Source organism: Balearica regulorum, chromosome 14, assembly GCF_011004875.1.
Source record: "Balearica regulorum gibbericeps isolate bBalReg1 chromosome 14, bBalReg1.pri, whole genome shotgun sequence".
NCBI classification, from domain to species: Eukaryota; Metazoa; Chordata; class Aves; order Gruiformes; family Gruidae; genus Balearica; species Balearica regulorum.
In genome coordinates, this window is record NC_046197.1 from 14,353,230 (window position 1) to 14,425,318 (window position 72,089).

The 72,089-nt window shown below is 41.2% G+C and overlaps 1 long non-coding RNA gene across 1 annotated transcript; it reads right to left on the reverse strand.

Annotated features, from left to right (window-relative positions):
- Positions 1-19,073: 19,073 nt before the first annotated feature.
- On the reverse strand, positions 19,074-60,031 carry LOC142603843 (uncharacterized). Its single transcript, XR_012837725.1, has 3 exons — positions 59,844-60,031; positions 27,855-27,877; positions 19,074-25,598 (listed from the first exon to the last, which is right to left on the reverse strand). It is a non-coding gene; the product is annotated as an uncharacterized LOC142603843 (long non-coding RNA).
- Between the last annotated feature and the right edge of the window lie 12,058 nt (positions 60,032-72,089).

Genomic DNA, 72,089 nt, shown 5'->3' on the forward strand with positions numbered 1-72,089 from the left:
CAGGTCAAATTGTCTTCTTCTTTATTACAAATTAAAATAAAAAAAGAGATCTGTTTTATTTCAAAGGAGTTTGGGTCACTACAGCTAATTTGGCCTAGAAACCTAGAGATGAAAGACTTTGCATGCTATTACTGACTCCCAGGAGCCTCTCCATCCCCACCCTCCTTCCTCTTTTCCTAATAGTGGAGTTTTGTTAAATCCTGACTCGCACCAACCACTCCACCCAGAAACTGGGGTGGGAGATGAGAGGGACGGCTGTAGTGAGAAGGGGCATGAACAACTAGGGGATGGAGCAAGACAAAAGCAGCAGGCTTTGCAGTCTGCACGGCTTTAAAGACAAATTATTTTTTGAGGATTATATTTAGTGCCTGCCTCTTGATGAAGTTAACAACAGCACCGGAACAGAAAGGTCTTGTGTAAGAAAGCAACAGGCAGAAATCGTGCTTAATTACATTTTCTACAGACCGGTAAGTGCCTATGAAAGTGCCAGATGTGTAAAGAATTACTTCTTTTTAACAACATATGGTGAATTATTATAAACTGTACTCACAGCTGTAGACCAGAAAGAATGGTGCTCTCTAATTGGCCCTGGACAGCGCCCTGAACATCCAAAATCGCTTTTCTTGTATTTTGGTATGTAAATCGCATTTTATAGTAGCGAGTAGACTCTGCACCAGGCACCGCAAAATAATTATCGTCTCTCTCAGGCACTTAAAAGAACACAGTGCTGAGTCTTATAACAACCCCCGAGGGACTCGCCCACAGCCGTACAGCCTGTCACGTCCCATTGCACGTGCCCTGTATTTGTAGGGTTCTCCCAGGTAGGTGGTGCTGGCAGGATTTGAGCCGAGATAAAAATCAGCACTGCTAGGACCTTTCAGCAAGAATTGTCACTCTTAAAATGGGGTGCGTGCTGGTAGCTTGTTTCCAAAATAATTATTATAGTTTACTGCAGTGTGGAGTCCTGATGGATCCTCCCTTCCCAGTTCCAGGAAGGAAAGTTTCCATTTCCTTTTGCTTTGTCTCTCTGGCTCCACTCCTGCTTTGAGACTGTGCAGGTGGCAAAGAAAATGTGTGTGACTGCCTCTGAGTCTGCTCCGCATCAGGAATTAGGAGTCTTTAGAGACAAGAATCAAAGTAGGCAGTCTGTTTAAAGCCATGATGGAAGTGGGTCTCACCTCTGAAGTCATGTAAAGATCCAATACATTTTTGTTGTGTGTGAGTTATAAAAACAAGGAGAAAAAAAGACTAACCCCGTGTCTTCCTCTCCACCTGCTGAAAATCTAGCATGCAGCATCTATGCGATTCCTGCAAGCATCATGGACTTTTTCTCCGCTCTGTTAACAGAGTAGATAACAGAATAAGCAATGGCAATAGGCTGCCATCCTCTGTGTATGCCAGCACTGCAGGGTGATGACACAGCTTTCCAGATATCTTAGGTTTTCACTGACAGCACAAACTGCACTACAGGCACAGGAGGTCAAAATCCTTTTCTTCTGCTTCCTGTGTGCAGACCGCAATGCAACCGAAACATGGAAAACACTGTTCAGCCCCTCTGCACCTGGAGACCAGGGACCCTCTTTACTCTCCCAGCAATGGTACTTCACCCATTTAAATCAAGCACATTCCCTGTCTTGGCCCCTTTTGGAGCAGGCGTTCAGTGCCAGCGGTAGTGGTGCATGATGGAGTCCATCCCCATTCCTTTGTTTGGCTGCTCGGGGCAGTGGTGTTTCACGTCACTGACAGCTCCATCTGCACAAACACCAGCTCATGGAAAAGCCTGCAGCGATGCTCCATGCCTGAGGGTACAACCCTGAAGGGACCATGGCCATAGGTGATGTGTGCTGAGGCAGGGACACCCAAGAGATCATGGCCATGGACAACCCATGCCAACACTGTGGCCATGGATGAACCATGACAGAGCGGAGACAGTAAGAAGCACTCTTACACACAGCCGCGATTTACCACCCATTGCCTCACCAAAGGTTTGGGACAGACTGAGTGTAGCCTGGAGTGGAAAAATGAAAAATTCAGACTGGGAAGGAGAGAGGATAGGCATTTGACTTAATTTGAGGCTATGGAGGAAAGGTGTTTGCTTATGTGCTTTTTTAATTGTTTATGCTTTCTTTTTCTCAATACGCAAATCACTAATGAGGCATTTGTGTTGCTTTGCAATAAAGTAATTTAAGTAAAAATTCCCCAAATTGCAGCTGTTTTTCCCATGACACACTGAGCAAAGGGAATGATCTTTTGACTCCTCATCAACTCTGAAGAACATGACTGGCTGGTTAGGACAAACCCTTCAGCAAATTTAGTTGCCAGATTCTAGCAGTTCTGTTAATAGATTTTTTTTTTTACAGCTGAGGTTCACATTTTCTTATGTTCCTGTTTTGTCTTGTTGGGTTTTTTTTTTTAGGAATAATGGCAGGGCGATGACTCCTCCCTCTTACCTTCTCCCTGGTATGTGTCAAGTCCTTGCTTTTGAATTTGGAAGCAAATAAGGATTTTTTTAACAATGTACTTTTTCTCTTATCTCGTTCTCAGACTGAGTTTTACACCAATTTAACAGATGCTTCTCTAGAAACACCAAATTCATTCAAAAAGCCTGCAATTCAAATTCCTAAAACTTCTCCAAGTTGTAAATAGCTCAAAGCAGATTTGATAATAGGAAGTTCTGAGCTGCTCTAAGCAGGGACACTGGCTCCAGCTATAATTACTAAATTAAAATTCAGGTTCCTCTGTAGACATTAAAGCTTCCCTGAATCCTGAAGCTTGAGTAGTTCAGCTTTGGAGATGTTTACAAATATTGAAAATTGTCTAAAGCCTTTGGCTCTGGCTCCTATTTTTTTACTAGTAACAGAAACAAGGTCAGCGTTTAACTTTTTCAGAGTTTGGTCACAACAGCAGCAGTCAAAGCCCGTGATAGGTAATTCATTTTCAAATGTAATTCAGAGGCTTATTCACAGGCAGGACAAAACCAGCAATTCAGTTCAGGGTGCATGTACTTGAGTTGTCTGGGGAAACAGCTGCTGGAAAAAGATATTTGTCATTAAACCTAGGGTTCACCAGGAGTCGTCCTGCAGCTAATAGAGAGCAGACTTCCAGTAATGCAGCCTATCTGCACTGCCATTACCTGCCTCCATTTATCATAGCTCTACCGGCTGAAAATTCCTAAGTGTGCAGAGCCCTTACAGCCTAAGGGACAAACGGATTCAGATAGGGGTTGGGAGCTTATCTGGCCATGGAAAATTAATTAGCAGTATGGTTTAGCTGCTATTGTTCCCTTTGGTCAGCAGAAGACCTTTTCTATAATGAGCTTCACAGCGCACAACTTCACTGAACAACAGAAAGGAACTTTCTTTATCTGCAAGAAGGACCCTGCTGGCAGTTGGCTGGGGGAAGAGCTTGCTCTTAAACGAGATGGGCTAATTAGGTGCAGTGAGATGTACATATTGCCTGAGGATCCAGTGTAGCCCTTAGAGCTGGAACGCGGAGCTGTCCCTGGGCTGTACGGTCTAGTTGATTTTTGTACAGGAATCTGCTAAGGTTCAGAGCTGTTCTTAATTCCACAGCTTTCCCACGATGTAACCCTAGGCTGATTGCTTCATCCTGCCGTGTCCTTCAAATCCCGCTCTTCCTGGCTTTTCTACTTGACCACTCGGAACAACTTTGGTGTCCATGTTACAGGAAATAGAGAACTAATGGGAAAAGGGAAAAGCTCAGTGCATCCACATCTCTGCTGACACATAGCCTGTCGAATTGCTTCTGCAAAGAGATAAAATCTGTGCATAGTTCCAACATCACTCTATGAACAGCCCTTCACAGCTCTGAGCACAAAAAAGAAAGAAAAGAAATGGATCTTTGGTAGCTGTGGAAAACATTCATCCTTTTTAACTTTATTCAGCCATCCAGAGTATTGTCATCCATGTACCTGAACAGAGCCCACTCTGCCAGAGGATCATCCTTACCTCGCAAAGTCTAGGTCTGAATAGAAGTCTGAAGTATCTCCAGGGAAGGATATCCCTTGATGACAGTAAACTATCTGCTAGAGCACTGAAGTCTGGAGTATAGATACATTTTTCTGCAGTCCTTTTAGAGTAAACTCACTCAAATTTGGGGAAGTGTTTTGTAAAGGAATAAAATGAATGGCGTGTTATAGGAGAGCCATCACATCATCGTTCACATTTTGTAAGATTAATTAAAAACTTACTAAAAGTAAGAAATAAAAAGTCAGAGCCAAGATTTCTGTAGAATTCTGAATCTACAAAAGTAGAATAACACGTTGTTCATTTAGCCAGTCAACGTTGCTTAAACATTGTTCTTACGCTTGTCACCAAAATACCCTTCTCTGCCTCTTGCTGGAGCCTAAGGGAGAGATCTACAGACCTGACAGTAATACACATTTTCAAGAGATCTCAACAGAGATTTTTACTCATGGCTATTCCTTTCTTTTTGCTAAAAGCCTGATTTTAGCCCATCTGTCACATCTGAAATACTGCTGTTTGACTGACCTACCTTGGAATATACTTTTTTTTTTTCCCCCCCAGCTAGTGCTGTACAAGTATCTTACTGTGCCACCAAGAAATATTATTGCTAATATGAGGAGGGGTTAACTGGGAAAGGAGCACCAAAGGGTAGTCACGATCCCCCCCAGCTTCTTCTGTTCTTTGGTAAAGGCTGGCTCCTTTGCATGAGCCGGCGGCTGCAGAACAGCTGCACTGTCCTGATACCGCGTACTGCTGAAGGTGACTGGAAAAAGGCATTTCTGCCTCAGCAAGAGAAAGAAACCTTGCAGTTGGCATTTTATTTTGTTCCGGTTTGGGACAAAATAGTTCTGTGAAAAGAGCTAGTGGCACAGAAATTGGGAAAGGAATTAGGTGTGGAAACAGAAACCTTTTCTTTGAATTATTTCAGCACATTTGCAGTTAAAACTGTGATAATGAAACAAGATAGGATGATAATTTTTGCAAATATATGCTGTCCTCATAAACTCAAAACTTTTAATTTGCTTTGACAGAACTTGGGTGTCCAGTCTGGCAATTATGATCCTTAACTCAAGGTTTGAGGTTAAGGAATGGAAGAGATGGTGGTGAGAATACCATATCTTTTTCCACACCCAGAAAATTAATTGCAATTTAAGTATTGGTAATGCTCATTCTGTGACTAAAACACAAAGAAAATTTTGCTATTCTACAGTATTTGGATTTAGAGGGAAAGGGGGACAGAAGATAACAGCTCTTTACATGTTCCCTCTCCTGATTCCAATCTCAGCACTGCAGCCCTGCTTGTTCTGTGGCTACATCTCCATAGGCAGACACACACTCTGTGTCTTTTAATCTGTCTTATAGTTACTACTGTTCTGATTTAGCCTTACTCCTCCTCATCTCAGCAAGCTTAAACTGTCAAAGATGGCCAGCATGGTCTATCAGCGCAGAAGCAGATATGCTGGTAAACATTGGGGTTTCAGTGTGAATCTGGTGTTCACACACCAGCCTGCAGGTTGGCAGGAGCTGGAAGTGTTCCCATTACATGTGTAGCTTATAGGTCACGTAACAGTCACAACTTCTACTAGGTGGTACAACTTCTCACTATATAAAAGCCATATAAACACATGATATCTCACCGGCGTCCCAAGGAGACAGATTAAATAAGATGGCTCAAAAATGCAGTGCTCTACACTTTATCTTACTGGGTTTGCCCTGTTCTTCCTGTGGCCAGATACCAAAGCAACATGTGAATGATAAAAGACCACAAAGAAAACCACACAGTACCTTGGGTGACCTCCAAGCTTGCTATATCAAAGTGAATTCCTACCCAGATTCTGCCTTCATTTGAGCTGGAGGTGGTTGCCATCCTTATCTTCCATCTATTGCATGAGGTACCAAGTTGCTACTCTCCCTCCTCCCACTCTATTTTTTTATTGTAGGAAACTTGAATTAGATGAGATGCAAAAATCAGTGTGATTGATATCTGCAGTCTGAAGGGTTGTCCATCCCAGCTCTCCCCTCTACCACCACAAACAGAAGCCACAGGCTAGCTAGCCAGGAGAAATCAGCAAGCCATTTGCTGCTTCCAAACAGCCTCTCACAATGAAAACCACTGGAGTAACCTAACTGCTCCATTATCCTCCTGACTACCTGCCTAATGTGCTCTGTCTGGGAGAAGCAGATTTCCTGAGAGCTAGTGAGAGATGGGCGTCAGTGAATCTCGTCTGCTGGACGATCCCACTAGCTTCAGACGAGATTCACAGAAATAAATTACAGTAATTTCTAGATAGAAACTGCAAGGCAAATGCATAGATAGCATCATCATTATGGTAAACCAAGCGGTCCACTGGGCATCGTTCCTTAGAAGTCTCATCCCTCTGTACTCAACATGATTATCATGCTGTTCTCTGCATTCCTCACTTACATTTTCTCTGGTTCCAGAGGTTGCTGCTGTTTGATGTGTTTTGTCTCAGACGTATTTTTGATGTATTTTAGAAGCAAACAGAAGTACAGAAGTGGCCAGAGGAGGACTAGGACTGGGCAAACACAGAGGAACTTGGATATATTTGATAACCACTCAAATTATTTATTTTGGGTTCAAAAAATGAGATTGAGTTCATAGACCTTTCCCCTGGAATTAAACCAGGATTTTTTTTCTTCCAAAGAAGATTCAATTTTTCCTTTTGTCATTGAAGAAATGTGTTATCATAGCTAAAAGGAGGCTTGCAGGCTGACACTAAAAGGCGTGTTCTCTGTAAAATATAGACTTTTTTTTCCTTTCCCTTTCTATATTAAGTCTTCCTGCTGAAACATTCTCCTTGGATTTTTCCACTCTCTCTAGTTAATTTCTTCCTTTTTCCTTCCCCTTTCTATTCCCCCTCCCTTCACACACACGCCAAGCAATGTGCAAACTCTTTAATGAGCATGAGCAGACTTTCCACTCTAGGATGCTTGACTGGGTTTGTGGTTATGCAAAAAGAATTTCTCTTTTCCTCCTAGCAAAATATAGAGGCCACATTTTCATCACTATCAGGAAAAACACAAGACATGATCACTTTTACAAATGATACTTGGAGGGTAAAAATAGGTACTTTTTTTTCTTTTAAAATATTTACTTTCTGGTAGCTTAAGCACAAAGCCGTTTCAGAGAGTTTAGAGCTCCCCTTTATTAATTTACCTAATTGGAGAGTTAGGGCAATCCAATACAGCAAGGAAAAGAGGGGGAAAAAAAAAAAAAAGTTCCTTTTTTTAAGGGAAAGAAAATGACCAACTGATCAGACTAGAGAGAAATACACTTTTGGATCTTGAACTTAGAGATCCGTGGGATCCAGCACATGTGAGAAGACTCTGCACCATCTGCTTTTCCAGCCCCATTTGCTATTATGCTGGCAGGCAACCCAACCCTTCTCTCTTCCCCATGCCGCAAAGGAATGGGGCAAGGACAACTTGCACACCGAAGAACATAATTCCTAGATGATTACTCCAACAGAGGCATAGAGCATCTGATGTAGCCATAAATTCAGAGCAGATTTTCATGATTTTTTGGGTACATAACATCTGTTCATCCCAGTGCAACAGGTATGTATCCGTCAGCTGGGGATGAGCAAGAAATCTCTGGCAGCTAAGAGCATCCAATCCAAAAACTGTGCACAAGGACACCTAAGCAAGTTAAGATGGATTACATGAAGGTTTGAAGTGAAAGTATATTAGTTAAACTGCATTAAACTCCTGTGAAGATGCTCTTACTCAAGGCACCTTTTCTGCCTCCTGTAATCAGTCTAGATGATATATTAAGAAGCATTGCTACTAAATACTTTGAAAATTATGTGACCTGGAAATCAAAGCCACTTCATGTTCTTAGCTGTGAAGATATTCCTCTGAATTTAATTAATTTATTTATTTTAAAGCTTTCATTTATTCCTATTTCAGTGTTGCTGCTTCGAAGCTGAAGCTGTATCTCTGAAGTGTGATGCATCCAAATGATTTCATGGTGCTCCTTCACTTTGGTTATTGGAACAAGACTAAGGAGAAGGGAGAAGAAAATAGAGGCGAGAGATGTGTTCAGCAGCAGACAGTCAAAAAGTTGCCCATTCAAAGACAGTTGGAAATACCCGAGTGTAACGGACAAAGTGCCCACATAAATTATTGGACCACATATATTTATTTGAAACCACTGTGGTTCCTTGGATGAAGTGGGTTTATTCCACTGCTTATCTACCATATGGGAAGAGTTGATAACTCTGGCACAAGGCATGGTTGAAAGCAGTTGCTGTGCAAATTTCCGCTTGTTCTTCCACTAATGAGTCATGGTTGTGACCAGCAGAAGCCCTAGTCACTCCACTCCAGGGCTTGAACATGAGCCTTGTGAATGAACTGTAACACTTCTGGGTATTCCACATGTGGGAACTCTTCAGCTCTGCCAGACCACGCAGACTTTCACTGGAGACAACAGAAAACTCAACGCCAGGCTGCAAAGGTATTTTCCCCTGTATTCCTGTATTAACCAGAATCGAGATCAAGAACATGTGGAGACAGACATCAAAATCAGACCTGTGTTTACAGAGCTCCAGCCAAAATCAGGGAGTAACTTCTGAGTACCTGGAGACTTTTTTCCATTACCTAGATACAGCGTATGTTTTGCTGAAGGACTCCACAGTGTTGTAGCAAATGGCCATGTATAGCTTGTCGGTGTAGACAGACTTCTGGCTTGACACAGAAAACACCCACTGATGGCTCCTACCACAAGACATTCTATAAATTATGAGTGGAAGAGCTAATGGGTATGGATGGAGTTGTAATGACATTTTAAACTGGCATCTGACAACCTCATGTAGAACATCTCACGGAAACGTGCACATTAAGGATGAGAATTGCCCTTAGAGATTCCTGTTATCCTCCTGTTTGTCCTCAGCAGTTTAAGAAGGTGCCAAATCTATATCTTTCATAATGTTTTTAAAATCAAACTGGGTGAATAATGGAAAACTTCAGCAACTATTTGCTTGAATATTTAAATGAGTTCAGTCCAGCTATATCCATCCTCTCAGCTGTTAGCCCTCTGCAAACACTCTAACAATTGAGTTTTTTGGGCAGGAATGTTTGTAGAGAGCTAATTTCAAAGTGGCATGCATATTTGCAAATACCCACTTTCAGGTTTGCTTATGCATGTATCTGTCATGGAAATATTTGCATATTCATCCAGATAAAGAGATGGGAAAATACTATGATGTGACTTGTCTGTCCAGCCAAAACTAATGAACCTGAGGCTCAATGTTAATAATAAAGGATTTTAATATCATATAGATGTCTGTGATGAATAAGGATGTATATGGTTCATTTTAAGCATGTTAAGCGTACTGTTGAATTGGAGTTTGCAGGGAAGAGTCACTCAGTGGTTGGAGGCTGTTCCCTCCAGTGAGATGCCTGGAGCACTGGGGACATTCAGGTCTGTTGTCAGTTGTTCTGCAAGCCGCAAGGCTGAACACCGGACAAATTGTTGTTTGTGAACTATTCCCCTAACGCTTCTTATAAATGAATAATTTTAACAGATGTAAAAAGGGGACGGGAGGGGGAGAAATGACTAATAAATTGAATGAAATAGATTGTCAATATTTATTTGCATGAGAGATTGAACATGGAAATCTGCCAAAATCTCTGATGATGCTAATGCTGTGGCACTGCAAAGCAGAGCTATCCATAAAACTCCACATTTAATGAGCATGAAGCATCCATCGTTCTGATTAATTGTGATGAGAAAGAGAGGTATGAAAGTCAATGGAAGTATCTGCTAAACACAATAGCCAGGGTGCCAGAATTAGAAAGTTCATGGTCTTCTAATTGCCAGAAGGGGGGAAAAGTGCAAAGTGAAACATCTTTCTTTCCCCTTTTCTTAGATTCTTTTTGTCGACATTTCCTGCTGGCCTTGTGGGAGATCGATGACACAGCTGGAGGAACCTCCTCTCTGGTCCTGTTTGTAAATACAGGATTTAAATACTTCCATTACACTAAAAGAATAGCAGTATTCAATTGAATTACTTATTTAGTCAACAAATCAATAATTAAGGTAATCTTGTTACCCAGACGGTGAATGTCAAATAAGCTTAAATATTTCTTCTTTTTTTAGCAGAACATATTTCTGTTAGAAAATTCTGTTTTAATGAAATTGTTCATTTGTATGTAATTGTGTTGATTTTTATTAGATTTTCCTGAGGAAAAATATAGAACTTAAGCATTTTGACAGTGTCAAAATATTCCATTTTGATTTTATATGAACATTTTGATTTTTGGGGGTTTGAAATGACATTTCATTTTGCAAATATATTGTATATTATCAATCAGGAGATAATTATAACACTAAAATTAAATAAAAATCTAAGTGACAGTTTGATTTTTATTGCAGTAGAACATTTTGATAGCTCCACAGCAATATTTTTCCCAATTTCAAGGAAATTTCTAAAGTTTTCTTTTCCCTCAGATTCACCCAGCATGTGGCCCATGTGGCCCCTTGCTCATTTTGTACAGCGTCATGTTATCCTTCCTAGCTAGAGGCTTCAATCATTTCCTGAGGTTTTGATAGTACATATTATTTATACTGATTTCCTTCCTTTTCATAAACCTTCAGCACATTGTTCCTCCACAAAACAATTCTGAGGGGGCAGCCTTATTCATGCCAAAGGTCTGTTGAGCTGGTGCAATGCTCTTCAGAGATACCCAACTTATTTCATCCACATGATGCAGCTCTGGAGCAAAACAAGCCAGGTTAGCATCGCAGTCTGCTGTGAGCACAAAGCATCCATGACAAAGAGCAACAGCCCCAGCTTCTGTCTCAGGCCTTGGGTTTTGAAAGGCTGGAGATGTTTTTAGCGATTCCCAGAAGAATACCCAAATTTGATTGCAGACCTGCTGAGGTGCAACTATGACTATACTTACTCAGAGGAAGAGACTCTGGAGTCTCTAGCTCCCCAGACTTCTCTTCCCATCCTTCCTACTTCTGCCTTTGAGACTTTTCCACTGATACACTCGCAGAGAGCAGCAGCCCATGGGTCTCTGCAGACCGTGCTGGTTTCACAGCAATCAGTCTCTGCAACGTGCTGTGGCTGAAACTCAACTTCTTTGGAATAGACACATTTCATTTATTGCATGGATTTCTGCTTGAAGCGCAGAGTTTATTCAAAGAAGGGAGCACTCGGCATATGCCCTGGGATTGTTAAATCCATGGCCTGGTTCTGCTCTACAGGGTGGGAGTCACTGCTCTGAACATATCACTGCACTAAGCTAGAGTCGCAACTTGAGTATTTGTTCCTGCATCTATTCTTAAATAAATCTTCACGTTGTGGCAGAGTATGCCAGCCAGTTAAATTCATTATTTTAGCATTTGAAAAAAGCACAAGATTAAAAGGGAATGAAGCCAAAATGACCTTATTTTAAAATTCAAATTAATTTTGCAAATAATTTGCAGTCTTCTTTTACTCAGTACTGGTTTGATGTACATAAATGGGGGGTGTTTATACATAAATCTCAGCTAGAAATTGGAAAAGAACCAGCAATAGCATTTTCCTTGTAACCCACCCAGAATTTTAAAGCTCTTAAACATTAGCCCAATGTCTATTCCGAATAGGAATGGTAACATCTAAATCTGAATGCTGATCCTCAGCCGTGTACCTGGGAATATCCTGACTGCAGGAGGCAGGGGTGAGTTAAGGATGAACAAAATGGACCCTTTCCAGTTCTCTCTGTCTGCTTTATTTACCCTTAAACGACCTGATGTTTGTCTCCAAAGCCAAAATTTCAGACCAGGCAATGATCATTGCAAAAAACCTCTGGAGTTCAAACTGTGTGGGAGCATATGTATGTGTGCATGTGAATAGATGACAGAACGTACAAAATTCACCAGATTCAGCAATCTCTAGTGTTAACCATGTCTAATTGGAAACATTTCATTCATCTTTGATCTTAATAGCTTTTTGAAAGTGGCAGCCCAAATGCCTACTGTCAGAGCACGGGCTTTAGAGTTCAGGATTGAGTAGGATAAATCTATGTCTCAGCTGCCTTTGATTTTTAATATCTCTGACTTAATAACAGCACCCCCATCCACCCACTTTCTTGTTCCGCTCTAGCCCCAGTGTCCCTCTTGAATCCCAGCAACTTAAGAAGGGTGGAAGTTGCAAAGAAGAGGGGATGGAGGATGTATATTTTTAATTTTAAAAAGTGTTCATAAGCATTTAAAATTTTCATTTAAAAAAAAATAATAAAGTCCCAGAGCTATAATTCTAAGATCAGAGTAGTCAGGGAAATGCAAAATCTCAAACATTAAAATATTCTCTTCCCATTTTCCTCCTTCTAATAATAGTCAAATGTGCTCAACTCTCCAGGGATGTCCATCTGTAAGAAGAATTATGCAGCCTCTCTGTGGAAACATTATTTTCAAAATTTGGATTCAACTGCTCATCTGTTTTCTTAGACAATATTACAAGTAACTCAGCTGGATTCGTCACTGGGTTGGAAGTGATGGGATGTGCCTGACTGCAGCATCTTCCATGTGGGACTGGAAGTTTAGGTTCAGCTTACCCACCTGTAGAGAATTTCTTTTTTCTTGCTGCAAGATACATCAAAAATGATTTGTAAAACAAACACAAAACAGCAACAACAATCATCAAATCCCTCTGAAATCAGACACTTTGATCTGAGTGCCTAGACTGTTAAGGAGATGATCTCCCAGAACAAAAGGCACAAAAGAAATCTTTATGAAATGAAACGCTTTTTTTCCAAAAATGACAAAGGGAGGTAAGGTTGTTCTTCCAGCTACTAGCAAGGACATCCTTACTTTTAGGATAATATAAACTGTCCTAAGGGCTTCTGTAAATCTTTACACACAGTTTTCTGTTCAGAAAGCTTGATTAAGTAGCTAACCCATGTCTCCGTAAATCTGGGTTCTATCCCAAGTTTATTACAGAGATCTCATGACTTCGGCAGGTTCTGACTTTTCATTGTTTCAATTCCATCGACATTGGCAGACTCTAGCTCCCTTGGGGCAAAACATCCACCTATTTCTAAGCAGCTCATATTCTGCATATTGAAATGGTATACTTCAATGGGGTTTAATCTCTCCTCAGATATCTAGATGTCACCCTAACATGTCTTCCTTAAGCTGTTTGTTTATCACATTATCCTGTCAATAGTTGTTACCATTTCTGATGGGCAGTGTAACAGTAATCATTCCAAATTATTATGTTGGGGTTAAAAATGGAAAACCCGGGTTTGTGAATTTCTTGGGAAAAGACAACGTCAGAATTTGTAGCTGGTGGTAAAGAAATGTCTGCTGAGAAATGGGAAAATAAAATCTGAGCCTTTCTTCAGGGTAAGGAGACTGATTGTTTTACTGAGTTTAATATTATTTTATCCAAGCAGTGGAGTGATGAATGAGGAATGCATTGGTCCAATCTCTGCCCTTTCATTTCAAACTCCTTACTTAGTACTTTTGACAGGGATAAAGTCTGGTGCACTGAAAGGATGTTAGTTGTAGCACCTACTAATATTCAGTCTTTACTACCTAAAATGGACACCTGGGAGCCTGGAGCACAGGAGTAGGAATGCATTTCATGAAACACACATAGGTGCCTTAAACCAGGCTAAAAAGGGAAGTTGCTGACAGCAATAGAAAATATAATAGAATTCAGTTTAATATACCACCTTTCAAATTCCAGGTATCCCAAAGAGCTTTACAAATAAGTTAGGAAGGTAGCAGTGGCATAGCAACTCCATAAATAAATACTGTGGCTATTATTCAGTGTAGCGATAACTCATGCTGTTTAGACATTAAGGGCTGGATTTAGCCGAGTTTTCCACCAGCCAACATCCAGGCCTGGGGTCTCTCAGGGAGAATTTCAAGCCACAAAAGACAGATGCACTGAATAAAGAAATCACATTTTCCAAAAAGAATATGATCCAAAGAGTTACTGGAGTTGGTGAAAGAATGAGTGTCTCATGTTTTCATATCTGAACCAACTCACGGTTTTGAGAAACAAATGAGATCTCAGAGGATAATTGGAACTGAAAGATTATGTGTGCCTTATGAGCAGACAGCACCCATGGAAGCAGTTACCTCACTGGTTCTTAAAGGACCCCTATTCCAAGAGGTAATGGAAACACTCTGTTAGCTTTCATATCCATGAATAATAATTCTAAATTTAGTCTTGACTATGTGAGGGCTTGTGGAGTTAATAAATTGCTTGTCAAATCTCTCATGAAAATGAAAGACAGACAGGAGGGGAGCAAGGACTGAACGTGGTCTGTGCCTTCTGCATGGGCCATGTTAGAGCCCTGATGCAGAGCCCGTGCCTCTATTTCATGGCACATAAACATGGGTCTCACTTTCCTGTACAGGAACAAAGACAATCAAATGACGTTGTGCCAGTTCTGGGTGGGAAGGGATACATACGATACAGTCTTCCTTACGTCCAAGCCACTCATGGCTCACCTGTCTATGAACATGTGCAAATCCTTTAGCTTGTCTGAGTGTATCAATCCATCCAGGATATTGCCACAAAGCAGAGAGGACTTCCCTGAAAGGCATATGCTGCATCAGTCCTGCCTTTCTCCTTTAAGCTGTGCTTAATGATACATCAAGTTTGTGTCATCATCCACACCATGTCAATTTACTTCCCACAGAGCGTAAATTCTCTTCCCTGGAGAGGGATGGCTGTAGGCTTTGCTCTGAGAACAAGAACCATCTGCAGTTCTTCTCCCTCCCCCTTCCCTGTGTGATCAGGCATTTGTCTGTACTTCCAGCTCTCCCCACAGGCTGAGGGAATTACCCCCCTTGGCTTCTCCAAGGATGATCCTCTAACTTGGTGGCATATGGTGAAGCATGACACTGCCAACTATGCAGGAAAGCAAGATTCCATGAGATTTTCTCCATGAACGGAGAAGGAAGCTGCACATTAGGCACTATTAGAACAGAGGTTCCTGCATTGCTTTAGGGACTAAAATCTAAATAAAAGATAAAGAAACTGCAGAGCTTCTTGTGCACAAAGGAGCTGTGTGTGAAGAGGTTGGGCCCATAGGTTTGTGGGTGCACCTGTGTGTCTCACAGAACCCTGTTTCTCAGACATGTCCACTATACAGCCATGCATGGAGCAGAGGCCAGGGTGGTCTCTGTGGGCAACTTGCAGGGCTGGGAGAGGATTTGCCCAAGGCCAGCTGAGCATATTGGTGGGGCTCTTGGAAGGTCTCACTAGCAGAAGTAGCAGTGATGGTGGTTGCGATCCTGAGCTGGAGAGCTGGACTCAAAGTCCTTGGAGAGCAGGAAGAGGAACAGAAGAGCAGAGGGAATGAGGACATGAAGGTGACTGTCGCTGGTTTTGGTTACATCTAGAGACGAAAATGAAAATGCATCTCAATCATTAGAGCCTCAGAATACCAGCCCTTGTGTTCAACCCTACTGCAATATTGCAGTGTGCCTCCAAGTGACTCATTTTGAACGTCTGGGGGTTTGAGAAGCATCTAGAAATCCTGGGATTTCCTGAGGCAGCAGAAGATGCCCAGGGCCCCATCATTCATCTCCTCCCCCTAATTAGTTCCTCTGTCAGCTTAGCTTCCTCTGTTTTCCAAATCCCCTTCACAATCCCAAGATCACCGGCAAGCTAGGAGCATTGTGGAAGGTTTGTTTGTCCCCTTAATTCATGTAAAACCAAATTGTTGCTTCTCTGCAACATGATAAGGGACCTAAGACGCAAGAGGTTAGAAACAAATTGAGGACACCCCCTGCCTTTTCCAGTCTGCTGCACTAAAGAGTTGGAATCCATTACCCAGTACGCCTACAATATCTCACATTCCCACACAGATTAATTTTAGGTTGGTCGGCTTATTGCTTTTACACCTTGTGTGCAGGTGTAAAACTTGATCTACAGTCTTTAAATTTAAACAGTCTGCATTGCCAGTTTCTACAATGGTGCTGGTAGGCACAAAGGATTGTCAACAAATAGTCACATTGCTTTTATTTCCAATCCAAACACAGCATCCTTCCTGATTCCCTCCTCTTAAGCAATTCAAACAAAACCCCTTAAAAGTTATTTTTTCAAATGGCAGGCTGCCAATATTGTGTGGGGATTTGATTTCTATTTCAGACTCCAAAAGGGAATTCCTGACATACTGGAGAGGAGGATGAATAAAAAACCCACAGGTGTAGGATGAGGTATATTGAGTTGGCTGGAGGATGATTCTATCTCATGACAAATCTGGAGGTTTTGTTTGGCTCTAGAATAAATATCAAAGACCTTTTGAATGTAAAACCTAAACTGAACGGAGCCAGTGTGGGTATGTTTTAACTGGAGGACACGTGCTGGCTGCCCCATCCAGAAAAAGGATGCATCAGCCCAGACAGCTCTAAACCAGCAACTACAACTTCTGTAATCGCAGACCTGAGCCTGAACCACAGCTCTCTGTATACAAGCTACTTGGAATCCAGGCTCTTCCCTTTGGGGGAAGGGGTTAACTGGAAGCCAATGGTAGCACCAGGAAGGCATGGCCAGCTGGCCCATAGCTGCAGCGGGGCACTAATGTGTGCCGGGCTTAAAAGCAGAGTGTGGCTGTGGCTGTGTCCTGGAAGCTGGACATATCTAGAAGTACTTTATTTTTTACTAGATTACATGTGAACACTGAGCTGTTTGGAGGCTTTTATCCATTTTGATTTTTTTTTCCTGTCTGAGTTGAAATCAGCTTAAAGCCCCAAAGAAGCATGTACCACAGCTTAGGAAAAACAGTTCCCTGTTTCTTGTGCTTTGCCCTGCACTTTACCAGACTTCAGCATGGAGCGTTACAAAGCAATGCAGAACATGCAAGTCTCAGTCCCATCATGATGGTGCAGAGCATCAATGAAGCAAAAATAAATAGTTTCTTCTTGGTTCATCCAGCTGCAAGGCAGATTGTGACTTCTGTCCTGGGGGTGTTTCATGGCAGAATCATCCATAAGCTGCTTGAAATGCAAATCCCAGCTGCACCTCTGTCTTTGTCTTCCTGTGGACCTGGAAGTCCCGCCGAATCATGTGGGAAGGTCTCCTGGGTCTAAGTGTTGCGAGATAAGGAGCATGCAGGTCTATTCACACTGCTGTCACAGCAACTTACTGCAGGCATATCTAAGTTAGTTTTCAACTAACTGGTCTGGGATTTAGTAGGAGAGAGCAATTAAGGCAGGATGGAGTTTAGCAGAGTAAATGATCCCTCTCTACTGCTGTGACCTGATGTTACCCCTACCAATGGTTTTAAAAACCCAGCAACCCTTAGGACTCCTCCAGGCCTTTGCAGACACCTGCAGTACATCTGTTGCTTAAATTTAGGAATGCCTACAATAAAAAGAACTCTGGTTCTCAAACAGAAGCAGCACAGACAAACGCAGCATCCATCCAGCTTGCTGTGCACAAAGGAGGGCAACAGACTTTATTTCCTGTGCAAGTTTTCCATCATCTTTCCTTCCCCACCCCTGCTGCCATGCCTGCTAATGCCTGTGATCATTAACCATGAAAATGGCACCCATTTGTCTCCTTCTCCACAGTGCCCAAAGTATATTTGGACTCTGGCCAATGGGACTAGCAATTCAACAGACACGCGACACTGCCTTGAGTGTGTATTCATGAGTGCATGTTAATGCAATTACAAGCCCAAATGAAACTCTTTTCCCCTTCATAAAGAGCTTCAGCCCTGCAATCCTAAATCAGGAATCCAGTACATTTGGACAAAACAAAGGGCTTCTTTAGTAGGAAGATGCAGCTTGCTTTTTTTTTTATATATTCTTCTGTTTCTTCAACTGTGTGTGATGCTAAATGACTTTAAACAGCCATTTAGCCACCCACAGAGAGAAACTAGGTTTACAAATTTTCTTGTTGCATAGTTTTGCTATGTGTGCTCCCCCGAGTATTGGCATTTTGTTTGTTTTCCTGCTTAGAGAAACGGATGGATCCAATTTGCAACCCCAACAAAACTGAATAGAAGTTACTTTCTCCCCTTCCCCCTGTTTTTTAAGTCTGGTTTGGTGGAGATAAAAAAAATATAAAAAAATCGATGACGGTCAGAAGATACAATGTACAGAAAACAAACGCCAGAGGAGCCCTTTTATTGCAAGAGTAAACCTGGAAAGGAGGATACATTTCTTGCGAGTAAAGGAAAATAAATGAGCGATGAAAGGTCTAAGCAACATGACCCTAAGGAAAGACTGGATGAGCTGAGGTTTTTAGCCTGAAGAAGGAAGACAGAGAGGCACATCACAACAGCAGCTGTCCTTTAAAGAGGCAGGGAGCCGTCCCCTCGCAATACCCACACCGGACACAACTGGAAGTAGTGGGCTTACACTGTGGCAAGGGAGATTTAAGACAGAGATTAGGCAAAAGGAGACTGAAGATAGCAGTGACAGAAACCTGGGGACCTCCTTGGAGAAGGCAAGACCCCACCGCAGCCACCCTAGACAAGTTCACACAGATGCCAGGCATAGGAATGATCCCACGCTGGGCTGGGGGAAGCTCCTAACATTGTCCTCCTGCTTTGGTAGGAATCTCTTACAGAAATGATTTGGTTTTTGTCTCCTTGGGGGAAGGAAGCACCTGGGAGCCTGCCTGTGCTCAGTAGATGCAGCTTCACTCTCCTTCACAGATATCTTCCCATGCAGCAACTCCTTCTTTCTCTGCCTGTACCCTGACACTTTCTGTCTCTGCCATTCATCATCCAGAGTTAAAAATTCAAGGGCTGGTTTTGATTATCTTATTACCATGGTGACCAGGATGACTTTCATGTCCATCTGCGCACGGCAAGATGCGCAAACCTTTACTTCACTGCAAACCAGGAGAATTGTTATCGATGTTTTTCTCCTCATAACTTAGTGCATAAAGCTGTTATCTATTAAGCACCAGGTTTTTAGGGAGCACCAGCCAGCCAGGATCTGCATGGATGCCTTTTGTTTACCAGAGCAAGATTTCAGTTTGAACTAATGATGTTCCCTAAAAGCCCAAATGGTGCCAAACCCAGAGGATGAAAATATCTTTGTATTAGGGTCCTGCAAAGGAGAATAGGTTGTCATGTAAAGAAGCATGTAAACTCCATGTAAAGAGGTATGTGAACTCAAATACGGCTAAGAGTTTTGTTAAAGAACAGCAGAAATAAAAAAGATAACTATGAAAAAAAGGGATGCAGAAATATTAAAGAAAAAACAATCAGGACTGGCGTAAGATCTGGGAGATGGGTAGGACTTGGGAAACAGCTTCCAAACAGAGCTTAGAGCAAAGGCTTTAAGATCTGGTTATCTCCATTTCATTATTGTTAATGGAATCTCCCATGTCCAAATGAAAGACTAATTTAAGTCTTGCTTAAATATGCCTTGAGTCATTTCTGTGCATTTAAGTCTTAATTAATCTTCCTTAACAATTTTTGTCACTTCCTTTGAAAGGAAGATGAATTTAATTAAAGGAACTGTCAACTTCATTTTAGTCTTAAGAAATTTTTGTGGTAACTTTGAAAGGTTTGGTCATTATTGCTGTCTAAGATCTAGTAGATTAAATGTTCCAGTATCTTAAGGACATGTCAGTCCACCACTTGGAATACTTTCATTGTCCTTAATTGCAACATTTGGACTGACTTCAAGGCTTTGTTATGAAAAAAAAACACTAAGATTTTAATTAAAGCTGCATTCAGGAAAGATCTTTCATTTAACACATGCTGGTTTTTAGTCTTCCAGACCAAGCCATGGAGTATAGACACTTACTTCAGATGGGTTCGACTTGGATAACATGAGCCCCTTCTCCAAAGAACCAGTATAGGTGTGCTTGACCTCATGTGGACAGGGATGCACACAGGAGCATCCTCCTTTTCTGGAGTAACACCACTGAGTTTTACGCTGCTTATGCCATAGGCAAATTCATCCAATCAACTGGCTGTGGGAATGATTCAGCAGGTGAGAGTAGCCTGCAGGTATGCAATAATCCATCCCCAAACAGGGGTGTGGAGCCTGACAAGGAAGCACAGCACCGTGCTGCATCTGCCACGACAGTTTTGATGCTGTGGGAGGTGTCAAGGTCTGGGTCTTCAACCCTCCTCACCCCTCACATCAGAAAACTGCCAGATGACTTGAAATTGTGGTTTTACCAGTGCACTCTGGAAAGTTGCTGGCTCTGCTGCATTGTCTGCAGTCTCATCATGCCACACAGACCTGAAAGGGCAAAAGTGTAGTACCGTAGAGGAGGGGATATATATTTTCATGGCCAAGTAGGTGCCTGTCTGAGCAAGACGCTTCAAGAGCTGCAGCTGGAAAAAGAAAACTGCTTTTTACAGCAGCAGCTTGTTTCACCTCCCAGCTGTGAGGGAGAATTTCAGCAGGAGAGAGGAACCAGGCTGTCTCAGGGACAAAGTCATGGAGATCTGTGCAAAAGGCACAGATGAGAAGTGTTTGATGTTACTGACCATCTGATTGGGATTTTGCTTCCATCAACTGGCTTCAAAGCCTGGCAAGTGCCCATACCCGTGGTCCTGGGTCCCTCATGTCCTGCTTGCAGAGGAAACGGTGGATAAATCCCCAGCTCGGCAGGACTGCCCCTTCATTTCTTGTGGGCGCATTTCTGCCTCCATCAGCTGGAAACATTTGTCATTTCCAGCTTTAGCCAAGCAAATTCCAATCCACTCTTGTTTACTTTTGATTGCTTTGTCCTTAATGTAGCATACAAGGATTTTATGTGCTTCTGTTTCATCAATGTAATTCTTTTGTTGCTATGGCAATCAGCTTCAATTTTCTTTCGTTCTGGCAATTGTATTTTTATAGTCTCCTGCTCTCAAAGAGATAAGCTGCCTTGTATATCACACAGACACTAAGTATTGCCTCTATACAGACACAGCCAACCTTTGCTTCAAGACTTCGTTGCTGTTATTTGCAACAGTAGTTTACTGTTGCTGATGTCATTTTTATTCCTTTCTGTGGGCTCTGTTTCAAATAAGCCGTTTGCTCAAATTTACTCATCTGTGCTACTGCTGAGGAAATGCAGCAGTGTAAGAGTTGCACTCCCACTGGCACTCGGAGGCTGTGGAGAGCACACATTCAGGCCCTGGGCTTGACAATAGACATGAGCACAGTGGTTTCAGCAGAGCAAGAATAACCTCAAATTAGAGCAGCCTTTCATTTAATATGCCAAGAATAATGGTAGAAAAAATTAAGTGTTGCAGAAAATAATTCCTTAAATTTACCAATGCATCTGAAAGTTGAATTTTCCAAAATGTTAAAAGAGCAGATTTATGGGCACTCTACCACCTTGGGTCACAGAAAGAAACAGTGCATCAGAGGTTCAAGGCTATACCTTGCAATGGATACTAGGCTGTGATGACAGGAGGGCTGCTGGGCAAACCTTGCCTTGGGAGGGAGCCAGCCCCCAGGCCAGAAAAGTCGAGCACCACTGGATGGTCCTGGTCCCCTCCAAGATGTTAGATAACCTGCTTTCATTAACACTAGATGTCTGAGAAGGCTTCCATCTTGAAACATTATCTGAGTTTTCTGAAGTTTCTACATTTCTAACACAGGTCTTATGCAGTAGTAGTCAAAGAAAAGGAAAAGACATAGAAAGAGTAACAAGGTCTCCAATGAGGAAATACCGGTAATCATAACAGGCCCAGGATTTCACACTATTGTGAAATACTCTCAGCTCTTCTCTGTATAAACACATGTGTACCAAGACCCCAGTTCTTATCCTATGGAGAAAGTGGGAGAATCCAGGCACAGAGAGATTAAGTGGCATGCCAAGGTCACACAGGGAAAATGTTGGAGGGATAGAAACTAAATTGAGATCTCCCAAGTCCCAACTGTCCCGACTCAAATATAAAAATGGCTAATCAGCACATTTTTGCAACCTGCTGATGCATTTGAAAATCTGTGCCTATTTTTTTCTCCCCTTAGAAAGCTTGTGCCATTCATTGTTAAGCTCTGGAAATGCTCCATTCTAAAGTTATCAAGTCTGTCATCTCTTCAGCATGGTAAAACCAGCCTCCTCGCTATCCTCTCCACCAGGCAGAGGGTGGAATAGGAGACAGAATTAACAAGGAGTCATTCTGCCAATATGCCGAACTACGTATTACATTTGTTAGGCCATATGGCTCTCTGATCGTCCCTAATGAACATTAGGTAGCACTTAAAATTGGATAGCATATTAAGCATCAGACTCAGAAATCACACCCACTTGTCTCTGCAGCTTCCCTGTGGCACGTTAAGGCTCTTCCCCACTGACAGCCGTGACTCCTACACACACACAAACCACTGAAAATTTCATGGCATGACAAAGTGGACATAGGAATCGACATTGGCTGGATTGGTCCCATTCCCAGCAATTTAGAGTGACAGGATTTTATTATTTGATAAGCCGCGGTCATATTATGCCAGAAGATGGCCATTTATTGGAGTGAGATCCATTATAAATGACACTGAAGCATTTTTTTTTTCCCCTACAAAATATCTTGCAACTCAAATGCAGGGAATAAATCCTGCAGTCCCTGGGGAGGCGATTTGCCTCAAACAATCAGGCTCCCTAGGATCGCCAGTCAGAAGCGGTTAGCATACGAGTAGCACTGCTGTGTGTGCCTGCTCCAGAATATTCCCCATTGCTTTGGGAGAGAAGGGGCTGCACCAGATGGCAATTAATTAGAAATGGAGTGCTGAGAAGCTGATTGAAGACCTGATGAGTGGGAAATATTTTATTGATTTGACTGATTTAATTTTTTTAAATATACATTTCTGTGCTCTGCAAAGTAGCTGCATTCTTCAACACCCAGGGACAGTGGAAGTGTAGTCCGCTTTCTCAAGACTTTTTCAAGACTTGAAATACCTGATATTAGTTAATAGCCAAGAGAACTGGACACTTTCAGACCAAGAGTTTGAGACCCCACTCTAAGACAGGGACCTGAACCCGATACTTCCAGATCTCAAGTGGATTCATGTAGCTGCTGATGTGTTCCAAAACCAGAAACACACTTTCTGTGCTGAGCATACAAAGGTGTTCAGGGTCCCATTGCTGAAGGTTCCCTATGTTAGGAACACTTAGAGAAATCTCTATTTGAGAGCCCTCACCCTGTGGAGTTACGTAGGTGTAGCATTTAAAGAAAGACTTTCTACGTGCACAACCTGTGGTGGCAATTTAGATGCCAAGGGAATTTAAGTGTTTCTGGATACTGGATGGCTCCTGAATGCATCCCAAATGGAACTGGGGACTCAGCTCCCTGACCATGAATGCATGTGATGTGAGAATACAACCTGCAGTGACTGGAGTTATTGGGAAACGCTGCTTTTGTTCCTTTTCAGGAAAGCCACATCCATCACTAACCATTGCTAATTTTCTTCACTTGGAATTGAGCAAACGACTGACCACCATTTCAGTGATGTCCGTTCATTTTAATGACTTAATCACAAGTGGCTGAGCTTCTATCTGTTCAAGCGAGATAATGACAGAAGTCTGAGATATAAACTCCCTTCCTACTCCTCCCCCCCCAAATTATTCCTATAAGTGGCTCAGTGCTTCAGAAAAGGAAGCATTTATCTTCATTAGTATTTATTTTCAGCATAATACAAATTCATGAAAAAAAATGGGAAGACTCACTAACCTGTACATTGTGCCTGCCTGTGTTGGGATGATGATTAACTCACTCTGAAAACGCAGGTAAACCTCACTGCTCACTGGATAACGTTTGTGCCTTAGTTCAACATAGCACCAGCTTCTGAGCCTGGCAGGAGCTTTAATGACTATTTTTGAATCTTGTTTGAAAGATTGCTTTGTTTCTCTTTTCTTCATTGTTCCCTTCCCAAATAGGAATTGTCAGGTTTTTTCGTTGACAAAGAGACAAAGTTACTGATGAAGAAAAAATCTTCATGAAAGTTTTAGTGGAAAAATAGTTCTCAAAACCTCTTGATATCTCCCATCTCAAGACTTTTCACCTACACCTCTCCATTGTATTGGAAAAGAGAAGGCCAAATTTGAAGTTTCACTCACTACTGTGCAATTATATTACCCAGAGTTTGGTTCCAAATGTGAACACTGTCATTTCTCTTTTATGATTTACTGCCAGGCTCTTTGCTTGGTTTTTTTGTTGGTTTTTTTTTTAAGGTGGCTTAGGAGATTTTTGTAGTGATAATTACTCAATGTCATGTTAAGCTTTCATCCAATCACATTTGTAATGTTTTAAGCTTGGTTCATCTTCCCAGTTATTGCACTACATTGATCTGTGCAAGCCAAGTACATTGCTTTAGTATTTTTGTCTCTCAATTCCCTATAGAAAAGCCTCACAATTTAAAACCATTTCCTGTGGCCTCAGGGAAGTAATGGATTTATAATAGTCTGAGTACAAATGCACACAATCATTTAATAAGTGTATAAGTATAGGCACAACTCATGCAGACTGTGGGTGCTGAAGGTACACCCTGATGTGTAGCTACCTGCAATAGATAGAATAAGGCGAGAGCGGCAACCACAGACAGCTCTTGCAGCAAATGCCAGCCTTTTCTCCAACCATGAACTGCTGTCAGATGGATGCTGATCTGTCCTGCGGCTCTTTGCTGCATGGAACTGTTCCCATCCCCATTTTTAAAGCAAAACAACCATTATCCACAGAACTCTACAATGACCATATGCACAGTCCCAAGAGCCCCTGAACTGGGCTGCTGAATGGAGACTGTGACACCGGGTCCCTTTCTCCTCCCACATTCCCTCTCTAGATGCAAATGGCTTGGTTGAAGCTCTCTGCTCTGATGCTATCTCTCCCTGCTGCCTTTGCTGTCTGCATCCCTCCCAAGCACCACTTTGTATCTAAGGAAGCATCTAAATCAGGAGGCAGGTCAGCTAAGGGCACTTCAGGTTCATACTCTGGTGATACCCCACTCACCTCATTGCCTATAAAAGGCCAATTATGCTCCTTCCTCAGGTGCCTCAGTAACTGCTTACAGTGGTGTAGAGCTAGCTATTTGGGAGTGAGGGCACAATCCAGTTAACCATTTTGTCCCAAAATCTATGTCAGTGCTCAGCACCTTACTGAGCTCCAGTCTAAAAGAGGGTCACTGTCGGGTTTGTGCTCCAGCACCAGGAACCACGTGTCAATAGTCACCAAGGGAGCCCGCTGGAAACTGCAGGCAGATCTAGACCATTCAGGCAAGACAAGCTCCCTGTCCTGCAGTCGCTAAGAGACAGATTTGACAGAGCTTCAGGTGTAAAGTTCAGAAGAAATCTCCCAAAGCAGATGGATGGACAACTGTCAAAAAGTCCCATGGAAAATGTTATAAACTTGAAATGTTATAAAATATGAAAATTTTTCTTTGAAATGTTTTCTAGCTCTGCCTGCTTTCTGCAACCCATTTTTTTAACGTTTTCCAAGTAGAATAGGCAAATCTCCAAAGTGAGTGTTTCTTCATTCAAATTTCCTTGGAGCAAAGGAATCGTGAGACTCTTTCTTGACAAGAAATCGAGCTCCTTCAGTGGTATCAATTCTTCTGCACGTCTTGGTTTGAGATCCAACTGAAATATGTTAAGTGTAATAGCACTAAACTTCAAGGATTAGCTCTCAGTTGGCAGTGAAGCATTATGATCCTTGGTTAATTCATTCGTAACATCAGTATGTCTGAAACAAGAACAGAGAGAAGCATAATTACTTATGGCAATATTTGGTTGAAGTGAGACTCATTTGTGCTGCACAGATTTTTTTCTCTTTCTTTTGCAGTAGAACTTACATTGTAGTAGAAGGAAGAAAGAAGGAAGAAAGCAAAAGAGAGAAGAAAGGCTTTTTTGATTTATGCTGATTGAAATATTTTCCAGAGAAAAGTAGTCAAAAATGCTTTTAAGTAGTTCTTGAAAGAGCAGCAGCTGTATCAGATATCCTATCTCTTAGAAATGACCAAGATTTTTTTTGTTGTTGTCGTTGGTTTTTTACCTGTCTCCTACTGAATTGGAATTTTCCTGTAATTGCTTTAGCCATCCAGTCTGCAACTCTGCCAAGGTTTATATTAAAAATTAGGAGAGGAAGTGCTGCTCTGCTCCCTCAGGATTTGATGGAAATTTTGGTTTTGAACCAAACACACTCAGCAAAAAGCTTTAGATGGTTTTCTAGTTTCATCATTAAAAGCTTTGTAATTCTTCCATTGTAAACTGATTTTTACCCAGATGTAGCACTTCCTCCTCTGACGCTGCACTGACATTAGAGCACTCTATTGAAGCAGTGAAACAATGATGTGTTCCTGTGTGGGTGATGACAGCGGAGGGATTCAGTGATTACAAGGAAACACCCATCCTGGCTTGCTTTCTTGGGTCTACCACTTGCCTTGGAAAAGGAGGAAAATAGGGAGATTTGCTTTAGGGGTGAGGTTATCATCAAATGAAATGCAGCTGCAAAGCATGCCCAAGTGCAACAATGTTTTTCAGTACTGAGTTTGTTGGGTTTTCTCACACACTAAAAAAAAAGTAAATCTCTGCTCAGGTGCTTTTCTGGACTAATGCTGTATCAAACATTAACACTGGCCACGACAGCTCTGTCAATCAGCAACTCATGTGTTTTTCACCTCTCTGTGCTTATTTCACTGTTTACTCTGTCACATATCCGTCCATCCCCTCTCCTTCCCCCCCACCAAAAAAAAAAAAAGACAAGGAAAGTTGACTATTTCCATATACATAAATGTCTCCTAGTCCACACGTGGTAAGGAATATGCTGCTAATAAGGAACTTGCAAATTTACCCACTGTGCTGATACCCATCTCTGGCATCTCTGCCTGTGCGGCTGGACCCTGTCTCTCATGAGCAGCATTGCCGTGGGGGCCGCTGAATTTGGGTTGCAGCCTGGGAAAGCTTTGTTCTGACGAGAGGTGGCTGGAGACTCCTGAAGCCTCTACCTAGTGTCCGGGTTTGGAAGGAGCTTTAGCACTTGTTGCATACTCCAAAATGTCTCCCAGCACCCAATCCTTTCATCTTGCTCTGCATCGGTTAGTAGCTGGAAAGAGAAGATGGAGATTTTGCCATGGCAGCCGAAGCAGAGAGGGGATTCTGAGCAGCCAGAAGGGGGGATGTTATCTGTGCAAGAGCTCTGCTTCCTCATTCCTTAGCACTTATTTGCAGCTCCCTGGTATCCAATAATTATTGTCCTGGAACATTTCCAAGATCACTTTGCTGTGTGTGAAATTCAGCTAGACACATTCTGGATGGCACAGTCTCCTGGCTGGATGAATATCACTCGTCGCATCAGGACTCTGGCAGAAATTCTGAACACTGAATTCCTGTTTCTAACAAATCCTCTGCAACTTTGGCTTGAGATTTGCCATTCCACTGAACTTTTCTGCAGGGCAGCTCATTTGCAAGAATATGCAAGAATGTAAATTGAGAAAGAAAGAAAAGTGTATTCACCTAGGCCCTGATTTCAAAAAGCTAAGCATCACCTTAGAGTTTTCAGGAGGATTTAAATGTGTCTTCAATGATGTCCTGCGTAAGAACTATCTTATTGCAAAAACTTGTTCTTGAAACCTTTACGGTAGCATTTCTACAGCCCTTATTGCTCTTCATAATTGCAAGGAAAAGAAAGGAGGGTGAGGGAGAGTGAGCATTGGGACATGCAATTTTATAGTGAAAATATAAATAAATTATATCATCCTGTACAATTAAAAAATGCTATTGCTAAATAATAAATAAATACTAAATAATACATTATTTTTTTTTAAAAGGTTAACAGCTGATTTCTGTAGGGAAGCCATGAATTAAACATCATGCAAAACAATTAAACTCTGGGAAATAGGATTTCTGATATAGTGGTCAACAATTAAAAATGAATGTGTTACTCCACTCCAGGGAAAAGCAGTAAGATGTCATGCTTTCATGCTATGGGGAACAAACATACCGTGCAACTCCAGCTGGAAAGTTCTGCAAAATATAAAGCAAATACACAATGAGTGGCAGAGACTTAATCTGAGACGCTGCTACACAAAAACTGCAGGCTGCAGTCGTTATTTCTGAAGGAGAGACACCACTGAGAGACACTCACTCCTCCCAGCAGCAACCTTCTAAATTCTCCACCTGCACTTACTTGCAAATACAATTCTTAACAGCATGGGCATCTTTACACGCAAATCCTGATTCAGGTCCACCAACTGTGACAGGTTTGTCTAGAAATCAGTTGCTGGGAGTGTAACCAAATCGCAGCCGCCCTTCATAGACAAAGTCTATAGCTAGAAGGCTACAGTAAGGGGCAGGTTTAGCTACACACATGTAAGAGTTGGTATGTTTCCTTGCAGCTGTCTCTGAGCAAAGTTTATCAAACACACTACTAAAAGCTGCTCGCCCTAACGTGACATTACAGCTCCCAAAATGAAATTCATTTCCATGCAACTATCTCCTTTCCTTTTTTTTCGGTGCTATACTTCCCCAGAAAGATGTGGTGGTGCACCACACATATTAGAACAAACAAAAATGCTATTGTTTAAGTCAAAGCCAATATCTTCTGATGTGATCATTAATACTTTCATAACTTCATTTCTGCTGGAAGCACCCTGGAGAGATGTTCTGTTCCTGAGTTCACTTCAGTGCCAACAACCCACCTGAATGTGTTGTCTTCTGCCTGCACCTGAGCTGCGTGAAGAGACAGCGTCTATTATTGGTTGCCTCCCCATGCCCGTTGCTTAGGGAATTATCTGAATTGTTTACCGTGGCCAATGTGCATTTGAACAGATGGTAAATATCTCCATTCCTGCCAACAAGAGTCAAGAAATGCCACTAAAATCCATTTAGAACCAGGGGGAAAAAAATAAATAAATAAACCTAGTTGAGAGTTTACTCAGGTCTGTTGCAGGTGAAATCTGTCAGCTAATGGGTAGTTTCAAAGTGCTTGTACTGAATGGTTCATTAGAAAACTTATCTCTGCCTCGAGTGCTGATAGGAAGAACCCCAGACGGGCACTTTTCTTCACTGATAAACAGGTTCTAGTTATATCCTGAAAGGAATTTGATGTGTTGTAGGTGCAAGTTGAAAAGAAATGCTGCAATTTCTATCTGTTTCATATGAGCAATGCACACTATTATGGAAATTATTTTAGACTTGGCAGAGTTTTCCAGAGAGAAGCAATCAAGATATAAAACCTCACAATGGTTTGGTTCACACAGCCATTTCTTTCAGCTCAGGCAACCTCATTTCTTTTTCCTCTCTACTCTGTAAGGCTTCATGGTTATCAAATACAAACCAGTGACTGAAAAATGGGTCATTGCTTTGCAACATATCCATTGGAGATGCCAAGAAACTTTTCCAAGATCTTTCACATAGCCATTGCTTGTGGCTTGATTATAGTGAATCGCAGAGTTGTACAGAGCTGGCACCCCCAAGACATTAAACTTTCATATGAGGCAGTGTGAATAGTATATTCAAACACATTTGTTCTCTATAGGATAATCTGAAACACTTTAGCTCTCATCTCCCTTCAGTCCTCGCTGCTGCATTGTTTCCACCTAGCTGGTTGTAAAATGGCTGTGGGGAACATGCCTCCTCCTCTTCTGTCATGTTATAGTGCTCATCTTTTGTTTCCCGAGACAGCAATATAGGGTTGGCATATGCAGCTTTACATCAGTGACCAATTCTTGCCTCTGGTGTTGTGACACCACACCCATCTACAACGTCACTTCTCAAACTGCTTTCTGGCTCCATGTCCCATGACTGATGTGATGTCACCTGAAGCCATCTACTAGCCCTAGTTAGGAAGACACTGCTCCCCTCTCTGTCCTCTTTTCCATGGTCATGCCAGGACTCCAAAGATGATTTTAAAGACTGAATCTTTTGCTTTGGGGTAAACATGGGGTACCACGTTCCCTTAGGTAACCAAGGGTGAAAGACTAATAAAACACCCAGGAATGAAAGTTCTCCAAGAGCTGGAGTTGAACCCATCTCAGTTAGCGAAAAGATAAAACAACACTGAAATGAAATTATTCAACTAATTCCTCTTTTTTTTTTTTTTTTTTTTTTTTTTTCAGTCAAGGGAGCCTTGCTCTCCTAATTGGAGTTTTAATCATTTTTTCACCAGGATCTTGATTGCTGATATAGATATATAGATACGGTTTGCTGTACGTGGGGCTGAGGAACCTATTTACAAAAGACTGGTGAGACAACAAAGGCTTTGTGAAAGGAACTGTCCCCTTGACATGATGATCTATGTCCTTCAAATGCCATTGAAGATTTGGACCATGCCTTTATGCTATGGAGTATGATTCTGGAGCAAACTGAAACCAATGAGTTCTGCAGTACTTCTGTCTCCATTAAAAAGCTGATGGATTTCACTACATCCTGGCAGTGATGAAAACAGCACTAGAGGTCCCATATTTTGCATCAGTGAATAATTTGCCACAAGGCAGCTGCCATGTGGAAATAGCTCTTGTATGTTCTCATCCTTGGATAAACACAAGGCAACCTTTCCATTGGCCCAAATCCTCTAAGAAGGCTCAGACATGGTCTAAATTTTTATTCCAACCTTCAATACTCCACTTACCATAATAGGCCATATTTCTTAACTCATTATATTAAAGAAAGGATACTCATCCCTTTATTGGAAAAATGTTTGAGTAGATTTTGATCCCAGACTGGTAGATATTTATTCCAATTTTTAGGACTAGATTTACTGTCTTGACAGGGAGTAGGCGTAACATTTTTGTCTACTCATTCAGTTTCCTGTTTTCTCCTCGATAGAATCTAGTGTTTTATGTACTCATCCTGTGACTAACTGTGAGAGCTTGGCCAAATTTTCCATCAATTGTCCAATTCTGAATTCATACCTCTTTACTGTACAGTGTAGGTACACCTGTTACTACACTAAGCAGAACTTAGGTCTGGGACAGGCACTGGGGTCATTAGCATTTTCAATTCATGCCTAAGTGGGACAGGAAAAAGGAGCTTCCCTTGAGGCCAGAAGTTGGGCCAACAGTACTCTGTAGTCAAGTGGAGCTGCCTGGAAGTGGGTTTGAACAGCCAGCTCTCAAAGCTGTGGTTTTAACAAGCTGAACCAGACCAATCCACCTCCAGAACGATCTCCTTTCCAGTTTTCTTTCAAAACAGGAAGTGATTTTGTAATTTAGATGAGATTAGGAAACTGCTGTCATGGTATCATGGGAATTTATGATGGGATTGTCTGCTCTAAAATGCACAGACTTCGCAATGAGCTTGTACAGCATAGAGGGGCACGATGCAGTTCAGATGGGTTAAGGGGGAGTGTATGTGTGTGTCTCTGTGTATGTTCATGTGTGTGGAGTTCAAGGACATCAGTAAACCTTGCAAAAATTCAAAAGATGGGTGACACAAGCAAGTAACACTTGGTGGGAAGTGAAGTGCATGTGGTCTTCATATTTATTTCCCTTAACGCAGGCATTTGGAATCATATCAAAGTGAGTTCAGCAAACAGCACTTCTCTCGGCAACCGTGTGTGCTGCCTTTCACCAGACGAGCTGTGCTTTTCCCTCTGGCTCTTCTGAACACTTTCCAGTACTCCCTTCAAAGCCATTTCCAAGCACTGCTAGAGTGTCCTTCCCTGCATAGCAGGAATGGGATTGAACAAAAGGATACCTCATCTCTTCTTTGCAGCCAGCCGAAGTCTCAGACGAGCACAACATGATTATAATGTCTAAACCTTCCAGAAAAAAAAAAAAAAATCCACAGCCTTTTCAATGCTTTTATCCTATCCCAAACACTAGTGCTCAAAGTCACAGAATTTCTAATACTGACATCTACAAAGCTGCTCTTGGCCAATCTAGCTCTCAGATAAGATGGCCCAGAAACATTTCAGGTTTTATTGTGCAGTGCTCAAATTAAGCAGCTCAAAACATACAGAGCTTTTGTGTGAAAGGAACCTAATCATTCAATAGAGTGTTATACTGTATTTGCAGAAATGTCCATCAATTCATTGAATTACCACAGTTTTTGGTAATGGGAATCCCGTATACATTCCAGATCATCAACATATACAAAGCTGTTACAGAGAACAGCAATATCCTCAGTGTTGAGGTAGTAAAATCAGATAAGCTTTATTTGTCATTTGGTAAACTTCAGGTAGTTTTTCAGGTCACACAGACAGAAGCTCAAACTCTTGGATGGCTGAAGTCAAAGGAATGAACACTACCTTTAAAGTTTGATCAACCCTTGCACTGTTACAGTAGGAAAACAACGTTATGCCATGTGGCAGTAAGGGTTTAAAGCTGGAGAAATGGAGTCATCAGCTGGATCTACTGGCACAGTTGCTAAAAGCAAAGAGTTAGGCAGAACAACTCTTCACCGGCCATCTACAAACACACACACACCACAACTGTTATATATCCCCCTCCTCATTTATCCTCATAAATACTGCAGGCATCTCAGATGTCCAATCTGCCTGACAGTTTGCGAACATTTCAACTCACTACTCCAATTAATGCCAGTAACACTAATAGAATAAGCCTAATTCTCTCAGGATAAATACCTGATGCCCAAGTCTATAAGACTATGCTTTCAAAGTCAAAGTGTCCATATGCTGGTTTTAGCTCTAAATGTCATAATTACACAGTTCCATAACAATTTCAAACCATTTGCTAAGCATGGCTGAGTTTATCATCTTTGGTTACCTCCCCCATTGCTAGGGCGCCTTTACAATCAAAAGACAGGAATCTCTTATTTGCAGCTCTTTTCTAGCCAGTAGTTTAAAAAGGACCACAGGTGGCTCATTCCTGAACTCAGCTGTCTAGACGTCTTTATGCTCTCTTTTTTCCTACCTGAAAAATATATAAATATCTATTTACTTAATTTAGATAAATGAGTTCATATATAGGTTAATATGAATATTTTGCTGGATATGAATATTGTATGAACCTATGTGTTGGGTTTGTGTGGCAAGGTTTTGGTAGCGGGTGGGGGCATAGGTTATAGGGGTGGCTCCTGTGAGGAGCTTCTAGAAGCTTCCACAGTGTCTGATAGAGCCAATGCCAGCCAGCCCCAAGACGGACCCGCCCCTGGCCAAGGCCAAGCCAATCAGCGCCTCTGTGATAACATATTTAAGAAGGGGGGAAGTTTTTTTTACGGCTGGAGGGGGAAGTGCGGAGAGGTAATATCAAGGTCAGTGCAGGAGGAGGGGGAGGAGGTGCTCCAGACACCGGAGCAGAGATCCCCCTGCAGCCCGTGGTGAAAACCATGGTGAAGCAGGCTGTCCCCCTGCAGCCCATGGAGGAAGGATGAGGGGGTGTAGAGATTCCACCTGCAGCCCGTGGAGGACCCCATGCCGGAGCAGGTGGAGGTACCCGAGGGAGGCTGTGGCCTGTGGGAAGCCCGGGCTGAAGCAAGTCCCTGGCCAGGCCGGTAGACCCGTGGAGAGGGGAGCCCACGCCAGGGCAGGTTTTGCTGGCAGGACTTGTGACCCCGTGGGAGGCCCACGCTGCAACAGTTTTCTCCTAAAGGTCTGCACCCCATGGAAGAGACCACGCCGGAGCAGTTCGGGAAGGACTGTAGCCCGTGGGAGAGACTCCATTTTGGAGCAGGGGAGCGGTGAGAGGAGTCCTCCCCCCGAGGACAACGAAGCGGCAGAAACAACGTGCGCTGCACTGACCGCAACCCCCATCCCCCTCCCCCCCCCCCCCCCCCCCGCCGCTGAGGGGGGGAGGAGGTTTGAAGCCGGGAGTGAGGTTGAGCCTGGGAAGGGGGGAGGGGTGGGGGGAGGTGTTTTAAGGCTTGATGTTATTTGTTTTTTTTTTCATTGCTCTATTCTGTTTAGTAATAAATTAGATGAATCCCTTTTTCTAAGTTCAGTTTGTTTTGCTCGTGATGATAATTAGCTCTCCCTGTCCTTATCTCGACCCGAGCCTTTTAACTTCTCCACATCATGCTGGGGAAGGAGTGAGTGAGCGGCCGCGTGGTGCTCAGCTGCCGGCTGGGCCTAAACCATGACAACCTATTTACCCTTCTCTCAGTCTCCACTATATGTAAGAGGTGGGGTAGGAGCTTTGAGAATAAATACAAGATTAATAGAAGTGGTTAAAAAAGAGATAGAATGAGAAAAAGTTATTTTCTCTCACATCCAACAGTTCTGTGAGAGTTTCTTAGCCCAAGTACAGAGAACACTTGGATATTCCTGACAGAGACTGCACTTGCATGTAAATCCAACTGCTGCTCTGCATGACTGTGTATAATGGATTTTTAGCAGCACTGTAACAATTTCCTTACGTTTACTAGCCTGTGACCCAGGCTCATTTGGAGCCCTATCCTGCCTGCTTTTCTTTTGGTTTAAGCCTGCAACAGGCTTCTGTAACAGCCCTGATTTGTGCCAGATTAAACAAAAGCTGGCTGAGTAGCAGCCTCCTGCGAATGCTGTGCCCGTGAGGTGCCTGAAAGCTAAAACCAGCCCTGTGGTTTCATGCACAGCTATTGCTGTGGACAAGTCCCATCCCAGGGAGCCATGGAGAAAAAGTACTGGAAATAACCTTCCAAATGCCTGAAGGGCAACATCTCACCCACCACCTGTATTTCCCCCTCATCTGGATTGTGACCCTATTCGTGCTGGGTTTCCTGACTCCTGCCTGGGAAACCATGGATTATGTTGCAGATAATTGGACCAACTAATCAAAAGACCATTACTGAGAATAGTCGATGGAAGCTATTGTTTATCAAAAAGCAATAAAAGTAAGATGCAAAGAAAAGCATCTTTACAATTAGAAAAGCAGAGTATAAAAAGACAATTTTATACTTAAAAATGAATGTTCCCAAGTTGACACCTGATTTGTTGTGATGTAAGCTACCTGAGTGATGCTGATACAGAAGCTATTGAGGTAATTAAAGATGCTTTCCATCACCCTGCCCATGTGTTCATTTCCCTTGAAGGTGCATGTATTCTCAGAGCTCTGATTAATTCAGCTTTTTAAAAATACTTGAGAATCTTTTAATAAAATAGATTTTTGTAAGTGCTTTGCAACACTTTCTGTCAGGGACATAAATAGGCAAAGCAAAGGTGATGGAGTAGGAAACACTGGTCACAATGTCAGCCATCCCTCCTCCTTTTGTACTCGCTACAGATTTTAAAGGTCAGAAAGACATGGAACAATGCCCGTGTCCTAAGAAGAGTATGTAAAGAAAAGTTTTGTTGCCAATGAACTTCAGGAATTTTCTTCCTTTTGCTTCACAAAGCACTGAGCTGTCTGGGTTACGTGGGACTGAGTACTTTATGGTTAACATTTGCTGCGATTGGTTGAGCCACTGTATAAAACCAAAAGAAAAGTTCACCCTTAAGACATATATTTTTAGCAACTGACCCATATGGTACAAACTGCTGTCCAAAATGTACTTTTGTGGCAAGAGGCTTTAAAGGAAAGCTTTTCTTTGTTTAAAAAAAAAAAAAAAAAAATCACTTTAAATGATAGGCAACATTTTCCAAGTGCTGGGCAACACCACTATTCTCATTTCCTGGGTGGAGGAAATCTTCAAGTCAGAGAAATGCCTTTTCCTTCTGTCTTATCCCCGTACATATTTACTCTGCATTGTCAAATTTATTCCCGTTTCTCTGTTCTTCATAGAAGAAATCTTCTGACATGTCAAACAGTTACATTTTAAAGAGAGTTGGGGTTTTTTAATGGAAAAAAATCTTCAGTCCAGTGACATTGATAATAAAGGTTTCTATTTCCACAAATCTGAATATGGAATAAAACTATTGAACAATGGACTTATGTATCTTCACAACAGCAAAGACAATGAGACTCTGAACAGATTTGTGGTTGTCCCTTAATCAAAAAAAACCAACAATGCCAATAATAACTGAGGAAGACGTACTACTCGCTTGCTGGTACTGCCTGGGCACAAGCCAAGTGAACCATGCTGCAAACCCCAGGGAGCTGAAGTGACAGGAAGCCCAGGAGCAGTTTGTATGCAGGAGATGACAACCTCCCAGGGGTTCGATGCTCACCCATGCATATCTCAGGGTCCAATAACCTACTGGCAACCTCCGCAGGCCATGGTGCCTACTTTCTTTCAGCTGGGAAGGACTCAGGTGTCTTGTAGCCCTGTCCCAGCACAGAAACATAAAGCCAGGAGGCATCTTGAAAATGTCACCCTGACCATGACTAAGGGAGAACTCAAGCTAACTCACCCTGAGAGATGTTCGTCCAACTGTTCTGGAGCCTCCCCAAACAATCCCACTGCTTCCCTTCAAACCTCAAAGACAGGGAAAACTGATTACTGCCTTGGTCCTCACAGCAGCTTCATATCACACCTCTCTGTTGTGGAAGCTGTGCTAAAACTGTTCAGAAGCTGTGTGTTGCTTAAGAGATGCATTTTGGCTGCCCCTTTTCTAGCATTTATATCTCTGTTACCCAGCAGGTGTAGTGTACTCAGGTCTGCATCAGTCCTCTGGTTTGCCTTCCTACCAAGCTATCAGCCCCAAACTGCAGCTGTACTACCTGTCTGGACTGAAATTAATCCAAATCTTCTGTGCGTCAGTGTGGGGGCAGAATTGCCTTTGCTCAGCAGGCTGCAAATGCACTCTTCAGTCATTCAAAGCTCTGCCTACAGCCAGCTCTAATTTTACTCTATTTTGTTTATGCTGGAGTGGCTGGGCTGGTATTTTTTCCCTCCCCTCCACTTAATCTACCTTTGTCTTTCTAATAACATCTTCTAATAATATCGTTCATCCTGATTTATTTATAGCTACTGCCCTTTCATTCAGGTATTGCTACTGAAAGTGATCTAAAATTGAGTCCAATTACTGTGGAGGTGCCAGGAGTAAGTCACCCATTTGTAGGTTAAGTTTTAGATTTGAAATACTATTGAGATAGATGGATTTTCTGTGTCGCTCCTGTTCCTAGTCACACTGCAGTCTAGATGGGAAGGGAATGCAGTGGGGGAGAGTAGCGTGGGTGTGTGCCAGCATTTCTTTCTGAAAGCTTACGATCTCAAAGGAAAAGTGACTGATAGATTATCTTTATTCGCCTGGCAGGTGGTACTTAGCATAGGGAAGTTGCATTGGACATGCTCAGTCCTTTCACGCTCCAATTGAAGGAAACAAATGGTCAACAAAAAGCACAGGGAGAAATCCATTCCAAAGATGCTTTAACATGCCATCTCGGTTTGCAAACACTGCTTGCTTATTTGTCTTTTTTTGAAACAACAAATCTCCTCGTGAGATGTTACAGCAATATGACAGAACAAAGAGGCATCCTGCAACTTGGCAAGCAGTATCTCTGGCAAAGCTCAGTGAAGGAGGTGATTCTGCAGCACACCACAGCAAGCTGTGCGATGAGAGGTGTGGATGCTCTGCATGCCTCAGTGCCAGGCTACCAGTGCTGGAGATGAGAGCAAGGAAGAGTTGTATCCTACGGACAGCTGAAGGACACCCCCATGCCTACAGCTCTGGTGAGATAGGAGGGGGAACTTACCTTGGTCTCGTATCCAGGTTTCTCCAGCTAGTTCCTCCTTCTCCTGCCATTGTACTCCATTTATCTTAGAGGTGTAAAAAAGTGGAGCATGAGGCCAGTAATTTCTCCCCCTGTCCCAACTCAAGTGGGGAAGTTGAGTTTCACTCAAGTGAAACTAAAATTAAACATTTGTTTAACCTGATTTTGAGAACTTCCAGAGGTCCGTCTTCAACACTTACTCCAAGCTCTGTCTTTGTCCTTCCCACTGGAATGCTTTTGTTTTTATTTTTCTTCTCTAATACCTAGCTCCTACTACTTGCCGTTATTGGATGTTATTCCCTAGGAAGTCAGCACCTGGTCCTTATGTAGGAAGAAAAATCGTCAGCAAAGCTGAGTGAAGGAAGTCATTTTGCTTCATCTGTTGAATTTCAGTATGAAACATTTGGCATGAAATTAAAGGTTTTTAATTTTTTTTTTTTTTTTTTACACATCAAATGTATGTGCAAGCTACTAGAAAAATTAGCTTACATCATACTTACATATAAAAATACTCTTAATTATTGCATAGCACCTTCAAGTCTGCCAGGGTCAGACATGAATGAGACAACATCTTTCTATAGAATTTTGGCAATGGAAGTAGCAAAAAGAGCCCAAAATTCCTATGTGGGGAATCTTAGGGTTTTGTTAACATGGGTGTTTAATTCCCTTTTCAAAACCAGTAACCAAAATAGTACTTGCAGTGGGTTATACCAAGATCATTCTGTGCATGTAAAGCATATAAGAAATTCAAATTTAAAAAAAAAAAAAAAATAAAACAGTAGTGCTATGGGTTCCTTATTTACACTAAAGAGAAAACAGCATGGGTGAAAAGCAGAGGAATAAGGAACCAGCAAGTTGGCAACATAAGGGAGGTCCCAGCACATGGAGAATACAGTGATAGGAAGGGTTTAACAGGAAAAACAAAAAACACAAAAAAACCCAACAAAACGAACAAAAAAAACCCTCCAAAACTTCAGGAATATGTTGGGCTGCCAAATGTCTAGTGAGTAGCAGAAACTGAATTCCAACTTTGCTGAAGAGTTTGGACTGATTTAGCAAGGAGTCCATCAAATAATTCCAGTGACTGCGAACAGATGTTGCGAGGCAGGAATTAGACATCTTCGACTCAGCTTCAAGGAGAGCAGAGCTCTTCTGGCAGTATTCATAAGAGAAGAGCAAAAGCAGGGAGAGACTTCTGTATGGGTTCTACTATGGCCAACCATGAGGAGTACCAGCAGACACTGTCAGGACATGACTGCTGCTACGACAAGAAATGCAGTGACCAGCTTGTACCGATTGATAGTTTATCCAGGGACCAATTCACCGCAAGATGGGTGGCTGGTGCTGGAACTCAGGATCAGCTCGTAGGCTGCCATAGATCTTCATTCCTCCTTTTCAGCACATTCCTCCCTGCAGGAGCCTACACCTCCAGGGCTCCATTTGGTCCATCAGTGACAGAGGAGGGCTGCCTGCTCCAGCGGTGTAGAGCAGAGATAGCTGAGGATGTCTCCTAGGATCCCTGCTTGCAATGGTGACAGCCATCATGCACCAACCAGCACTCTGTGTCTTTCTGTCCCCTCCTTTTCCCAGTCCCTATTCTCGTCCCCCATCCCTCCAAGTAACTGCCAATCACTTCCAGGCAATTGTTTTGTTTTCATTTACAACATGGATCCTTCTTTTCCCCATTTGTATGATTTTCAGTGTGATAAAATGACACTTCTGACAAGCAAGCCTTCCTCTTCCCCCACCTCCCCTCAGTCTGTGGATGTTTTCTTAGCCAATTAATCTAACATCGTGTACCATTTAGGTTTGAGAGCCTGGCATGACTCCTGAAGAAGACAGAATGTGCTGCTGGGAACGGAGGGGTGGGGGTGATGGAAAGGACCATGAGGAGGCTCCAAACTGCCTGAATTACTCATCAGGAGGGTGGCAGCATGGAAGCCTGGAATATCTTCCTTCTCCGTCTCCTTCCCGCAGACGTCTCTGACACATGGCTGTCCATACACCATGGAGCGTGTGTGTGTGTGTGTGATGGGGAGAGGGACCAAGGTCTGCTGAAATGCTATCAAGTAGGTATTATGGACGTGTCTCTGAAGATCCCTTCACATAATTAGCAGGTAGGAACAATGTAAAATACTAACTGGAGAGGGATCGCTCTTCCCCTCTGAACACACCTCTCTAAAAAGAATAGCCGAGTTTTTGAGATCAAAATAAATAACTGGGGGGGGGGGGGGGGGGGGGTCAACAAATCCAACATTTTTTCACATCCCCTCCTTCCAGTTATATTTTTCTGTCAATTTGAAAATCTTTGTCCTAGAAATGCTGCTGAGCCACATGGCATAGCATGCACAACCTACTAGAAATTGCAGCCAAATTTCAAAGCCAACTATTCTACCTGAGTTCCGAAGGAATTTGGTTAGTTTTCTTTGATTTTTTTTTCTCCAGACCTTAGTTCCATTCAGTTTTAGCTTATTCTGGGAAAAGCATCCTCAGCTTGCCCTTAAAACCTACTGCCCTATATATTGTTTTATTTTTAGGTTGTGTTCCTGGATTTCGAGTCTTTCAAATTCACAAGGGTGAGAAATGCTCTCCCCTTGCTTTATGTCAAATCTACTGGTCTACCATAACATTACAATTCTATAGCTTGATGCATTAAGTTGTATTAAATGTGATAAAATCATGGGGCTCATCAATGCAAACATGCAGGAAAAAAAGTCTCTGATTGCTTAGACCATATTTTCCCCTGAAAAAACCCCAACAAATCAGTATAGAACAGTGCTGGGTCATCACCTCCAAGAATTAAGCATAGGAAGAATAGTGGGATTTTAGCAGTGGTCTCTTGGATGTCACAGGTTGTTCAATGATCCCAATCTGATCACTTCATGGAAGTTTCCCTGTTAGCAATACTGCCTTTAACCCACCTGGCAGCTGCCCGAGTGCAGCCCTGTCTACGAGACTCTTCGCACTTCAGCTGCAGAGCTTCCCATTACTCTTTTTTCTCCCCAATTAGCTGACATGGACTACTGAGTGAAAATCCTGAAGGACTCTGTGCTATTGTGTGGGAAGGAGCTTTAAAAAAGCAAATGCTGGCATTTGAGAAGACTTCACAGGCTGTACTACAATGGCATCAGCCTGTTGCACTGCTACCAGTTCCTAATGTCAACTCATCAAATACTCGGCTGCTGTCTACTGTTTTGAAACAACAAAGGATTTTCTGCTTGGTGTGTGAACCTTGAGAGCAGTCTTGCTTCAAATGCAGCAGGAATGCCCTGGCCCCTTGCATTGGTACAAGCAAATGGAGTCAGGAAGGAGCTGTGTGTCTCTCTAGCTCTGAAATGAGAAGGATGCTGAGCAGGGATGTGTACATTTTAAGGAGGGAAAAAACAGTGAAGGAGAAAAGTGACACTTTTCTGACTGCTTCACAAAAGAGGAAGGACAAGAAGTTAATCTGCACTTGTGTGGCTTACTAGAGGTTTAGCTTCAGCCCAAGGCAGTTTGTTTCATTAAAAACAAAGAATACAATTAACAATCCTTGCCAAAACTTTGCTACAAAATCCAACAGAAGATTTTCCTCTTCTTGTCATGTCACATTCAATAAACAGACCAGAAAAAAAAATTAAGAAAGCTCTCCCCTTCTATATTATTTTTGGCTTTTCGAAGGGGATTTAAAGCCAATTTTTAAATATTATATACATATTTAAATATATATATTTAAATAATATATATATCAGCTTATTTTTGTGCACAACCATGGGAAGCTGTCAACAGGAATGAATGCCATGACCTTTGCTCCCAGGTCCTTGAAATAACGTTCCGTGAGACTATAGAAGACCCTGGGTGGTTCTGACACTTCTTTCATTACCCACTGCAAAAGAAAATAGATGTTTTGTAAACTAGAAGCTTGTGGGTGCTAATGGCAGATTTTCACATGGGATAAACATATGTTCGGTTTGCTCAGAGCAAGCGAATTTCCCATTTCACTATAAAAAAATAAAAGTCTTATTTTAACTGATGGAAATTTCACTCTAGAACACTCTGGTAATTACTTGCAAAATTCAGTTCTCTGTCCTTGGATGTTCAAGAGGGTGATGAGAAGAAAAGCATGAAATTCTGGCTACCTCCTAATACTACTATCAATCTTGAAAATACCTGAGCATCCAAGTTTTCTGCCTTTTGTGTATTAAGATTCAATCTCAAATTTGAAGATTGCTGAAAAATAAGACAAGAACAAAACTTGAAAGGACCAGTGCTCAGCTGGAGAACAGGCCAAAGGAAGTCTGGATGTGGATTCCATTTACTTTTGTGCCAGAACATAAAAACTAGTTCACAAATCTCAGGAGAACAAACCTCATTCCTTCTGTTGTTTCAAAGGTATCTTGATGTTTAACCTTCAAACTACATTACAACAACTCTTCTCCCATACCAGCATTTTGGTTCCTGCGTTTTGAGCAAACACAAAACTATACAAGTGAAAGGGGAAAACAAACAGAGTAGGAAAAATTATTCATTTTTTTGCTAACTTCTCCAGGGTTTGGTCTGTGCTGAAAATTATGCAGACCTTTGTTCCACAGAAAAGGGTGACAGTTTCTCTCTGGGTGCCTTACAAATTTTCAAATCATGTCCCAGTTATTCCCTGCATCCCCCTAGCTAGCCTGCTTTTAGAAAAAGATTGAAAAGCCTGCACAACTCGATGGTTATTTTTAAGAATAGAGTGAAAGTTGCTAAAGCTGCCATTCAGTGTTTCACCATGGGTCTGAGTCTGCTCATGTGAGTAAGGTAGCTCAAACCTTAAAATTATTGTTTCAGATTCTACAAACTCAGGCAGACAACATGGTCCAATGACTTCAATACCTCAAACCCTCAAGACTCCAGCCCTGAGATGAGCCTGGATCCACAAAGACCTTGCTACAAGTTTTAACAAACACTCCATAGTATCTTTTGTCCTAAACTTGACTTACAAATTCACATGTGCATAAAGCGAGAGCCATTTAAGCATAATATGCTGCAAAACCCAGAACTTTTCTATTCATATGGCAGCATTCAAAGCTTTTTTTATGTCTGTGCAATTGGAAGCAGTGGAAAATGAGACTCGGTCATAAATAAGGTGAAAGTAAGTGTACACTACAGGGATTTGATACTATACCTAAAGTAATGTTTCATTTCAGGGACTGACAGCCTGAAATTCTTATGCCAATTTTTTCCCCTCCATAATTTTTTTAATGTGGTTTGTCACCACAGGAGTTTTGTGACACACAGCAGAAACTGTGTGACTGCCAGATTCGGCATGACAGAAAACCAGCAGTGAATCAAACATCAACACATCCTTGCGCTCCTTCTCCCTGACTTGGCACATGGTCACACAGAAGGGCATCTCGCTTTGGCCACTTAGTGCTTTTGCTGCATTCATCATTTCTTGGCATCAATTCCACATTCAGATTTTCTCTCTCCCTCCATCCTCCCACAACATATCTATCTTCTTTGTGCACAGGCAGCTCTGAGTTTTGGCTACGTGCCTGTCTCCTCTAGTTCTCCCATCTTGGAGCATTAATGAATTGGAGGTATCGTTGACTATTGCTTTGCTGCTGGAAGAGGCATCAATGATGCAAAGAAGTAATTTGGGGGAAAATTTAGTTGGTTTTAAACCAACAAAAAAACTTGAAATGCACTTTAAATATTTTTAGACAAGTGTGGACACTTGGTAGTGATGTTAAAGCCTGGGGATAGGTAAAAGGTAGAACAGAATAGGAGTGGCACCTGAGTTGATGATAAAACTTATGTGAGGAATTACTTGAGTTGATAAAACATTGAAGAAGATGACAGAAACTGAGGAGCACCTCCTAGTTACCATTTTTATGATTTTCTTTTAGGAAGGAATACCTAGCTTTGCCATACTGTCAGCTCACGACACATGTCACCACAGATCTCCCACCATCTTTTCCCTCATGATACGCATTTGCTGGTTAAACAGTGCTTTCCTTCCTGCCAATATAAACCTGTTACCGAAGGAGTGGAGCAAGTTTGCAGGGCCAGTGATGAGTGAGAGTGGCATTAAAATAAAGGCTATATAGATAACTATGTGAAAATAAGACCCTTCAGTAGTAATTCCTAAATGATAGATCAAGGAGGAGAAAGACAGATATGGGAATAAGCTGCAAAGAAGTAAAACAAGGTTATATCAGAGCTGAATTGGGAAATAGCCCTAGAGGACAGCTAGGTGAAAGGGAAGAAGGTGGGATACTATATTTGAAGGACAAATCAGTGAGGACTGGATTCAATATTAGAGTTGAGCTCGTTTATGTTAGCCTGGCACAGCAAGAAGTTGGGTCTTGCAATGTGATTATTGATCTCTTCCTTTCATGCTGCTCAGTGCTAAAATGCCATGAATACAAATGGGGGCTTTTAATGGATTCCAGCTATTTTAAAAAAAAGCTTTAAATGTATTGTCACTTCTGAGCCACCCACATCCTCACCCTGTGAGACCAATACCTGCAGTCAAAAAAAAAAAAAAAAAGAAAAAAAAAGAGAAATGAAGGAAGAAAGACAGATTTCTGTGCTTAGCATTTGCTTTTATTCTGACAGTACCATGTGCCCATATCCCCAGATCCTGTTCATGAGTGATGGAAAAGAAAATGTGTGATGGACTTTGACATGGAGGGACCATCAGGGCAGGGTCTGAACTCAGAGTTGGAAAAGCCAAATGAGAAAGTGAAATTTAAATATGATGCACCCCTGCCACTGCCACACAGAGAGAATAACTTGCAAGGCAAAAGGCAGCGACAGCTCCAGCAAAGATGTTTGCAGAGCAAAATGCTGTGAGTAGCCAGTTGGGGAAAATTTGGGCTGAGGATGATCAAACCACTAGACGGGCAGAAACACAGCTTCAAGATGCTCCTCAGATCAAATATATGATTTTGAACATGTAATTTGTTATTATCATTCCATATGGATACTACAATAGTCCTGAGACACTCTCTGCACGGGGAGCTGCATGGATTTGTAAGGAAGCAATGCTCTCTGTTGCACCCAATTTAAGGATGCTGAAAAACAAAAAGGATATCAGTATAGCAAAACGGGACAGAAGTCCATGAAAGGTAAAATCCTCAGCCCCAGTCACTGATTAAATCACTAGAAATAAAACCAGATTCTTCTGAGTTGATCCAAAGGTTCCTCTTTATTTCAAAGTCATTTTGGTTACACCCTTGCTGAAACTAATATCCTCATCTTTCTCTCGCTGTCTGTGGTAATAGAAGCTCCGTTACACTGACGCATAGTTGGCATCATCATTTTTCTCTGGAAAGACTTAACAAAAACACTGATCCTTTGCTCTCCATTTCCTGCCTATAAAGTAGAGCTAGCACTGCTTGCCCTTCTGACTTCCTTTCTCATATCCATTTTCTCTTCAATTTTTCAGGGCAAAGATTCCCCTCCTCTGATGTCTTCTGCAGCATTAAAACATAAGCTAATAGCGACTCTTGGCAGAAAATGTGGCTTAAATGAAGAAAACAGTAGTTATTCTCTCTTTTGGAAAGTGGAGCCGTAGGGACTTTGCTATTTTGTGATGTTTCAATAAAAAGACTTGAGTACTAAATATAAACTTTCCAGGTCTTGAAGTGTCAGCCACTACCATTACACTTTCCAGACCAGGCTGGGAACACAAAGTTTTTTTGCAATCAGAGTCCTAACCTGGTATTCTTCCCCCCTTTCAAAAGCATTGTGCGTTTGCCATCCTCATGGAGAAACCAGTTTGTGACCTTGTTTCTTGCATTACACTTCTTAAACAGTTCAGAGAACAAATTTTGTTGGGTTTTTGGTTTTTTTGGGTTTTTTTTTTTTTTTTTTGGCATGATTTCTACTCCTTTGAGAAAGAAAATCTTGGACACTGCTTCAGTGCAGGCACTAATAATAGCCGAATGAGTGTCTGAGCACACACATGCATCATAACATAATGAAGAATTGGCTGCCACAAGATCATTTGGGGGAACTGTATACTTTAAGGCTTTAAAAAAGATTACCAGCTCTTAACAAGCTACAGCTTCCAAACTGGCCCATTTCCTGTCTTTTTCTTTAATATAGAATGGAAAAAAAACCCTGGAAATACAAGCTTTGTTTGCAGTAAGATCAGTCACACCATAAAATAAACTCATAAAAAGGAGTGACAAGAACAATAAATCTCAATTGCTTTATAGAAAATAAAGCAAAGCTGACCCAGACAAGGCAGTTATCACAGGGGGTGACATCACTGAGCACACAGGAAATGCAAAATCCTTTGCAGAAATACTGATTTCAGTAAATATTATAATCCTCTGCAGTTTAAAGTGTTTAGAAAACTTTTAGCCTAACTCAAACTCTGTGGCAGGAGAGGATAAATGAATAGGAAATTTATTTCTTTTTTTCCTTTTGGGTAGCAATTAAGAACCAGAGGACCAGGCTGAAACCATCTCTGAGGATTCATATCCCAGCTGAATGAGTACAACTTTTGGCCATAAAGTCAAAATCCCCAGCATTTGTCCATTATTCTTTCTTGCCACAGACAAATTATTTATATGGGGGATTTTTTTTAGCACATAAGAAGTTATCTCTCTCTCTCTTGCTAACTGTTCTGCTATTCACCCTTGATGAACACCCTCTGATATTTCTCTTTTTATTTGGCCTGCTGTTTATTTACAAATATAGATTTGCTTCTCCCTTTCTGAGTAACCTTCAGAGTAAAACTTTCAGTAAGAAAGGGATAGCCTCAGGTGACTGAGCATACAGTCTTTTCTTCTCTGCTTCTCTAGTTGGAAGGCTGCAAAGAGGAAAGAACAGAACAAAGTTCAACCGTGTTTACACAGCCCAAACCTGGTATTATTTATCAACATCTCTTCTGAAGTCATCCAGAAGCCTTCTTACGTCATGCCTACCTTTGGAATGAGGCTGCCAGAAGAATAGTAACACTGAAATGACAAGAATAAGAGGGAGAACAAGAAAAGCGAGAAGGTAATGACAGTAGAGGAATATAGAATGCAAAACTTTCATCAAAGGTTTAATTATTGATTTACAAGACAAAATACTTTTCTACCTGGAGACACAGAATGGCCACTGAGATAAGCAGATACCAAGACAGATAAAACTAACAAAGGTAAGTTATTTGGCCTCAGAATTTGCTACATATTCTCCTGTAAATCACAGGTTCTTTTTCAAACACTCTGACAGAGACAAGACAGCATGGAGCTATACATTTATTTTCTTGGAAATTCTGCAAGCATGTTGGAAAAGGTTGGAAGGAAAAATCATAGTGGTAACATGTTAAAGTGGATGAACAAAAAATCTAACTGTTGCTTTTGGTAAGAGTAGAACACATTTGTAAATCTAAAGAACAAGAAAGGGAGGAATTAACCAAGCCATAGATGAATTAATACACACACACACAGACATATTAGACCAACTCCTGGGAGAAATATCCAGAGATTACTAAGCATAAAGATACACTCATGGCTCATAATGACCCCAAGCTGTACATTTCTGGAAGCTAGGAGAAACACGGCTGTATGCTTGCCTTGGTCTTCCACTCTTTTCCTAGCAGGCTCCCTTGCTGCTGGACAGTATACTTGACTAGATGGAGCTTCAGTTTCACCCAGTTTTTACTCTATGTTTTGTTGTTAACTAGGGAAATAGAGAAGGGACTTCATAATACAGGTAAAGGTATAGCTTACATGAAAAAACTATAATAAAAAAAAGTCATTTCTAATACTTACTGAACTGTGAAATACATTCTCACTGGAATGTGTGCCACTGTACATGCCCAGTAGAGATTTGTCAGCACAGCTCCCTGAGCTGGAATCAAACACCAATATATCTACACTTCCACATTATACCCATTTCTGAAGAACATGTAGGTAAGCAAAAAAACCAATATTAATGTGATTGTTCTGGCTATCCCCCATTACTGTTGATAGAAGAATCCTAAATGCATGGAAGGAAGGAAAAATAAACCCTTTTGTTGATGGGTATTGGAGCTGAACAAATTATTTACAATGAATAATTTATCTGACTAAATTAGATGCTTTCTGCTTGCTGAAGACTAATGTTTCCTCTGATATATATGTATTTGAATATTTGAATGTCAGACAACTCCTCTGAGTGTACTGTACCCACGAGTTGGTGGTGAGCAGCTCTCTGACAGTAACAGGTTTCATCAGCTGAGCTCTGTATGAGGCCAACACAGCTTGGCTGAAGGATACAAGTCTTCCCATCCACACTCACAGGGGACTTCTTTGGGCCAGCAGGTAGGATGTGAGTGGGGAAGCGTTCTGCATGGCACTGTGTCTGTTCTGGCTGGCTGAGTCTTCAAAGCACTTCCAGCTTGCACATGTATAATTCAAGTCCTGTGAATACCAGCTGTGACAGTCTGGGTTACTATTTGCAAAGAATCATATTTTACTGAGAAATGATGAGCTATTTTGATCCATCTGTACATTTTGACATATTGCCAAATGAAGAATTGGGGCTGGTCAGAAACATAAATAAAAGGTCTGGGCCAAGACCCAATATTGGCATATATTTGAGACAGTTAAATTAACTAGATGATTGGCTCCAATGATAATGTCCAGAAGTGACCGAAGAACCAAACTCCAAGATGAGACTCTGTAACTCCTATCAGCACGCTAGCCTTTTCCCAGAAGATGTGGAAAGAGATAGTCTGTCCCTGAACGCAGCAGCAGAGCGATGGAGACGAAGGGCAAGGAGGTGTAAGGGTTGTAGGGAGCCTGCGGGTCACGTCAGCGCACTGGGACTGTCTAGCAGTTCAGGCATTTCATGCACACATCGGCTGAGAATTTCTCACCGGGGGAGGGAAGGAAGAGTGAGTGAGGGGTGTGATGAAGGACAGTGACTCAGGCTGCCATATTTGGGATGGAGGCAGAAACAAAGACATGAGTCACCCATCAAGCCAGGCAGGAAGGGCCAGCTTTCTATCCAGAAGATTAATTTGAGACTGGCTGATTTCCAAGAGGAAATCAGATGTAGGGATGCAAGACGCAGTGTTTCTAGAAAAGAGATGTTTCAGAGCATGTGAGAAGATTAACCAGAAGGGCCCAAGATAAATGAAGATAGAGATTATTTGGGAGAGGGAAGGGAAATGAGAAGGATGCACAGACCCTTTCACTCTTTCCCAGTAAAGCTACTTAGGGATTGGGAATTTAAATTCAGTTTGCTGTATTTCTAATTTCTTCTTCCCCAGTGAAACTATTTAAATTCCTCACATGATGGTGCTGAGGGACCTGTTTAATTACGTACTTTTATGAGCGTCCAAGAGAGAGAGACAAACTTGGAGGAAGATGTTCTGGTGCACTGACTTCACGCAGGGGTATAAAACATACTGCTATGACAGGATCAAACAAGGGAGCCAGACAGACTGTAAATGTGTTGCATGCTAAGGTGATCTATGCTGGTGGGCAATGCAGATGCCAAATGCGGGTATGAAACAGCCACTCACCAGCATGTTCCCAGCGCTGTGTCCCTCAGAAATGGGGCCACCAGCCTCGCCAGAGCTAGTGGCTCCTGCCACAGCACAGAAGGGAGATGCAAAGAGAAAGTTTAGAAGTAACCACGCTTAATGCTCTTTTTGTCTCTGTTAACTAGACTCTCATTTCATGAATGCTACACTGGACTGATTTATTCTAAGGTTATTCCAATGATCTCCCTCTTACAGGAGGCACAAAATATAAGGCAGAGGCTAAGCCTAGCGCTGGCTCCCATCTGAAGGCAAAGTAGGAGGTTCCACCAGCAACACTCTCACTATCATCAAGTTGCAGCAGGGAAAAGGTGGTGTAGTATGATTATGTTACGATGACCTAGATCCAGGGAGAGGAGCAAATAGGAGGAAATCTGCCACAACCTTGAGAAAGTCATTTATGCTGTCTGCAATGACATTTCCTCATCTACAAAAAAGGCATTTATGAATTTTCCCTACTTCATAAGGATATTCTGAAGGTGGAGTTCACCAAGACAGTGACTTGAAGAGGAGTGTGTTTTCACCCTGTCAAACATTACAACTTGCTATAAACTGCAGTTTTCAGAGTTTTAAAATTTTGCTCACAATACATTGACTGAAAATCTGATTAAGTATGCAGTGAAGAGTTCAGTGACTTCTGTTCAGAGCATGTTTTCATCGGAACATCAGAACTATTATAGCTGTCTAAATAATATACAGGCTTGACATATATGGTATCATTAAGGGTTTACATCTTGAGATAGTAATGGTTTGAGAGGATGTGCATTCTGGACTCTCCTGTCAATAACATTGCATTGAAAAAAATTGCCTAGTGACTTGTTTATATTTGTTAATACAGATTATTTTAAAGATCCTGAAGCACTGGCCAAAGTAATTTCATTGCTTGACATCAAGAGGTTGCCTCCATTTTTTTTAATATTCCAAATGGTATGATTTACTCATCAGGACAGAGGACTACAAAAATTCTCCCTACAGACAGATAAATATTTCTTTTAACCCGGTGATTTTGGGCTTTTATTTATTATCTGAAACAGGCCACAATGGAAGGCACAAGTACTGCAGAGTGAGTATGCCAAGCATTCATGACAAGCAGCCTTCAGCAGCTGTGACTAGTTGACGAGGTCTATGATATTTCCCCCAAAGCCCTGGGTCTGTAACTGGAGTCTGAGTCTAAGAAATGGAGCAGAGAGAAAGGGTTAAGATATTTCAGGGTGTTTAAAACTACTTCTGGATCCTATCCCTAGTTGAAATGCAGTCCAGCAGATGGATTTTCAACAAGAATTGACTGATGACCCCTGCCCAATTGACTATATATTATCAGTCTCTGACACAAGCAGATCACTTCACGAGACGTTTCCATCTTTCTCCATTCAGTTCTTGCTTTTCCTGTTATGCTGGCCTGCATAGTAGGTACTTCATTTGCAGCTCTCCAAACTGAGGTATCAAGACGTGCCAGCTAGCACCCTTTCGTCATGATGATGCCTGTTGCATCTTCTCTCCCTTGGGTCCCTGACCTCTGCCCCAGGTAGCTGAGCCCTCTGAGAATGACCACACCACACAGAAGGGATCTCTCATCTCGAGCCTCTTGCTGCTTTCAGTGATGCCCTGGAAAGGTGCCCTCTGGGACAAAGTGCTTGCAAACCAGCCCGTTTCTGACCCTCTCCTAGCAGCCACCCATGAGCAGGTTGTTGTAACACTTTGTTGATTGCACTCATGTAGGGCCCGAGGCTTTTTCCTACTCTAGGGAGCATCATTCAAGAGATTAATCTGTTGTGACACAGATTTTGTTCAATAATACCTATAAAAACATGGCAGGGAGTGGGAGAAAGAGAAGGAATAGCCTGACTTGTGGTCATTTTTCTTTTGAGGAATTTCTTAATTCCACTATAAGATACATTTTACATTGAGGGGTGATTTTGTTCCACTTCAACCTTCGGGTCTCTAAACACATAGCTAAGACAGGGAGCGTTTCTTTCTTCTCTTTCTCACTCCCACCTCTCCCCACTCCCTCTCACTGTATTTAAAGGGCCTAATATGGTTATAGTGGGGAAAAAATCATGGCATATGATATGAAGCTGCAAAACCATTCCATGAAACATATTTTATCCCATCTTCTTACACAGCAGCGATTTGGAAGCTAAATTGAACTGAAAGGCACAGCTACAAAACTATTTCTCTTTTTAAAGCTCCTCATCGCACTCTACGCTTGTCAGCACCTTGGGCTGGCACAGGTTGGGCAGTGCCAGAGGAGAAACAAACCCTGCTGGCAGGGGTCCCGGCTTGCCCCAAGGTGGGAGATCAACAGTCAGGAAATAAACGTACTCAGCTCTCATGGATTTCCAGAACCTGAGGTCAACTTTAATGCTCACTGCCACATGTAAGTAAAGATGAAGATTTAGAACAAGAGAAGAAGCAGGTGAAAGTCAGGGCTGCTGCGTGCACTTGCCTAGTTACATCTGGATGGTAACTAGCTTTTCTGGATCTAGGAGTGACATTCGTGCAAAGCATGGCTTTCTGCAGTATCCTCTGCTATTGCAGCTGCCCCAGACACAGAACATAAGCAGAAAAGCCGTAAGGAGACCTTTCCACCAGAGCTTCTAGGCTGTAGGACAACAAATATCCACATCCCAGTGCCTATACACCAGTAAAAGGTTTCCACACAGCTGGGCTGCAGCTGCCTTGCCTCTTGTCATTAGAACTAGGCGCCTGTTTGTCTGCAATATGCTACAGCTCACAAGCGAATTGAGGATGGGTCTGTTTGTCTCCAAAAAGGCACTAGGCTGACAGTAGACAACCAACAATACCAAGCTTTATCTGTCTTCTCTGCAAACAGTAGAGGCTGTTCCACTTCAGAGAGTCTCCCACCACCAATGCAGAACATGGAGCGAAGGTGGTTTACTCTTCTCAGTCTTGATCTGAACACACAGAGCTCGCCCCAGGCACAGGCAGGTTGTCAGTCTGATGGTCCCAACTCTACTTGGAATTAAGCTTTTCAGTGGGCAGACTGCCATAAACACAAACAGATCTACCCAGCTGTAGCTTTGCTGAGCGTGACCTGTGGAGCCATGTCTTACCATTGAGCTGGTAGGAATAGGTTTGCTTGCCAACAGTGACGTTGCATTAAAACCATCTGCAGGCTGGGTACAGGGGATGGGCTCACCAGTGCTTGGTGGGCCAGGTCAGGGGGTGAGTGAAATCATCTGGATCAAATCCGGCGGAACATGAACTTGCCACGAAAGCAATTGCCACCTTCCCCTCCATTTCTTCTGGTCACGCAGAAAGGAACAGGAATTCATGTGACAAGCAGTACTAAATTTAAGTGAATATACTATAACAAGCCCTTTAGTTCAGTCTGTTGATGATACTCAAACCAGAAGAAGAACTAAAGCTCCTTGTCACAGAGCAGGATAATCTCTGCAGGCCTAACAGAATAAAAATTCATTTCTGCCAGTAAACTGAGAATGACTCAGAATAAACATGGCAAGGAGATCTTAAAATAAAGAAGTGCCATAACTTCTTGCTTCAGGATAGGGAGGAGGGGAAGATTAAATACTTTCATTAAATTAACTCTCATCCGAATGAGGCTTTTGTTTCATTTCTAAAAGAAACCTATTTCTTTGTTGTCATTTTTTTCTTGAGTGGCAAATATAATGCAGAATTCCAGAAGCCTCATTTCTAAAGAAACAAATGTAATCAATTTCACAGAGCACTGAGACAAATCAATATGGAAGGAGTCAGAAAACCAAACAAAAGCAATGGGAGAAAAATATTACCCTATTTATATGGCCATAAGATATGGGAGAAAAAGATATTTAAAATTACAGAGCTAATTTCTAAAGCAGCAAACAACACTAGTCAGTAATAAAAAAGAACATTAAACTATTTCAGCTGAAAAATACCAAAAGTCTCTTATGATTATAATAATTCATATGATGGTCATTATTGTCTGCAGTATAGAAACATAAGATATTTTGGCTTCTTTTTGTTTTTCATTTGTCATTAACAGAGAGTAAGACACCAGAAAAGTAGTTATTGCCCAATTAACCCTTGTGATATCAAATGACATTTCAGCTTCATTTTCAGATTCAAAGTTGGATTTTATAGCCTGGTGACTCTTAAGAAGGGTAAGGATAATAAGACTTTACTGAAGACATGCAATATCTGACTTGACTGGAAGCTGCAAGATGCACAGAATCAACATTAAACTGGCTTCAGCATTTAGAAACATGTCCCAAAGTCTGACTACATCATAAGCGAGAAAAAATACTACATCATAAGAGGGGAAAAAAGTCTCAAAAATCTCATCTTTTTTTTTTTTTATTTTTTTTTTAAGACCTTTCCTGTCTCCACTCCAGGAAAAGTTATCTTTGCCTAGAAAGCACAAGCTGAGCAAGCAAGCTGAGAACACATGTGCTTTTCGATGTATTTTAGCAGGGTAGAAGGCGGCTCTGTGACCTGAGGAAGCTGTACCTTTTGCTGCTCTCTCTCATTAAACCCTATCTATCTCACTTTCCTTTTTCCATACCTTGAATAAAATTCATAGTGGATTATATTTCTCAGCTGTAAGTCAGGAAGCAATTTGGATGGAAAATAGGAAAAAAAAAAACCAACCAACAAACTCACAAACAGAACTGGGAATAGAACTCTGTTCTTTTGACATCATGTTCAATGAATCTGAACGTAAGGAAAGTAGTACATGTCCACTATCACAAAAGAAGAAAAATTACAATAGCTACCTACAATGTGTGATTGCTTTTGGTGTAGGAATATCCCTTCTGAGCCATTGGAAAATAGAAAAAACAAATCACCCTTAAAAAACCCCATAAAGTTGTATTTCAGCAAGGAATAGAAAGGCTACAGTTAAATTAAAACAAATGTTAATCAGAGCGCCCACTTTTCTTATTTCAGCACAAGTGAGCCAGAAGTAAATATCCAGGGAAAAAAGGTAATATTCATCTGGAGACATATTAAATGAAAATAATCACAAAGTCAACAAACTTAAGCCCATAGAAAGTTACAAGCACATTTTTATTCTGCTGTCAACTGTGCTTTACCTTTGGGCCATTTCATATCTGCTTGAGTTATAACTGGTGTAATAAATGGGTTCTTAGGCAGCATATTTCTATGCAAATTTACATTGCCAAATTACTATTCTTATTCCAACTCCATCATGGAGGAAAAAAAAATAGATTGAAGGACATTTTTTAAAAAAAATCCTTGTGATAAAAAAAATGAGGGTTTCAATAGACTTGTCATTTGAAATATTATTTTTCACTCTTATGGAATAGAAATGTATAAAATTTAATAGGAGTAGATCCAAAAAGCTTCTAGAGAAATTACACTAATGGACCCTGAAAAAGTAACCTAGTCTATAGAAGTTTTAGTCTGCTATAAAGAAAGTAAAAGAAATGCAGTCCCTGTGATTGGTTTTCATTGACTGGTTTTCAAAGGTGACCACTCCCATTCAGCTTTCCCTATACACTAAAATCACATGAATTGCATTAACTGCAAAACACATTATTTTCCTTTGGAAAATTATGACTTTCAAATTAAACTAAAGTTCAAGTGAGATGTGTGTAACTGCACTTTTAAAAAGAGAGTCACGGTGACTTCAAAGGGACCGCGTAGGTGCTTAAAGTTGTACGAGCACTGAAGGACTTTGCTGGATCAGAGCCCTGGAAAGCTGTGGAGGAGAAGCACAATGCAAGAGCTGAATATGGTAATTTTTCCTGTGTTTGCACCATTCTCTTACTTTTCAAAAAGAAGGAAAATTTCCATGTATTCTTTTTGCAGTTCATGATAGTATAAAAAAGCATTTGCAACATGTGCAGCCAGTTGGCTCACTGAACTGGGTGAGAAAACCTAGCCTTATAATTTCGCCTATAGTAAATGCTGACAGAAATTTCTCTGATACTGTTCCACTGCAGCTGCCTCATTGTTCTGTTTTAACGTAATCAGCACAGTGAAGAGGAAGAAAAGAGTGTTAATTTTGTATCAAATAAACTTTAATTGAGTCTTTCATACTTTAGTACTGTATTATAAATGCATATAATGGTCTCTGGAGTAGTTCTGGTTGTGATAACATGGTGTCTCAAAAACTTGTCTTGGGTACATTATGGTGCCATTCAGCTTTATGTCACTGTCTTGCAGCCTAAGCAAGAATGGTTCCTGAGACACCATCAAACACCGCTGGAGATGTCCCTGAAAAATTGTAGGTACATCTGTAACAAAAGAGGCTCCTAGGCAAGCGAGTGGCTCCTCAAAATAACCAAAAAGGTCAAGGTGGGCACTGCCAAACGAGAAGGATGATGCAGAAGGGAATATTCACTTGAGACTAGTAGTACATCTCAATGCATGGGAGTGAGCCGTGGCATGAATGACAACGACCTTTCAAAGCCACTGATGAAGTAGCCTGCAATCCATAGTGAGGAAAGTGTGGCAGATATCACCACCCAAAACCTTGTGGTTTTGTTTTCCAGGTCATGGATTACTGCAGTTCCTGGTATAGGAATGAGCATTGGCCATCTGTCTCCCCTTGCCTCTTTCTCTCATTACAGGTGAGATGCATTAACACAGAGGAATTTTGAGGCAGCTAAACTTGGCTTATAGTTAGAAAATATGAAACTTTGCTAAAACAGAAAAAGCTCTATTCAAAGCATGTGTACAAAGCAGTGCAGCTACCTCCTCCTCCCCCCAAACCCCCAAACACCCTGGGTTTTTTTATACCGATTTTAAGTAGGTGATGCTCAGATGACTTTCAAACCTTAGATATTATGGGCAAAAAGGAACATTCTCACTGTTTAAATTTTTACTTTCCCACACAACTTGTACCTGAATCACAGACATGGCAGTAACGTGGATAAAGGTCATGTTATCTCCCATGTCCCAGGATGGAGTATCTTAACGTCATGCCTAGACTGTTCTTAGAATACTCCAAGGGTGGAGACTTTAGATGATCCCCTCCAGATTTAATTAACCTTCTGGTTAGGTTACTTTTTTAGAACTTCTCAATGTTATTTTGTTCCATGGTAATTTGCCCTAGCCAAGCTAATATACAAAACAGTTAATCTTCCTACTTTTTTTTTTTTTTTTTTTTTTTTTTAAGCGTTGTGTATCCTCCCTTCTCTAGAGGTTGGGCAGCTGCAGTTCTCATCCTTCTGGTTGCTAATCTGTAATCACTTGACACTAGTTAATTCTCATTCTAAAACGTAGAAGTTCAAGACAGGAGATGGTACTACAACTTCCAAATCAAACTAGAATAAAAATACTGTGAGAATGCTACATTTTATGCTTTTGTTTGCTTAATCAAAGAGGAAGACTCATCAATGAAAGCATCAGCAAAATCAGCCAAAAGAAACCTGTCACTGGACAAAAGGAATAATTTATCTGCTTAGTTTCTTCTTCATCTGTTTAATTGAACTAATTCTTTGTAAAGAGTTCTCAGTTGTTAGTGTATTCCCAAGCACATTGTGGCAAGTATTAATTACTTCAAATTCAATGTGTTTTGCTTGTTTGACCAATGAGGTCACAGTGCACTGTGGTTTTGTGTTTGAAAGGAACAAAGAACCAGCTTTTTAAAGAAAAGCAAGTTTTCATTGCCCAAATATCCTGAAATCATCAAAACTTTATTCTTTCCAGAAATATGCCTACAAACAGTCTTTGCTAGAGTAATTACAGAAAATGGGCAGTGGAAAATCAAAAAAAGCAAAAAATATTCTCTTGCTTTCTTTCACTATTATATTGACCGATCCCCTGCCTGCCATCATGTTTCAAACCAATTGAGGATCTCACAGCACAGAAACAGGTACGTTTTGATGGGAAAATTATGAAGGCAAGGAGTAAAGTAGAACAAAGTAAACAGCTGTTGCCAGTCAAGGCTGGAGAAGAGAATCGGAATTAACATGGAATTTGTAAATTTAGCAAATCTATTCTGAGAATTCTGAATGATGAATCACTCCCCGCCTCTCTAACTTCCGATACGCCTTGAAAGAAAGTTCATTTAGCTTAACCCTGGCCCTCCATCATATTTTAGCAAAAATATCCCACAGGTGCTGTTTTTCCAAAGATGAGACCCTGGAGTACAGGTCTAAATACATATCATAGGCTCTTGCTTTTATCATTCAGGACATTTTATTAATTAGTCTATTTGACCTATACTGTAACTAGCTATGCATTTACCATGCAGTATTCCTGGCTACTCACTTTGTTTCTTTGATTGCCCTTAGAGATTTAACTTTCCAAGCCCTGGAAAAGACTTACCCGGAACACTCATCAGGAAAACTGGTAGGACCCGTGACTGGTCCAGCTGAGCAGCCCAGTGCACCCAACTGGTGCTAAGCAGGAGCCACCAGCAGTGTTGGAGAACACCAGCCCAATAGCGCAAGCAGAGAGTGATTTGAGATCTCACCACTGAGAAAAAGTGGTTTAGCTCCTGTTCTCTACTTTTTTTTTTTTTTTTTGCCCCATTTCTTACTTGACTTGCCGACCCTCTCCTTAGATTGATGGTTTCTTTCCTTTTGTTACCCTACCCACACATTTTTTCCAAGCATTCTTGGAGATGCCCTTTTCCTGCAAGCCTCATTCTCCTTAGTGTCTCCCCCTCTTCTATAGGTGCTCTTTTTAACCTTCTTTCTCCTCCTTTCTCCCTAACTCTTTTTTATCCTTTTGCCTTCTCTTATAGTACTCCTCTGACCTGTAACTTGCCACATTCTGCTCAAAAAGGAAACCATAAATCAATAGCATGCACTGTGGAATTGCTGGCTTTTTCATTTTATTTAAATTCTGCCCTCATAACAATCAATTAAAAACTCCGCTATCTCAGCTGGAAGGGAGAAAAAGTGCATGCAAGCATTTTCTTCACATACTGTTTGAGGGCAGTGGCACACACAGACCTTCGGTGCCAGTACACATCCAGACACACACACAGCCCAGTGGCACTTCGAAATACAGGTGGTGTGTCAGAAATCACACTGTCATCTCTCTTGAGGTTTTGGTTTCCTTTCACTGTCAAGGGAGCAAGAAGAAAGGAAAACTAAGCTTTTGCTGTTTCCATTTTACATTTTATGCTCATCAGAGATGCAATTTTTCCCCCAGAACACTGTGTCAGATGACAGAAATTATCATTTGTCACACAGCAATATTGATTTAAATTATTCCACAAAACTACTAAAAGGTCAGCCTCTGAACATATTACTCATATCCTCATCAGGAGACAGGTTTAGCCACAACAGTGCCAGATAGAGCTTTTATTTTGGCCAGAGAATGGATATTCTCCCTGTATGGACCCCCAGTCCTGCAGCAGCAGCTCAGCAATGGAGCCCACAGACCCAGGTACCAGCTGCGGGGTGGGCAGGAGCCAGCGCTGACCATCAGCTGGACGGGAGCCCCATCCTAGTCCTTGCAGCATGTCCCTGACTGCCACGTACTGTTGATTCAACCACCACTCGTAAAAGCAGCAAGAAATTTGACTAAAAAAGTCAATGCCTGTTATGGCAGTCAGGAATGAAGAGATTTACATTCATAATGCTTTAGGCCACCACTGAAGACATCTCCCCTATTTTTAGTGAATGAAGGAACCCACAATACCCTGGGTCTTAGCTGAGACTCCTCAGTTAAGTGCCAAAACTAGGTGGTGACTAATCCGGACCATTGTCTTTGAAACTGGTCAATGTGTAAGCAAAGGACAAGACTTGCTACGTTGGAGAAAACATTTTCCTTTTCAGGACAAATGAGTTTTTAAAAAACTCATGGTCTTACATTACAGTTTCCCATGACAGAAGTCTCTCTGATCCTGAAGTCCAGGTGCATCTTGCATAATTATTTAGTACATCCTATTAGAAAGGCATCCAGTTGCTGTTTGGTGCTCAGGCTAAATTCTAGTTGGTCCTTTGATGGCAAATGAGAAGCATAAATCAATGGCAATTGATCAGTAATTATACAAAATTACAGTATGCTTTTGTGGTGTTTTTAAAAGAAAGTGTCATTTTGCTACTCAGCCTGACTAATTTCTGGCTCAGATTGAATCATTGTGCCGTGTTTGCAGCTCATTAAAGCCACGCTCACAGATCTCTCACCACTTTGCCTTGGTTTTAGTAATGAAGAGGGAGAGAAATGATGCCTTCTCCAGGCTTCTGCACTACCTTCCGAATTGCCTTGAGGTGGCATGACTTTGTGAGAGTGAAGCCAGCCCTGCAGGTTGAGCTAACCACACAGCTCATATCCCACCATTGCAAGGGAAATGAGGTCTCTTACTCAGATCGCCATGCTGAGGGAAGGCTTGGGGAAAGGCACAAATGTTTTAAAGCATCATTCGGCTGTTCAGTCCCTGTCTTATTTCTTGTAGACCAACCGGACCCAAGGAGTTTGGAGCTCGAACACAAACACACATACATACACAAATCTAGGCACTCTACAAAACGCTCCTACAGCAGAAATCCATTTCAATATTTTCTGTTTGTTTGTTTGTTTGTTTTGTCAAACAGTCAGTGCTGAAATAAGGATTACTCAGAACACATCTATGCTTATTTCCTTTGAAAATACTTTGAAAGTACTTTGAAAAAATTTACTTCAGCCTGAATTTTTTCCCATTTATTTCTACTCTGTTTCAACATCCTGTGAAATTTTACTGGAGAAAAAGAAAAAAACCCCTGAAAATAACCAACCTTACGAAACAGTGTTATCTCTTCTGGAATATCAGATCAACACATAAAACAATGAGAGGATCCCTTTCTGTGTAGACCTAATGTTCCCCATGGCCTCTTTTATGCCAGCTCTGTGCATAGCTATAAATTATTATCAGCAAAAGTGGGTATTACAACAACCATTAGGCAGCATTTTCTGATCACACGGTCTTGCTCCATTAAGGCCAGGGTTAGACAGCAATGCATCTGAACACTGTTAGCATCACCAGCTGACTTCACGATATGATTCTGCTATACTAAAGACAGCCAAAAAAATTAGCCAGAATTACCTTGCTTTCCAGGCACTTCGAATAACCAACTGATATCACCCAAGCCCGATACCTTACGCTACTTCAAGTGTTCAGCACTATTCAACAGCTGTGATCACTCAGTCGCAAATGAATTTTGGGCAAGAACAGCAGTGCTAATTGCGCTGGAGGTAATGGGTGGAAGCAGTTGGTCTTTTGCACTTCTGCACTTCGAGTGTACAAATCTTTTCATCCTTCCCATACTTCCATGATTCATTGTTTATATTCCTGCCATGCCTGGGGGAATGAACTGGTTTAAATCGGTACTCTGTGGTATTGGCAGCCTCTGTTCACATAACAAGAGCAATCCTCCTTAGGAAGCTCAGAGAGAGCAGGAAAAGAGGGAAAGACTTGGTATTCCTGGAATCCAGATCAAAAGTCTTTGTCACAGAAAACCAAGGAAAACATTTCAGCAGAGGACGCGTTGTTTTTCCTCCTCCTCTGTTTCAGAAGAGTCCAACATTTATTTTTCAGAATGAAGCTTTAAAACTGAGTTAACATTTGGACTTACAAGCCTGTTTTATTTTCTCAAGTACCAAATGCCCAACTTTGGGTGAGATCATTGGCATCTTTGCTAAGCAGGATCATCAGGCCCCCCGAACGGATTTAGGATCTTAACTTCAGTTAATCTGCTTGACAACTTTGAAATCAATCTGCCATCTGGTACCCAAATATATCCAGAGAGTAAAAAACCCTTTGGCTGAGAGTAAAGAGAGAAACAATAGGTCTGTAACATTCCTCTTCCTTCCTCCTGCCACAAAAAAATGCAGAATCTTTTGTTATTGTTGTATTTTAATAGTGTTTTGAGGGACCAGAAACAGTAGGAGTCATATGTCACATTAAAAGGCTAAGAGAAATCTAGCAGAAGGAAATTAAAGCCTTTTTTTTTTTTTTTTTTAACTTTAATGAGAAAATTCAACAATCATGATTTTTTTTCTGCAGTTTTTTGTGTTTCATATCAATTTATTTAAGGAAAGGAATGTTAGGCTGTCTTCCTTCCAGCTTATATTTGGACACTTCCGAGCATGCTGGTGATTATTAACAACCTCTAACTTTAGGTAATTTAGCATCTAACTTGAATGACCAGTCTAGCTAGGATCCCTGCAGAGTTTAATGGGAAAAGAGTCATAATTCTTCAGATGACAATTCACTGAAAACATCTAACCTTTGTGTCCTTAATTCTCTCAGACAACTTTTTTTTTTTTCTCTGCTAACTGTTTTTGAAGGCTAGGATCTAACGCCTTCCCAAAAGCTCCCCTTTGACACCAGAATGATTAAAAAAAAGTTCTTGCATGGTTCATTGGGAAACAACCATGCAACAACAGAGACATGCAGTAAAAATACTCCCACTGCCCACATTACTTTGGTTTCCAGAGCACGTATTTAAATATAAACCAGCATTTCTGAAGTAACATTGTGGGTGCTGTCCCCAAGATATTCTTCCATCAATAAGGACACATGATCATAAATTAAATGAAGTACGCTCCATGGCAACCATAATGAACAACATCACTTCAAATGCTGCCAAAATGGCAACATCTCAAATTTAATATTGCAATACGTTATCTGTTAATTAAAGAGCAAGGGCTAGTTTCAAAGGGGAACTACTAAGGTTTTAAAAATATGCCAGAGATAATGTATTCCATGCATTGCTAATTATGTAGGCATCTTTTAAAACAAGCCAGAATTAATTATGTATCAGATCCACCCCCAGTATAAGGGAATAATTGAATTTCTTACAAAATTTCTGCACAATAAGAGGCATTGTATGGACTGCACATTCTGTGCTACATTACACACTGCGGTGGAAATGGGCTTCCATGCTGCAGTTGACTCAATGGGAAGGCTGCTGCCAATTAACACTGTTAATACATGTTAATTTAAGATTTCCCTTTTCCAACTAATTGATATCTGATTAAACCCAGAGTAGGTTTCTTTAAAGTGTTCATTAAATAGCTAAAATTTCCGCACAAGTTTTGTGTTTTATATAAGGCCACAATCACAAAATATGTAGCTCATGTAATTTCCAAATCATTATAGAGTAATTGGACTTATCAGTTACATGCTAATTAAACTTCAACTGAATGCTCTTTCTGCAATCAATTGACATCGGCTAGATGCACAGTACCCATCTCATTATGTTAAAATGGAATAGCTAAGGCATTTAAAACATAGTGTGGCAGATAGAGCGTAAAAGCATGTCTACTTGGTTATGTGGACAGCACCTGCAGCTCTTATAGCTACAACAGAGTGAAAAACCCAGCAAAGCACCCAGAACAACCAGACATCAGGGCAGGCTTCAAAACGGTTCCCAAAGTCTGGATTAACACAGGTATTTTGTCTGCACTGTGCTCTGTTCTTCCATTATTGTATTGTCACTAATAACGAACTTGACTGGGTTTATATCTACTTTAGCGTACCCACAATCCACCAAAGTTCACGGTGTCCCAAGAACATGATTTACATGCACTGCCAGATTGTACATACGTCAGAATATGGGACGATCTGGTTTTGGAGACCTACGAAACTAGCTGTTTGTCTGCACGCTGCTCCTGCCACGCAATAGTTAAGAACCTGTCATTTCCACAGGAAACAAATCTTCCATGAAGAAAAGAAACAAGGGAGGAAGCATTGATGCTTCCCAAATTTGGATGTGCTTTCCTTACCTGGTGACATATTTTGACAGTATGATAACGACAGGAAGATCTGGTGACATTACATGATGGGGAAGAAAAAAAGACTTATGGCCACTATGAGGTTCACTGGCTTTTGATCAGAACTAGCATGGCTGGATGAGGGAATTTTGGGGACACAAAGTAATTGCAATTGTTCCTCATAATTAATGAGGAGGAGATAAAAAATATGAGAAAACAGCAGCTGTTTTAATGACTTTTTCAAGCTTTCTGTCTGCTAGCACTTCTTTTCTCCAGGACTGTACTTAGTATTGTTTCTCTCTGCTGGATTTGGTTTTCATGGCTGGAGTCAAGAAAAATTCAAAGCAATTGTCTTTCAGGGAAAGAGGAGGGAAAAGAAAAAGAAATGTAAGCAAGTTTCCCTTTTGGTGCTCTCAGGGAGTCTGGTCTTTATTCCTCTCTCTTGAAGGAGAGAAAACCTGACGAGCATGGGAGGTTTGCCTGAATACAAATTGTGGGATTTGATCCTAAAGCTTATGAAATGGGCTGGAGTAGAGCTGTGCTGTGTTCCAGATGCACAGCTGCCAGGAACGCTGCCGCTGCCCCCAGCCCACGGATCAGGCAAAACCCCATCGGGGACCATCAGGGCAGCACGCAGCGTGCACCCGGAGCACATCCTCTGTGCCTCGCCGTGGGAGCCTGCACCAGAATAAGCAAATAAAACCTAGGGAAACATACAGATTTCTAACCCACGGGGACCAAGGCAGCACCCAAAGGGGTTTTCTTTGCTGTTTTGGTTTTTTTTTTTTTTTTGGTTGGTTTTTAAAGAACACCAATTTCTACAAATAAATACTCTGTAGATACTGATTTCTCAAGCTAATATTCCTATAGTGCTAATTTACAAGCATTTTCTCAGTTCAGAGTTGAAAGCCAAACTTGAGTTTTATTTTTTTAACGAAAGCCTGAGAATTAATAGGAAGATCTAGAAAAGATGTCACAGTCAATTACTAATGTGATGCTCTTAAAATACAATTAAACATGGATGAGTATTTGCACTCATTGCAAACAAGTCATCTTAAAATAGTTAATCTGTCTGTTGAAGAGAAGGCTCATTTCTATGACCTATGTGAATAAAATTCTTTAAAAAAGTAGTCTCTTCTTTTTAAAAAAAAAAAAAGAAAAATAATTCTAAACCATGCCTGCAGTTATCATCAACTTCCAGCACAAGGAAGATAATTATTTGCCTGAAAGCTAAAAAGCTAAGAGCTTTATGTTTCTTACTAATGCCATAAGACTAATTGTTGAGCCTTACAATGCTGTAACAGCGATTATCCTACCTCCCTTTGGGTTTAAAAAAAATTCTCCAGACTTTTTGCCTCCAGAACAGCATATCTAAACAAGTCCTCTAAAGTCAGCAAGGGTCCAGAGCAGTGGCATCTCTTTGAAAGAAACTACAAGTTTGCAGACTCTGGAGAAGCCGCTGGTGCTGCTTTGCCTCTCTGAGACCTTTGGATGTCGGTGGCTTGGGCAGTCCCCGCTCCCAGCTGTAATTCTTCATCTTCAAGGGTACAGAGGTCAGGTGGAAATCTGCTCCCACCCTTCCCCTTTCCTCACAGCACCAGTGGCAGAACCAGGGTTACAGAAATTAAGGGAGTCCCTGAGTTTTAAATTGCATCACGCCTCTTAAAATTAACATTCACCTCCCTGACATACACATCACGACAGCAGAAATTCCTTTCCATTTATTTATACGTTTAAGTGGAAAACAAGATTAGAGCTGACATATACCCTATTATATGATTACCTCTGATTTGGGTGGCAAATCTGCAAAGAGCTGAAAAAACAGATAGCATCTTATATCACTATTATTATACATGTTTGAGTTTTTTATTTCAAAATTACTCCCTTAATGGCACACTGATGTTATTTATATATTGAATTTGTTTTAATTGTCCCTTGTTTTAATCTTGCAGGAACTATAACCTTTTAAATCATTATATTTCACTGAGAAGCTCCAAGAATGTCATCTGCTTACAGGTATTGTATGCAATAAGATGTATTACTGCTATTATTGCCATTATTAGGGGTGTATGTTATGGTGTGAATGTCATTTGATGTGTCTTATGGGAACAAAAAAGCAAAATGAAACCAAGTCTTTTCCCTTTCTGGCACTGTGCCTTTTCACTGTTTCTTTTCATATAATTTTTCATTCTTTTCAATAATTGATTGATTTTATTTGGAGGAGGGGAAGATATCCCCAGTAACACTGTCACCTTGGACCATTTCCTCAGGAGGAATGTGACTCACTTCAAGCCAGCTGGGACCTGGCTAAGTGCAAAGTGGCAAATATTTTAATGTTGAACTGTATAAATCAGTATTTCCTTGGCCTTTTCTATATGTGTGGCATATGTACTTCCTCATGCAGCCCTTTGCATTTCCGTATTTGGCAATTAAACCCACCTACCACTGTCTTTAGCATAGGGGAATTTAGTAAAGCCCCATAAAGAGAAGGTTGACTGACATTTTTCCTGATAAAACTTCATTTTCAATGGTCAAAAAATGATTGGGACAGAAATTCTCTGCTACAGTTCAGCTTTCACAAAGTTTCAGCTCAGGCTGTTCACCACTTTCAGAAGTTAAAAAGAGGTAAAATATATTGTAGCAGTCAAGGTAAAATAAACTTTAGTACCATTTCATTGAATTTTTTTTCCTTTCTTTCCTCCTGAGGACCATTTTGCTGCTTTCTGTGAGTAACAGGATCCAATACAAATATATGTGTTAAGTACACCACTGCTTTATACAACTGCATGCTGTTTCCACTGTTATTTAATACATTGTCCTTTCTAATTTGAATTGCCCTGCATTCACCTAACTTCATTTTCACTTGCTACTGTGCTGCTCAGAAATCTGGTTTTGCTAGAATTTTCTAGTATGAATTTGGGATGAATTTAGGTAATTCTGAGTTATCCAGCTTTTTAAGGCAGCCCATATGGCCACAGGCAACAGCATGGATTCTCATTCCAGCACAGAACCGCTATTTATCTGTATTCCTACTGATGTGCTTCCTATGACAATTACAAGGTATTTCCTTTATCCTTCCCCTTTCCCCCACCAAGTATAACTTTTACTGCTACACAGTGTATAAAACTGACAAAATCATCACAGGATTTAAATTAAAGGTTGTTGCCAACGTTTCACCTTCAAATGAATGTAGCTTTTAATAAATTATATCAAGTCTAAGAGAGGTACCATCGTGATTCACTCTGGAACATCTTGAGTGCTGGGGTATGCCAACAGAAATAATTAACTTCAACAAGACTCTCTATTAAGATGCAGCATGCACAATTAAAGGAGTTGCAGTTTTGAACAAATAGTTCAACATGTTGGTGTCAAGCAGAAGTGTTCACCCTCCTCCACCGGCTTGGCAGCCGTTGGACTTCATTATGAAGAGCAAAACGTAAAAACATGCAGACAGGTGCACAGCAGCATTAAGGACTCCACAATAAGGCAGAGCAATAGCTTAGTTTTGCTGTTAACAGAACAGAGACAGAAAAAGACCATCCAGAGCCAGGAATATGATTCGGGGTGAGCATTAGTTAAAAAAAATAATAATAACAATAAATTTAATGAAAATACGAGCAATTCACAGTATGAGCACTGTCGCCAAAAATAAGGGAATTGCCAAAATATATGAAGTGATTTGTGTCTGTTGTCTCACGCAAGCCTGTGTGGATGTTTAAAAGGAAACTGTGTCTTGAATTGGCAAAGCAACAACTCTATTTCCCAGCTTAAAACAAAAATTAAGCATTTGGCTATTGATATCTACTCCTTAAAGACCAATTCCCTGATGCTAAATATGTATTCAGAGGCTTAATTCCCACTGAAATCAAATTACCAAAGTTCATCTCAAAGCATCTCCTTAACTTGCGGTTTCAGAAATGCAAAAAAACCCTCTGGAAATGTGTAGATGGACACTTAAAACACAAATCGCTTAGAAAAAATGCTTGACATCATTAACTGGAATTAGGCTTGTTCTTATAAATAAGATTCATCAGAGGGCTTAACACTATCTCACTTCAACAGTTAAGCAAGAGGGGACATGGAAGTATTTAGGATGTGTATTAATGATAAAGGTATTGCCTTGGTGTATATTGCCCAGTGTCTTGAGGAGCAGGCACCAAAGTGGCCTGAAGGACCCTGGCAATACTCCATGGGAGAGAGCCACACCGTAAGCGCACATGCGAGGCAGGATGGGAGAGCCTTCCTCCAAATCACCTATCCCAGCACGAGTCAAGACATCCGTTATTTGTATGCCCATCCTCGTGAGATGCATAAGACCTCCCCAGAGAGCCCAGAAAGTGGTATTATTAGAAAAGAAACACACCTCTCCAGTAACAGCTACATATAGTGAAGTCACACCTGGGTATTACAGGAACAGAGAGGAATCACGGTGATGTCATACTGGCAGTTGACAAACTTGAAACTCTTTGCACCAGGGCCCTAAGCCACATGTACCACTAACTGTACTGGACACATTTGGACAAAAAAGTTCTTCCTTTCAGGCTGTTCATGTGAGTACAAAACCATAGCATTTCGCTAAGGTTAGTGGGACACTATAAAGCCAACAATCAGCAGTTTTTCAGCTGAAATCTTTCCCCTACACACAAAGAAAAGTGAAATCAGGCAATTGTTCATGCAGGGCACAGGGACAAAGACCAAACCAGGATGCCTTCTACTGCTCAGGGGAACATGAATAATAAGATACTAATGATGTTAAGTGCCATGTTTATTTTCCCATTGCAAAGTGACACTTGCCCATGCCTTTCTTTAAATAAAGCACCTTTCAAACAAGTTCATTACAAAACCATCTGAGCGCTCCTGACAGTCAAGCTGGTGTGTGAGACAATGTCAAATTACTCATTGTGAATAAATTACCAGATGAATATAGTCTCCCTTTTCTCTCTCTTTTCCTTTTCTTTTTTTTTTTCCCCTCTTTTCTTTATCATTTGCTCAGGGGCTAAATGTAACTCCAGTGAATTTGCTGATTCTCATTGACTAAGTAACCCACATGAAATTTTTTTGGGAGGTGTATTACTGAAGTACTTTGAGGCTGTGTGTGGAACAAGGGCCTCAGCAAAGAACTGTATAAAAACAATGAATAGATAATGGTAACAAATCCCCAGCCCCACTAAACCTATAAACTAAATTTCCAAGACAAAAACTATGCCAGGAAAGGAATCGTAAGATGAGAAATAATTTTGGTTGAGTCAGTGACTAAATCAAAATTAGATTCAGGTCTTCTGTAAGCTACTAGACTAATAGTACAGCCCAGAAGCAAATTAAGGATGGTAAAAATCAAAGATGAGTAAAGAATGCATGGATGACTTATGCTAGTGTTTGAGGACTAGCAGTGAATAGAAAATCAGGTTGCAAATTCCAATGAGGTCTTGCTCACACGGTGTATGAGATTTTTCTGTTGCATCCTTTTTACTGAAATGTTCTAAATAAGAGAATGAAGAAAGGTGAAAAGCGCACAATTAGTGGATAACAAAGTAATAGCTTTGAAAATGATGGCCAATACGCCAGCCTTCAGTATTCACAAAAAAGCAGTAGCAAGAAAGATGTGAACAGCAGCAAATAAAAAAAAGGGGTTGCATATATGCCTCAAAGCTGGCTTTCAAGTAATTTTCACTATATCCTATTCACAGCACTTGGCTTTTTGGCTCTGAGTTTTTCTGTTTCTACTTGTTTTCTTTAAATGGGCAATTAATCAAATCTGAGTTAATGAAGCTTGCTTAGTCATCCAAGGTCTGTAAAACTTTGCCAGGAGTCAGCATCTTTGCAACCTTTGAGATTGAGGGAGTCTGGCATGACAGGCTTTGCTGACTGGCTTCTCCAATCATCTGAAATCCCATTTATCAGCTCATTTCAGGCTTCTTTTGAAAGGCAGGAGAGATGAAGAGGGAAGACATTGTCCTGTCAGGGTAGTTCATGCCAGTTCCTTCAGACTAAAGATTGAGAGACTTTATCATCTCTATTTGAGATGACAGTGAAATATCATACTCTCAAATCAATAATGATCAGGGGGGATGGATTAAGAGTATGTCTGAGAAAGGGTTGTTGCTCTCTATCACTCTTTATAAGGCAATTTGGAATTAGGGTTAAGTCCACAGGGAATTATCACACAACTGGGATAAAAACTGAAAGTGCTGCTCTGATCAATAGGAGTTTGATGGCCTGGGAACACTTTCAGGGCAAACACCCCCCTTTTTCCTACTACTACCCCCAGCTGCAGAATGTCTGACGCACGCTGGAGAGGGCACGTTTTGAAATGAAATTGCAAATGTGGTGTCCTGCTCACAACAGCTATTGCCAGTGTTCAGCATGTAAAAGGAATTTCCCAGAGAGAGAAGGGAAACCACACCTATTAGACTTCACAGACCTGCAGCAATCAGTTCATCAGCAGAACTTCACTTCAATGATAGACTTATTACAAAAACAGCGCAGAAGCATCTTTTGATAGACGCACTCTCAAATAAAGCAAAGGCTTATGTCTGCCTTGATATCAAAACCAAAGTTAGCATTAAACATTTTAAGTAATATTTTCATTCATATTAAAAAAACCCTAACCCCCCCAAAACCAAACCAAACCAACAAATCCTCTCTTGGAGGAAAACAGGAAAAAGGAGAATGAAAAAATTCCTACAACCTCTATGAGTCTGTCTCCTCTCAGATGCTGGTAACATGAAGCAGCTGACATTTCATTTGCCAAATGTGGCTGAACGATCAGTCCCCAGAACTGAATGCATGGACCTCTACATAGGATTTAAGGACTAAACTCTCAAACCGAAGGCTATAGCAGACTCCTATTTTTAGTGCATTATTCATGGAGATGTACAACCAAGACACGTGGATTATAGGATTACATGCTCACATCCTCTCTCCTGGGGAGACAGAATCTGAACTAATGTCCATATAATGTGCCGTCTCCTTACCATTCCACTCTTCAGTCTCTCCATGTTGCCATCTGTTTCAAGGCCATATATTAAGTCACCTTTTGTAGTGCCTCCTCTTGCATAAATCCTTTCAAAAGCTGAAATGTATCTTAAGGAATCAATTAGCTCAAGCAAATTAACCATGTGGCCTTACACCTACCTTCTGCATTTACTCCTACCTTCTCCATTTATCTCCTAACTTCTCACGGGGCCAGTGTCTCTTTCCTGCGGTGCAACCATGTTAGAAATCCTGTTATCACAGGCCAGGATGATGCAGAACACAGTGAGGGACTCAAATCCTTTTCAATTCTGTGAGAACGATAGCCTTTCTACTTTGGAGGCCTAAACAGATGTGGGGTCTATCCTCAGTGCCCGGCAGTTCAAATACCTCCATCACACAGGTTAGCACTTAACCTGTCTTGGGGCCAGATTCCAAAACAGTACCAAGTACTAAATTAACAAGGAAATCAGTTCACTTGCTAATTCTGGGGGTTTTTTTTCCATGTCAAGAAAGAGTTAAATACTTTTGTGTTCAATGTCCTAAGGGCTAGACAATTTGTACAGGAATAAAGTTCTTCCTTCTCATTTCTCCTTTTAGATGTACAATGCTACAGCAGCTCCCTTCTAGGATTCTCTCCCTGACTGGGATCATCTGTGCTGGACACTATCTAAAGAAGCAAGATTTTGATGTAAAAAGCATGCCTTTTACCGCTTTTTGTTAACCAGACGATGATGATTACAGATGAATCATTGGTTATTAAATATACCAATTAATACCTGTAATGAATGGACAATCAATGTGCAATCTGCATTTTCAAGAAGCACAAGAGTCATTGTCAGCCCTGTGGTAATTCACAGTAGAGGTCTACTTTTCTTTTTTTTTTTTTCTTTTTTTTTTTGCCCCTCCATGTTTCGTCAGGGACTAGAAAGAAAACAAGCACAGCTTTATACTCAGAACAGTGCATTTTCAATCTCTCCTTTTTTACAGTTATCTGAGCCTAAGAGTTTAGCAAGGTCTTACCTCCTACCAACACACTCTTTTCTATTATTTTGCAAAATAAAGTCTAAAATCTGCAGACCTCAATTTGCAGCAACAAATGTGCTCAATTGTAGGTTCAGATATCTAAAAGATATTTATCTAAGACTGTCAAACAACTATTCTCACAGCAGCTAATTTATTGGCTATGTGTCATCCTTATGGGCTATGCCATCCACAAATATATCTCGGAGGGTAAGCTGAATTTAACTTGATTTCATATACAAGGAGATATTTGCTGAAGAGGGATATGGCCCCTAATCCACTGGCTTTAGCTGTATACAGCTAGCAACTCTTTACATTACAGTTTTTTGGCAAGCCTTCACTGTGTGAGCCATTTCTAGAAACCCAGAGCATTTCTTGTAGAAGCTGCTCTCTAAAAGCTGCGAGGGCCAAGGGATGATGAGGTACTACAGCCATTGTAAGGGACCTTTGGGAAAACTCACATCAAGCCTTTCTTCAGTCACCAGACACACATATAACCATAAAACTGAAAAAACATTGTAAAATGTTACCCCGTCAACAGCGAACACAAAGTTAGAAGAGTTCTTTCAGAAGTCAGCTCCTTCAGATTCACTGGTTTTTACTTTTATTTATTTCTTTGTTTGTCATCCTGTCGCAGCTGGACACAAACCTCATAGTTAAAACATTCTCTGGGGCAATGGTACCAAAAATAATTAACCGAGCAAAGCTGCTATCCAGTGGAGAGGAGATGGATAGCAATGTGTTCTGCTTGTCTGCTAAGCACCTTCTGAGGCCGGGATAACAGCAGCAGGACTAAACCGGCCTATTCTCCAGCAGCAGGTGTTTGCAGAGCTTTTGAGAGGTTTGGGAAATGAAATGTGTTTTCTGAGAGCTCACAATGAAATCATACAAAGAAGGGCTCTTCTTATACTGTCATCCTATATCACACCAGGTTTGGAAACGGAGCACTTCTCCTGTGCCTCCAGAACAACAATATTTTTCTGATGCATCTTATATTTTAAAGTGCCCTCCCTAATCAGAGCTTCACATAAGAAGTAAATCTCCAAAATTCATACATAGTGCAATTTGAAAGTGTCAAGCCAATAGCACCCAAAATTCTGATATAAACAGACTGTAGAGCTGGCTAATGAATAGCTCTACCCTCTCATCATGCCACAGTAAACTTGGCTGTCATGCAACTGAAATGCAGGTGAACATGTTTCTGTTTTTCTCCCATTTCACAGGACGCTCCAGCCCACTCCCAAAAAAACCCCAAATGAACAGTTAAGGCGGAACACAGGGCAGGCTCCCAGACCCCAGACTAAGAGCAGCAAAAGGAGCCGGCTGCAGACCTGGTGTAGTTGCCCTGGTAGATCCAATCTGGACTACAGGATTGGGACCTCTTTGTTAAAAATCTGCTTGCAGAAGCTGGAAGCAAAGATGCTTTGAAAAAGATAATGGTGTTTCTTTTTCTAAGACCTGGTCCCAGATCTCCTGGGTTTTTTTGTTCTATCCAAATAAAAAGTCATTGCTGATATACCACGAAATGCAGATGAATGATACAGGTTTGCTCATAATTCCTAATAAGGTTAAGTTACTT